The sequence below is a fragment of the Castor canadensis genome, chromosome 12 (genome assembly GCF_047511655.1).
Source record: "Castor canadensis chromosome 12, mCasCan1.hap1v2, whole genome shotgun sequence".
Taxonomy (NCBI): Eukaryota; Metazoa; Chordata; class Mammalia; order Rodentia; family Castoridae; genus Castor; species Castor canadensis.
Window position 1 is genome coordinate 61416220 of NC_133397.1, and position 57723 is coordinate 61473942.

The window sequence follows — 57723 nt, forward strand, 5'->3', positions numbered from 1 at the left end:
TAATTATTTTAAAGTAAAAAGTTTAATAAGTAAATACAGAATGTTTGATGAGTAATGAGATATTTATGTAATTTCAAAGCATCACCTCACAAATATGTATTAATTACAAAAGAAAATTTTTTTGGTAGTAATGGGGTTTGAATTCAGGTCTTCATGCTTACTACTTAAGTGCTGTACCACTTAAGCATGTCTCCAGCCTGAAAAAGATTAACTTTAAAGTGGAGAAGCTTAATAGTCATCACTTTCAACAACTGATCAAAGTGAATATCAGAAATAGAAGAAAAATGTCCTCCATCTAATAGGATGCAAAGAATAGAAAAAAAAAATATCACATCACTCCTGAGATTCCTGCCAAAGATGCATGCCTGAATGTAATTGGAAGGAAGCAGATAAGGCAGCTCAAGAAACATTCTACAAAACAACTGACTTATGATCTTCAAAATTATCAAGGTCATAAAAGCCACAGAAAGACCAATACTGAAGGAAACTAAGGACATGTGACACCTAGATCTAATTCGTGATTCTAGCTGGGTCTTTTGCATAGGAAGGATTATTGAACTATTATTGAAACATGAATGGGGCCTGCAGACTGAGTGGCAGCAATGCAAAGACATTGATTTCCTGACTTTGTGGTTGTATGGTGGTTGTGTTAGGAGGATGTCCCTGAGTGTAGGAAATACAGGCTGACATAGGGATGATAGGACAACTTTTACTCTCAAACAGGTAAGAACAAAGCTCTCTGTACTTTACTTGCAACCTTCTATAAGTTGATTAACCTTTCAGAATTTTTTTATTCTAAAAATGAATTATCTGAATATCAAAGGATGAGAAATCCTTGACTGATGAAATCCTACAGTGCTTCTGCAAAAATGGCACTCTTTACAAATCGGCCTTAGAAATTACCCTTGACACATTCAGTATGTAAAAATATCTCAAGTAGGCGATTCATTGTTCAGCCTAAGAATTAGCAACCAACTTGGTTAGCTAAAAAGTCTAAAAAATGGTTGGCCTGTAATCCCAGCATTTGGGAGGCTGACACAGGAGGATCAAGTGTTCCAAACCAGCCTGGACTAAGCAAGATCCTGTCTCAAAAAAATGACATATATATATATATATATATATATATATATATATATACACACACACACACACACACATATATATATGAGAGAGAGAGAGAGACTAACAATTGTCTTTCTACCTTTTTTGAAGAAAATTCCAGTGAGAACTTTTCTATTCTTTATAGAAAATGTGGGTCCCCACTTTAAAATGATGTATAATGGTCTATCCCAAGATCTATTATGCTTGGAAAACAAGCACTTCCCATTCATCCTCATTATGGTGTTCCTGTCTGGGCTCAAAGGAATAGTAAGAGTGTGACAACAGCACGATGACACCTATGTAACGAGGATCAATGAGGACTGAATACTAGTCTGATTCCTGCCTTAATATCTAGCACTTATTAACACTAACATTTGCGGAGGCACTGATATTATTTACTTAGCCATAGTCAAAGTCTAGCTCAGGTCATTTCTTCGCTTTCTTTTGTTGTAGCAAAAAGAATTTCTCTTAAGGATTGACTGGCAAGAGAAGGTTTATATCTCAAGTGGCTAGAATATGAAAATCTAGACTGAACATGTACTCACAGAATCCTTGGAAAACAGTAATTAAAAAATGGAAGCCAAGGCTGGCTGGGCTAACAGGAAGCCTATGAAGCCCTCAAAGCAGAGTGGAACAATTGGTGAGAGCCAAATGATAAAAACCAACAAACAGAGCTGGGATGCCGGTGGCTTACTACTGCACACGGTGAGTCAAGCAAGTGTGATAATACCTGCCCAAGTGAACACGGACATGCCAGCTACCATGCTGGGCATTTCATTCCTGATGTCATTTGAACCTCATTGTTATTTCATATGCAAGGTAGATACAATCACTATTCCTATTCTACAGATGGGAAAAACAGGATCAGAGAGGTTCAGTAGCTCATGTAAGGTCACACAACTAGCAAATGCTAAAATTAGGATTTGAATTTCAGCGCTCTGCCTCCAGACCTTCCGCTCAACTGCTATTTCAAACTGCTTCTCACTAGCCATTATTTATGACTCTGCAGTCCCCACTATGCTTGTGACAGAGACTTGGTTCAGGGGCCTGCCAGCCTTTCTTATTTCAATGGCATTTGTTACAGGGTGGGGGTATAGCTAGATGACTCATTCCTGTAATGCTGAGCCACAGCAAGGGCAAAAAGCCCACCTTCTGGAAGCGTGCTAACTTCCAGTTACCTCTGTAGTGTGAGAAAATAATAAGATCTATTACAATAAAATGCACTGTTATTACTTAGAAAAATGTTCCCATACAATCCGCCCCCTGCCCCAAGTAGCAAAAGCATCGCCATGAATCTTCATGCATGCAAACTACTGACTTCTTTTTTAGGAGACTACAGAGTCCAGAAAGACTTTTGATGTGTCAAATAAAGGTCATTAAAAAAAAAATAGGCTTACATCTGTATGGGTGCGCTTGCAGAGGAATTTCCTTCCCCTTGAGCTGCCTACCAATTAAATTTAGGAACATAATCTTCTTTGAGACCAGCAAGCCCCATCTTCCCAGGCAGGTCCTCTCCCAGATTATCTTGTTTTAATCATATTTGAGCATGGAAACTGCCACACAGATGGCGTATGAGGTATACCAAGATGTACATGTTGAGCCTTTTGGCATCTACACTGCTGTTTACAAAGAAATCCTTTACCAGACTCCTGGTCGGTGAAGTAACTTCCAGTCACAGGCGGCATGCTCTGGCAACAGGCACATACTGGCTCACCACTGCCACCATCTGACCAGGGCCCTTCCTCTTCATTCTTGAGGCCAATGGCACAGCTGGTATGCTGGATGATGTTTCTTGATAGCTCTCTAGCCAAGGACATGTGGGGTTCAGAAATATCGTTGCTATAGGTTTGCTCCTCTAGGTCTTGTTTCTAGAAACCATATTAATTGTCAAACAGTATAACATGACAGGCAGACTTTGAAGACTTAAATCAATATATTTCAAATTTAACTGATGAGGTTTCATTTAAATAACAAAGGCAATGCTCAAGTTATTATGGAGAGAAAAGTATTGGTCAGTGGACTGTATTTTATTCATCTACAACCTTAAAATATTGTGCAATGGGCAACTGAATTTAAAATATTGTGGCATGAAACAAATCCCATCTCTTATATTGAACACAGCACAATTAAGACCAAGTTAAAACTAAGGTAGCCACCTGCACATGTCCAAACACTATGAAACCATCCAAACTGGCCAACAGGACAATCCATTCTTGCCATTGCAAAACATGTCTTCCTGTCAGTCACGTGGGTATGACTAGTGGAAATAAGGAGAAAAAAAAGAGAGGGGGAGAAGGAGAAAGGAAGGGAGGGAGGAAGAGGGGAAGGAAGGGAGGGAGGAAGAGGGGAAGGAAGGGAGGGAGGAAGAGGGGAAGGAAGGGAGGGAGGAAGAGGGGAAGGGAGGGAGGGAGGAAGAGGGGAAGGAAGGGAGGAAGGCAGGACAGCAGGAAGGCAGGAAGATCCTATACATAAATTTCTAGAATGGCCCTTTCTCTTCTCTCTAGTATCTCCTCCTTCTGCTCCTAAATATGATTACATTGCTATACTTTAAAAAGAACTTTTATTTATTTTATTATTCATATGTGCATACAAGGCTTGGGTCATTTCTCCCCCCTGCCCCCACCCCCTCCCTTACCACCCACTCTGCCCCCTCCCTCTCCCCCCTACCCCCTCAATACCCAGCAGAAACTATTTTGCCCTTATCTGTAATTTTGTTGTAGAGAGAATATAAGCCATAATAGGAAGGAACAAGGGTTTTTTCTGGTTGAGATAAGGATAGCTATACAGGGAGTTGACTCACATTAATTTCCTGTGCTTGTGTGTTACCTTCTAGGTTAATTCTTTTTGATCTAGCCTTTTCTCTAGTTCCTGGTCCCCTTTTCCTATTGGCCTCAGTTGCTTTTAAGGTATCTGCTTTAGTTTCTCTGCATTAAGGGCAACAAATGCTAGCTAATTTTTTAGGTGTCTTACTTATCCTCACACCTCCCTTGTGTGCTCTCGCTTTTATCATGTGCTCAAAGTCCAATCCCATTGTTGTGTTTGCCCTTGATCTAATGTCCACATATGAGGGAGAACATATGATTTTTGGTCTTTTGGGACAGGCTAACCTCACTCAGAATGATGTTCTCCAAATCCATCCATTTACCAGCGAATGATAACATTTCGTTCTTCTTCATGGCTGCATAAAATTCCATTGTGTATAGATACCACATTTTCTTAATCCATTCGTAGGTGGTGGGGCATCTTGGCTGTTTCCATAACTTGGCTATTGTGAATAGTGCCACAATAAACATGGGTGTGCAGGTGCCTCTGGAGTAACCTGTGTCACAGTCTTTTGGGTATATCCCCAAGAGTGGTATTGCTGGATCAAATGGTAGATCAATATCTAGCTTTTTAAGTAGCCTCCAAATTTTTTTCCAGAGTGGTTGTACTCATTTACATTCCCACCAACAGTGTAAGAGGGTTCCTTTTCCCCTGCATCCTCGCCAACACCTGTTGTTAGTGGTGTTGCTAATGATGGCTATTCTAACAGGGGTGAGGTGGAATCTTAGCGTGGTTTTAATTTGCATTTCCTTTATTGCTAGAGATGCTGAGCATTTTTTCATGTGTTTTTTGGCCATTGGAATTTCTTCTTTTGAGAAAGTTCTGTTTAGTTCACTTGCCCATTTCTTTATTGGTTCATTAGTTTTGGGAGAATTTAGTTTTTTAAGTTCCCTATATATTCTGGTTATCAGTCCTTTGTGTGATGTGTAGCTGGCAAATATTTTCTCCCACTCTGTGGGTGTTCTCTTCAGCTTAGAGACCATTTCTTTTGATGAACAGAAGCTTTTTAGCTTTATGAGGTCCCATTTATCTATGCTATCTCTTAGTTGCTGTGCTGCTGGGGTTTTGTTGAGAAAGTTCTTACCTATACCTACTAATTCCAGAGTATTTCCTACTCTTTCCTGTATCAACTTTAGAGTTTATGGTCTGATATTAAGATCCTTGATCCATTCTGAGTTAATATTGGTATAGGATGATATACATGGATCTAGTTTCAATTTTTTGCAGACTGCTAACCAGTTTTCCCAGCAGTTTTTGTTGAAGAGGCTATTTCTCCATCGTATATTTTTAGCTCCTTTGTCAAAGACAAGTTGGTTAACAGTTGTTTGGCTTCATATCTGGGTCCTCTATTCTGTTCCACTGGTCTTCATGTCTGTTTTTGTGCCAGTACCATGCTGTTTTTATTGTTATTGCTTTGTAATATAGTTTGAAGTCAGGTATTGTGATACCTCCTGCATTGTTCTTTTGACTGAGTATTGCCTTGGCTATTCGTGGCCTCTTGTGTTTCCATATAAATTTCACGGTAGATTTTTCAATCTCTTTAATGAATGTCATTGGAATTTTGATGGGAATTGCATTAAACATGTAGATTACTTTTGGGAATATCGACATTTTTACTATATTGATTCTACCAATCCATGAGCATGGGAGATCTCTCCATTTTCTATAGTCTTCCTCAATCTCTTTCTGCAGAAGTGTATAGTTTTCCTTGGAGAGGTCTTTCACATCTTTTGTTAGGTTCACACCTAGGTATTTGATTTTTTTTTGAGGCTATTGTAAATGGAATTGTTTTCACACATTCTTAAAAAGAACTTTTAAAAAGAACTTTAAAAAGAACTTTGACCTACCAGTTTTCTTCCTCCCATTCTCTGGATCCCTTCTTTTCATTCTCAAACTTCCAGGTTGAATGGACTTGAAAATTTACCACTTTCCTCCAATTGAACCCCACACATTTACCCTACACCTCCCATTAGTTGACTTCCAGCCCATTTCTCTTTACTTTTCAAATGCTGGACCTGGTTGTTTCCTGTCTTGGCCTTCATCTCTGTAGCATCTCCTACCACCCACCCCTAGTTTTCCAAGATGCTCTTCTCCTCAACTTTATGGCCCCATCTTGTCTCTCCACTTCCCTGCTGCCTTCTCCTCTCTAATAACTTCCTCTTGCTAATGGCATCGCTTAGGGCTGGTTTTGAAGCCCTTTTTGCTCTTCATATCTTATCACCCCTGATGACAGAGCCATTTTCAAGCCTTCCATGTTTTTCTCTCCGTGAAATAATCCCATAAAACCAGTTACACCTCCCACTGCCTTGGACACTTCTAAGCTAACCCCTCTGATGTTGGTAGTGACTCTGGTGCTTCACAGGTTACAAACTAGGTTTGTTTATATCATCCCATTGGATAATCCCAGAACTCCTTTCTCTGTTCTGACTGATGGGTGATCTGCTCACAGGGAAGAAATACTCACTCCAAACTGCTTTGGTGGGAACTTCTTATATCCCAACCTTAGGTCCTATTAAAGATTCAGAACTTAACAACTAGGTGTTCTGGACAGTGACAAGAGGGAAGTAGACAGATGGAGTCAAGATAGGATCTTGACTCCAAAGCTCATCAGGATCTAGATTCAAATACCAGTCCTGACACTTCTTAGCTGTGTAGCCTTTACCTATTTTTTGGTTTTCTCTTCTATCAAATGGAAATCATAAGTAGTTCAAAAGATTGCTATAAATATTAACTGGAAAGTATACGTAACTTATTTTACATAGTGTGTGGCACATAGAAAGGCTCAATAAATGGTGGCTACCATTGCTCTAAATGCTTAAACCTTTACCTCCAGGTCTTTGGCTCCTTCCAAAACATCACTGAGAACTTGTATGTACTCAGTTGCACCTTTAAGAATGTCAACTTTGCTAGGCTTCCTGCTTTGAGGAAGAAATGGCACGAGTGCCTTCAGTTTGGCAAAACCATGGTTGAGGTTTTTTATCTAGAAAACAAAAAAAAGGGCACAGTGACACAGAGAAGCTTATGTGTACAGGACCCCACCCCCCACCCCAAGGCCACAGAGAGGGTTGGAAGAGCGTGTCTCTACCAGCTTCTTCTCTGGGTTCAGGCAGTTCAGGGCAATGGGAGAGAAGTGGAATACACTCAGCTCTGTAGACAAACAGGCTAGAAGTCATGTCTGTGTTTACACTGACCTCACTCCTCCTCCTTTGAGAGCTTACCCATTGCATTATAAGTTAGAAGCAATAGCTGTCATAGCTAAAAGTTCACTATCAACACCAGGATTTAAAATTCACTCCACCATTTACCAGCTTTACAAAAGCATTGGGATATTGCATATTGCTAGCCTCAGTCTATTCATCTGCAAAGCAGAAAATACCTACCCTGTATCTTTTTGGTGGTGGTGATTATGGAACATAATGTATACATAAAACGTCACACCCAGATCAGATACAAAGTCCCCGATAAGCAGGACTGTTGATGAATAATATGTACAAACACCTGCCACTGAAGCACAGTGCCCTCCACTCATCAGCCTCTTTCCCAGTGAGTTAATGCTACAGAACAAGACTGAGACTTCAAAGACTCCTTGTGTTTCTTTTCCCCAACCTTGCTGCTGAAGGCTTGAATTCTAATGCTAATCCCTCTAGAGGACTCAGGCCCTGGGAGAGCTAGCTCCCATTACACCATAAAAATCAATATACTCAGTTATATGGAGATCTTTCTCCTACCCTGAACCAAAGACAAGGGACATAGCTAATGCACAGTAAAATTCAATGACCAGCAAATATGAAAAGACTTGACTTCAATAGTCAAACTGCAAACTAAAATTAGATACCATTTTTCATGTAATAGGCTGGGACCATTTTTATCACTGATTATCATACCCAGCATCAGGAACAGCATGAAAAAGAGAACAATCCTGTACTCCGTAATGGGGATAAAACTTAGAAACCTTTCTGGAAAATAGACAACTTGCATTAAGTCATGAGCCTGAATGGGCATGATGGCTCATGCCTGTAATCCAAGGTACTTGGGAAGTGGAGATAGGAGGATGGCAGTCTAAAAATGTGAGACCCTATCTGAAAAAACAATTAAAAATTTAAAAATTAAAGAGCATAAAGGACTGGGGTTTGGCTCAAGTGATCTAGAGCTTGTCTAGTAAACTCAAGGCCCTAAGTTCAATTCCCATTACCTCAAAAAAAAAGTCATATTGTAAATGTCCTGTGTCACAGTAATTCTACTTCTAGCATTTTAATTTTATTCTAAGGTAATTATCAGACATGCACATAAATTCATATACAGTAAAAAGCTACAAAATCACATATGCCCAGGATAGGAGGTATACCAGGTTAGATCCATTTACATGACGGACTTGCAGTCAAAAGTCATTCTGTGAAAGAATGCTTAAGAAAATAAGGAAACATCTTTGGTAGTGTTAGGTGAAAAAATTACAAAGATATATTCTGGATAATCACAATTTTGTAGAATTATATACGTGGCATCCACACTAGGAAAAAAGACGGAGGGGACATATACAAAGGTGTATAACCACAGTGATCTGTGTTCTGAGTGACCGAGTTTCCTCCCTCTTCTGTTTTTCTGTATTCTGGGTGTATTAATTTTATTATAAAGAACAAAAAAGTTCATCAGGACCGATTCTCTACAGAAGGCAATTCATTCCTGGTGGGAAAGACCATTTAACATATTGGATTAAATCTCATTTCAGGACCACTGAATCAGATCACACGACTGTTATTATAAAGGATCTAGTCTCTACTCTTGCAATTTCCCCAACTTCTCTTTAGTCTTCTGCCATTTTTGGTCCTTTCCCTCACAAAACTCCCAGTCCATTCACCGAAGCCGGGCCGGGTGTTTAGGAACACCTGCGGCAGAACTTACTTCTCTGAGTGTTGGGTACACAGGTGCGCTCTGCTCCTTCTCCCAGTCTCACCCCTCCCTGTTTAGGAACCTACAGCATACAAAAGACGGAAAGGAGACCAGACCTGACAAATTTGGGGCCAAATTTTGTTAAAGATACTAAAAGCTGCCAGTAGATGCCGCACACGACCACTGGCGTTGGTGAATTACTGCAACCCAGTGTGACTGGGAAAGTCACTTTCTCCTGACGGGTTGAGTGGGAGTCTGGGCACACACTAGGACATTGTGTTTCCTTTTTTTTTTTTTTTTTTTTTTTAAGCAGCTACCATTGGGCTCCATCAGCCTGGATTTGCTTTAAGGAGAAGATGCAGAGGGCAGGGAAAAGGAGCAGGGACCCCTTTGCACCCAAGCATTCAACCTGCGCCTGCGAGACTGCCGCGCAACTTTGAGCGCTAAGCTTTTAAAACACCTGCGGAGGGGGGGACATTCTTGAAGTTGTCAGAGGCTCGCTCCGCCGGCTCCTAAGCTTGGTTCCTGCGCAAGTCTGGAGCGCCAGACATGACACGGCTATCCCAGAGACCGTGAACGAGCAGCTGGACGCATGTGGAGAGTAAGTAACAAGGCCACTGTCTTTCTCCCACAAGCTGGGGACCCCAGCAGGCTTCAGGAGTTCGAAGTCGCCTAGGGGCCCGCGGGTGCGCAGGGGAGCGACCAGGTGTTTGGTGGTGCCCACGAGTGGGGGAGTTGCCGGCCGTGCCGGGTGGCCCTGGGGACCCCTCACCCGCTCGCGCTCCTTGGCGTTGGCCACGCGCCGCCGCTCCAGCACCAAGTGCAGGTCCTCCGTGGACGAGTAGCCGCCCGAGGTCAGCCGCTTGAGCCGGCAGATGGCAGCCACCTGGGGCAGCGGCCCGAACTGCTCCCGCAGCACCTCCTCCAGCACCTCGGCCTGCGGAGCCACCAGGAGGACCGGCAGCGCGGGCCCGGGCTCCGGAGACTCGGGCGCAGCGTCCATGGTGACGCGGGAAGGTGGGCGACGCGCGGCCTTTTACCTGCCGCACCTGGGTCCGCACGAGGCCCGGGAGGGGGCGGGGCCCGACCACCTGTCCGCAGCCACCTGCCCGCAGCCACCTGCCCGCAGGATGCAATCACTGGGTTTGTCGTTACTGTTTTAAACCCACGTGCTGGGGTACTGATTTAATCTGTCCGAGTCGGGGCCTGAGCCTCTGGATATAGGCATGCACTTGTATATACATATATCCCGGATATACGTTTAACACAGAAAAAATGATGAATACACGCCTTTCTAAATTTTATTTTTAAATAAATAAAAAGTTGCAACTCCAGAGCTCCGGAATTCCCTTTAAGTGACATTCTCTCCTTGTTAGTTTTTTCTCATATTTGTTCCAGCTCCTTGTTTCGCCCATATATTACTCTTTTCCCAGACTATTTGAACCTTTTTCCTGGGAGAGGGGGACAGGGTATTCTAGGTTGCCCAGGCTGGACCTGAACTTCTGAACTCAAGTGATCCTCCTGCCTCAGCCGCCCCGGTAGTTGTGACTACAGGGGTGTACGCTGTGTCCAGCTGAACTTTTCTTTTTCTAAGAATACTGCAGACTACGTCCCATCACCCCATCTACTCTAGTGGTTATTTCCCCTAAACAAGGCCTTCTCTACACGATCACAAACCATTCAAACCAGGAACGCAGCATTGGTCCTGTGCCACCCCCAACACACAGTTGTATCCCATCCCACCAGCCATCTCCACATTCTCTTTTTCCTTTCTGGTTGGGATCCTATCCGGAGCAGAAGTTTCATTTTGTTGTCGTGTCTTTTTACTCTTCTTCCTTCTGGAACATCTCCTCAGTCTTGCCAGTCTTTGTGGCCTTGACAGTTTTTGTAGGAAGAGGGCTTTCAATCTATAGGATATCCCTAAACCTGGGTTTGTCTACTGCTTACTTATGTCCACACCCAGTTCTGTGTGTTCTGTGGGTGCTGTAGGTAGTTGCTGGCTATTGTGTTACTTTCTTGGTTTCTTTTTTCTTTTCTTCTTTATGTCTACTTATCCCTATCTCTTTCTTTTTCTTTCTTCCTTCCTTTTCTTTCTTTCTTCCTTCCTTCCTTCCTTCCTTCTTTTCTTTCCATTCTTTCTTTCCTTTCTTCCTTCCTTTTTTTCTTTCCTTCTCTCTCTTTCTCTCTTTTCTTTCTTTCTACAGGGACTCACTATATAGCCCCAGCTAGCCTCAAATTCAACATAACTCCTACCTCAGCCTCCTGAGTGCAGGGATTATAAGTATGCACCACCATACCCAGCCTGTCTTGGTTCCTGGTGCTGCTTTCAAGTTTTATCTTTTTTGTGTCTTAGGCATTTTCCAGGGAAATGAGAAGACCATTAGCTTCATTTTTAAGAGAAAGTGCCTTTAATACAGACCTCAACTGACACATTCTTTCATTTAAAATTTAAAATGTCTTCACTTAGGGAGAGTTAGAAGGCATGTAGGAAAAAGTAACTCTTCATTTTTTTCCCCTGGGGGCTTCCTCTTCCTGTACCCCACTGGATACAAGCTAGGGTTAATGTCTTGGCCACACCACCAGCAGGGTTAACAGGGAGTCAAACGTGTGCCTTCACAGAGGATGTAAAAGAGGAAAAGACACAGAGGTGCTTCCCCTGGGCTTTGTCCCTAGGATACTGCCAGAAGTCATTTCCTAATGGAACCTGAGCTCAATGCCTTCTTATTCATGCTGTGGGACTTCAGAGCCACATGGCACAGGGTAATGCCTGGCAGCCTTGAGAAGGGGTAGGCAGAAGCATGGGGGCCTGTGGGCTGTGGTGGTCACAGAATAACTGAGACTTGAGTGGGGCTAGGGGCTGCAGCAGAGGGTGTGGGCCAAAGGAGAGCAACTTCTGCAGCACTGTGGTCGCACAACCTTTGGGCAAGTCATTCAACTCTCTGTTAAGGGGTAGGGGTAGAACATAGCCCTTTTCAGAGTCAAGCAAGGAGTCAAGTAGCCTACCTGCAAAACAGTAACAGCTGACACCTGGACAGTGGGATCCTGGCTATTGTACACCCTATGCAGTAACCCTTAATTCCCACAACAGCCCCAAGAGGGAGCTCCTCTAACTGTTGCTAGTTCATAAAAGAAGAAACTGAGATATTAAAGTCAAAGCACTGTCTTTCCCAGCCAGCAAGGGCAAAGCTGAGGTTAAGCAGAGTTGGGTCTGAGCCACAAATTTCCCCTGCTTCCCATAACTCCCCCATCATGTAAGGGATGGTTAATGGCAATGATTATTTCTGAACCAGGTAGAAAGGGCAGAAACTCCACTATCATACAAACTCTGAGGCACCCAGGCAGAGGGTGGTCTGCGTGCCAATGCAGAAGCTGCAATCAGAGCAGTAAGGGGTCACTGAGGGGCATGGCTCAGTTCAGGTAGCCCCGTTTCAGAGATGTGATGAAAGGTGACTAGGGGCCACCTTGAAGAGGACCTGGATTCCCAGTCCTGAGATCTGTACAGTTTGTCAGATCTAAGAAGAAAGATTGCAACAAAGGCAGGTCTTTGAAGAGATTCAAAAGGCAGTGGGGCGGGGAAGGGAGGAATGGAGGTGTGGCTCAAGCCATAGAGCACCTGCCCAGCAAGTGCAAAGCCCTGAGTTCAAACCCCAGTACCACCAAAAAAGGTGATGGGGGTACAGTGGCTTTGTGGGGATAAGAGGATCAAGAAATACAGTTGTGCTGTGGACACTGCTGCTTGGGGCCTTGGCCTGCAGGAGAAAGCCAGAGGCCTCTGTCTCGAGACCCAGCTGGCAGGCCCCTCTTCTATCCTAAAGTACATAGACCCTCACACTCCCAGGTCTCCTCCCTCCTCTGTGACTCTCACTGAGGCTTGGAGCTTTCACTGGGGCCTGGGATCCAGGCCCCTAGAATTAGTTGCCTTTGAGCTGTAGGAATTGCTAGAAGCAGAGGTAGAGTGAGGCCCTGAATTCAAACCCGAGTATCACCAAAAATAATAAAGTTACTGATTAATCATGAACATTTGTCTTTAGCTAGTGACTTTCCTTATCTTCAAAATGCTATAACATTATTCCTCCACTATGTGTTCACGCTCTTGACTGAGAACTCCTTGTCCCCCAAAAAACAGGCTAGGCAGTAACTTCATGACAATGTGAAGTGCATGGCTTCTTCCAATGCTAGTCAGGTTCTCTCCTGGGTCACAATGTATGGAACCCAACTTCTATCAGGTTGGGTCCTCATGCCCAAAAAGGCAGAAAATCTCTGAGAGAGGAGGCAGGGAGCCCTGGAGGGTCAATAGCATAACCCATGTGCCGACAATTGTCAGAGCTTGCTAGTGCCACCAAAGCACCATGTCACAGCAAGTGGCAGCTGTATGGAGTTCCCACAGTGGAGACTTCCCCCAAGTTAACTGAGGACTTCTGTCTCCCCAAATGGCTCCAGCCAGTCTGTCCTCTGTCTGTCTTACAGAAACTGCAGCTTTCAGAACCTCCTCCGGAGGAGGGAGGGGGACAGTCCCGGGCGTGAGAATTGACCCTGGGCTGTCAGCAGGAAGGAGTCCTTCATGTTTACCTCCCCCTACCCCACCTCCTCTCCACTGATAGACCACTGGCCACAGTTGGCTGAATGAACAGCTCCGTCTACTCCAGAATGTCAACAACTCCTCTTTACCTCCCCTCCCTACTATATGCTGGCATCATAAGGGCTGGGATTTTTGTCTGCTAAGTTCACTGTTGAATCCCTAAAATGTGGATGAGTGCTTGGTGCACAGTAGAGGTACAATAAATATTCCTCAAGTGAATCATGTTGATATAAAGTAAAATTCCCCAAGTAGACTTAATGGTTGAGATTCTTTAGACCTTAATCAAAGTAACTGTGAAATATACAAATAAAACGTAAGGAATGTGTGATGAAATAATAGTAGGAAAATTAAAAAAGAAACAAAAAGGAATGACTCAGTTGGGCATCCGTGACTCATGCCTATAATCCTAGCTACTCAGGAGGCAGAGATTATGAGGATTGTGGTTCAAGGCCAGCCAAGCAAATAGTTCAAGAGACCCTATCTTGAAAATACTCAACACAAAAAAGGACTGGTGGAGTGGCTCAAGTGGTAGAGTACATGAGGCCCTGAGTTCAAACCCCAGTACCACCAAAAAAAAAAAAAAAAAGGGGAATGACTTGAATGTGTAATACAGGGAAACTGTTTGGGGTTGGGAACCAGTGAGGGGGGAGGGTGAAAAGAAAGGGTGAAGGGGGGAATATAATTGAAGAACTTCATATGCATGTATGAAAATAAAATACTCATTAACATTTGTTTTTAAAAAGGAGGGAAGGGCATAAGAAAGAGTCATAGAGAGGTGAACTTGATCAAAGTACATTGTATGCATACATGAAAAATATCACAATGAAAACCTCTTCATATAATTAGTCTATACTAATTTTAAAAAAGAAATCCTTTCAGAGAAATGGATATTGAGTAGAGAAAACAAATGAGAACATAGGATACTTGCATAGTGATAATGAAATCTTTATTTAATAAATATTCTTATGGAACATTTATAAAAGGTAATCATACACTAGGCCATAAAGAAAATCTCAATGAATCCCAAAAAAGTAGGATAAATTATTAAAGCCAGCTTCCTATGATACAACCCTCAAACAAATAATAGAAATACATATGAGGAAGATATACATTAAAACTCCTTTTATGTACATTTGAAACGTATAACATATAAATGTATGTTTACACTTATATGTATGTAAATAGAAAATAAACCCATTACACTGTGGCTATAGATACAAATAAATTAAGTAAATAAGAGAATAAACTATCAGAAAATCAAATTCATCAAAATATTAAAGGAATGTCCTGACTAATTAGGTTTCAATTCAAGAAATGCAAAGATATTAGGGAATTATTAATATTACTATGTTAGCAGATAAAAGGATAAAGATTTTATTAAAATTTTAATAGATATTGAAAACCTACTTGATAAAAACTTAACATGAATTCCTAATCTTAAGAATAAGCCCAGGTGATTTTGAATTAAAGAATATTTCTTTCATTTTTTTAAAGAGTAATTATCAGAAATTAACAAGTGACAGTACAAAAGTGTAAACAGTCACATTTAATATCAGAAGCAGTACAAGTATGTCAGCCCTGATACTACTACGAAGCTACTAGTCAACATTGTTCTAGAGATCTTACCAGTGCAACAGCAAAAGAAAAAGAAATGATACAGATCCCAGAAAAGAATAATCTCAGTCATCATTACTTACAAATGACTTTGTTTATCTGGAAAACCCAGTGGAAGTTTTTTGTTTGTTTTTTTCCCATTTGAGACAGGATCTCACCATGTAGCACAGGCTGGCTTGAACTTGAGATTCTCCTGCCTCAGCCTCCAGAGTGCTAGAATTACAGGTATATGCCACTTCTCCTAGCTTTCCCAATGTACTAACTACAAAAAAACTCATAAGAGTTTATTATATATATTCAATAAAGTGGCTAAAGTAATAGCCTTCCTTAATATCATGATCTTATAGAGTAAAAGAATTTTCTGGTTAAAAGATTGAGACTCAAGTTGGCCACCAGTGACTCAGGCCTGCAATCCTAGCTACTTGAGAGGCTAAGATTGGGAGGATCAAGGTTTGAGGTCAGCCAGCACAAACAGTTCACAAGACGCTATCTCAACAAATAGCTGAGCATGCTGACATATCCCTGTCAACCCAGCTATGGCAGGAAGCATAAAATAAGAGAATTAATGTAAAAGCCAACATGAGAAAAAGCGAAACCTTATCTCCAGAATAACCAGAGCAAAAGGGCTGGAGGCATGGCTCAAGCAGTAGAGCACCTGCCTGGCAAGTGCTAAAAGCCCAAGGTTCAAATCCCAGTACTGCAAAAAAAAAAAAAAAAAAGATGTAGATTCAATTCACACCTCAGTTCAATTTCTCCCAATGCCTGTTGTAATAACAATGAAGGAATAAAAATAATAAAACTCCATAATGACAAAGAAGATGAAAGTGAATCAACAACAGACAAAATATGTCAACAAAATTTGGAAGCTGGCTCTGGATAACTGACTTAGAATTGAGAAAATAGAGCTCAAACTGGTAGTAGCTGGGATATAAGTACAAATCAAAACAACCCATAGTAGAGAGCCATTGCAAGTTCACAACTCAGAAGTACCTATGATCTGCAAAGATGAAGGGCAAATTGAGAACAGAATTGATTGAAAGTGTCATGAAGACCATGTAGAGCTTATTCATCCTCTCCTCTCTCTCCTATAACCAGGCAACACCCCTACAGCTGCCTAAAACTTCAGAAGAATAGTTTCATCTGTGTATCTAGGGAGATTTGCAAAACCAGACTGAAAGCAGGGGAAGGTGGGAGCCATCTCTGTACTAACCTCCCCTTCTCCTTTGCCTCTTTCCCACCAACCTGTAGAATGCCGCAGATTAACTTCTATTTCCTAGGCAAGAGAAAGGAAAATTCCCTCTTTAGGGGCCCTCCCTGATGATTGGATTAACTGAGATTAAAAATTTAGGAATGCTCCAAACAAAATTCTGGCTAGTCACTACTTTATGCCTTTCAGTAAAATTTGCCATTCATCAAGTGATGAACGGTATCCCACAAACCTAAAAATTTTTCAAAAGTCAAAGGGTCTCTTCCCCTACTGGATGACCAAACAGATTATAAAACTGTAATAATTAACGTGGTTCCAATAAAGAAAAAGAGGGCTCTTTGGAATGAAATAGAAAGTCCAGAAATAGGCTGTGAATTTAGTATTTGAAAAAGTTGACTTTTCAACTTTTGAAAAGAATGGGTTATGGTTTAATGACACTTTAGAAAAAGGTACCTATCTCACAATATTCTCAAAAATAGACTCCAGATGTATTATCTAAGAAGCCATAAATGAAAAGACTGGTAAATATGAATTCATATGAGTAGAAGTCTGGCTCAGTCAACAATATCACAAAAGATATGACCAATGTCCACTTCTGCTCATGATGGAATAATTAGAGGAGCACTTTTGCTGTAACACAAAACTGGACAATATACATGAAATCATCACTTTTAGGCATTGGACAATAGGCAGAGCAAAACTGTGATGTAAGTTCCTGGGACAATGAGCCTATGATCACCCTGGGTTTCTTCCTGGAAGTTCTTTCCACAGGGAAGGGAGGAGGGTCCTAAACATCGTGTGGCATTCTCGCTGAGCTAAGGAGAGAAGACAAGGAATCTGGGGAGATGAGAAGCACTGGAATTTGGGGGTGGAGTATGAAAATGAAAGAGTTACTCAGAGAAAGAGATCCAGAAATCTGCATAGAATTCTGTGTGTGTGCACTGGATGGAGATCCATCAGCCCCACAGAGAACCACTCTAGAAATTCTCTAAGTAGAGTGGGCAGAAAGCTGAATCCCTGGAAAGATGAATAGAATGGAAGCCACAGGAAGAGGCTACTGCCAGACATGGCTCTGCAAGTTGAGTCTGGAGATGAGGCCAGCCCACAGGACAGAAAGAAAAGGAGGTCTTTGGAGTGGTTTAAAGGTCCCTCATTGGCACCCAAAGCAAACACAGTGAACAAATGGGGTGGTAAGAACTTTTTGGACACCTTATGAAGTCCCTGTAATCTGTGTTAAATTCCTGCTCTTTTCCACAAAGTAGCTAAAAATCACTAGCCATAAACTCAGAAACTCAGAGAAAGGATTGACAAATGGGACTACATGAAATTGAAAAACTTCTGCACAACAAAACAAATGGTCTTGTAAACTGAAGAGGCTGCCCACAGAATGGAAGAAAATCTTTGACAGATATACATCTGACAAGGGTTTGATAACCAGAATATATAGGGAGCTCGAACAACTAAACTCCCCAAAATTCAATGACCCAATGAAGAAATGGGCAAAAGAACTGAACAGAGCTTTCTCAAAGGAAGAAGTCCAAATGCCTAAAAGACACATGAAGAAATCCTCACCATCCCTGGACATAAAGGAAATGCAAATCAAAATCACACTAAGATCCTACTTCACCCCTGTTAGAATGGCTATCATCAAAAACACCACCAACAACAAATGTTGGTGAGGATGTGGGGAAAAAGGAACCCTCCTACACTTCTGGTGGGAATGTAAGTTAGTGCAACCACTATGGAAAGCTGTATGGAAGCTCCTCAAGATACTGAAGATAGAACTGCCATATGATCCAGCAATCCCACTCAAAGGAATGTAAGTCAGGTTACAATAAAGGCACCTGTACACCCATGTTTATTGCAGCAGTATCCACAATAACCAAGCTATGGAAACAGCCAAGATGCCCCACTACTGATGAATGGATTAAGAAAATGTGGTATTTATACACAATGGAATTTTATTCAGCCACAAAGAATAATGAAATTTTGTCATTTCCAGATAGATGGATGGAAATGGAAACCATCATCTTAAGCGAAGTTAAGCTGCATGTTTCCTATCATATGCAGAATATAGACCTAATACAAATGTAGCAGTATTATGAAAAACAGGTCACACTAAGAGAAGGTCACACACGAGAGGGAAAAGGTAAAAGAAGGAAACAAAAAGATGAATATGGTTAATGTACTCTGTATACAAGAAAGAATACAGAATATTTAACTGGTTGAAACAACCATAAGAAAGGGACTAAAGTAGAAAGAAGAAAAATAGAGGAAATGAACCAAATCAGGCTATAATACATATATACATGGAAGTGCCACAAGGAAACTCCTGTGTAGCTATTTTAAATAAGCAAAAATGTCATTTCTTTTTCCTTTCTTTTGCAAAATTGTGTAACAGGAAGGCGGAATAGGTCCTGCCTGGGAGGGAAGGGTTGATACCAGTGGGAGGGGAGGTGGTGGGGAAAGGGTGTAAGAGGGTGAACATTGTGCAATTACTGTGTTCACATGAATGTAAACAGAAAAAAAGATACCGTTGAAACTATTTCTCCAATGGGGATAGAGGGATAAAGGGGAATGGTGGAGGGGTGAATTCAACTAAGATATATTTAATATACTGTAAGAACCTTTGTAAATGCCACAATGTACCCCTACCCAGCACAACAATAAAATAAAATAAAAATAAATAAAACAAAATAAAAATCATTAGCCATAAAGCCCTTAAAGAAAGGTATACCTTGTTTTCTTTCATATGTGGGAGACAGATCCAATATAAATACAAGCATTATCATATATACATATAAATAGATACAGAACATGTATCCAAAAGTGGGACTGATAGAGGAGACTAAGGGAGGAGGAAAAGAAGAAAAGAATGATAGCGAATAATAGTGAAATACATCACATCTGTGTAGGAACAAGACACAACAAAACACACTGAAAACTTGAATATGGATGGGGGGAGAATTGTGAGGAAGAACAGTGGAGGGGGTTAGACTGATTTAAGCACAACATATTTACAGGCAAAATCCCCACTGAACAATGAACAGACACTTAAACAATGAAGGACAAGAAAGTAACACAGGTCATGTGGAGGGGAGGGCACTGATGTGAGGGGAGGGTAAGGAAGGGTGACTATGGCTGATGTACTTTCTATACAAGTATGAATATGGAACATTGAAACCTGTTGACGTCACTTTAAGAAGGGGAATGCGATAGGAGGGAGAATAATAGAGTGGATGAACCAAACCAGGATACAATATGTGTATATATGGAAATGTCACAATGAAACCCTCTATCTAACTATCATATACTAATAAAAATGTTTTTTTTTAAAAAAAAGATATGCTTGTTTCATGACAGAAAGTACAATGAAGAAAGAAGAACCGAGCCAGGGAGAAACCAGTGTGGTAGCTGTCTCAGAGACAAGAAAACACAAAGATTTCTTCATTCAGTGAGTATTTATTGAGACCCTGCTGTATGACAGGCCTATGCTGGCTGTGAAGGGACACAGAGGCATGGCAAGTCTCCTGCCTTGAGGAACTGTTGACCCCCGTGGGTCACATGAGGCAAACATGTTAGAATGGGTTAAATAAAATGACAAGGCAGTAAACGCAAAAGGCCAATGGAAAGCCCTAGAGAAGAGGTTGAGTGCAGAGCCCTTTAAGTGTCATGGAGCCCTTAAAGCACTGCAGCTGGGAGTGACCCCTTAGCTCTGGCCTGCCTTGGGCTCAGCCTGGCCCATGGGCTGCTTGCAGACCCAGTGATAGGAGGCACCGCAGTCCATGTCGTTCCACATCTGCTGAACATGCACACAGTCTTCAGTCTGCCCATTTTCATGTCGCCAATTGTCTGGCTGATTTCTGTCCCAAAACCTGGAAACAGCAGGACTTTATTCTGTTAGACAAAGCAAGTGTCCCTTCCCCTGCAGTGGCATAAGGAGCTGAAGTGACAGTGACATGGGTCTCTTACCCCTTTGAGGCCCTGGGATGGGGACAGAGCTGACAACAAAGGGACCCCAAGGGTGGCTCTGCTGAGGTTTGCCCTTAGGTACTGAGGATCCAGAGCCAGGGAGGGTCATCCTAGGATGCTGCAAGTTCCACCCAAGAATTCATACTCAGATGCCTTCCAATGAGAGCACCAGGAGAGAACATCAGCCGTGTACGGTGGTACATACTTGTAATCCCAGCACAGGGGAGGCTGAGGCAGGAGGATTGAAAGTTCAAGGCCAGTCTGGGCTACATAGACAGTTTGAGTCTGGCCCAGTCTATATAGTGAGACCCTGTCTCAAACAAACAAAAAAAGAGGAAAACCCACCACAGACTGCCTGCTGGCCACAGCACCTGTCCTTTAATGATGCCTCTCTGTGGGCATCACACTCCCACATACATGTCACACACACATCAAATACACACATACTACATACACATCACACACACAACATAACACTCCCTGAGCAGGGATACACACACAGGACAGGGATATCCAAGAGTGACCTGCCAAGCCTGCCAAAGAAAGGGCCTGGGACAGCACTAGACAGCAGCTGGACTCACCCTCTACTCTGTGCATCATTGAATGGTGTCCCATCCGCCCAGTACCAGGAGCCCTCACTGCCCCTGTCAGTGAGGCCAATCCAGTGATAAGCAGTACTTGTGGACTGTACCAGGAACACCTATGGAGAAGAGGCAGGACTGTATTTGTCCTTTTGTGTGAGGAGCTGGTTCTCCGGTCCATCTTCTCCTTGGTCCAGGGGGATGAAGACCATTTCTTTGCCAGAGCTGAGCCCCTTCCCGTACCTTCCATGGCTTGTCCAGAACCTAGGGTAGCAGCCATGTCCCTTCCATGGAAGTCCAGCTTCTTCCATATTGACTGTCTCTAAAAAGTCCCTGCCCTTGAGGACAGGGACTGGGATTGGGACAAAGTAGTACTGGCCATAGCTTATATTAAGAAGATGTGACTTGGGCTTGAGGGTATGACTCAGTGGGAGAGCACTTATTTAGCATGCATGAGGCCCTGGGTTCATTCCCCAGCACTGAAAAAAAAGGAGGGAGAGGAAGAAGCAGAGAGGAAAGGGAGAGGAGGAGGAAGTCTTTTACAAAGCAGCATGTCCTTCAGCAGCACCATTGCAATAGTCTTAGGAAAGCCACAAGGAGTGGGCAGTTCTGTAAGTCAAACTGGACCAAACCTATGGCAGTCCTTTGTTAATAACTTGCCAGGTTCTGATAAAGAACCTTGGCAGGTGGCCTTCCTGGGATGATACTGCTTCTGGTGGTCCTCAATGTGGAAGCGTGCATCTAGCCTCCCAGGGTGCCAGGTCACCTGCTCATGAGCCCCCATGTCTACTGGGTTAGCTGACATTTAAGTCAGGACTGATGACTGGAAAGGAAGCCTGTCTGGAACTTAAGGGGAGGGGGAGAGAAGCGCATCTCCAACATTAAAGAGCAGTCACCTGGTGCCACCTCACTCTGCCCTCTCTCCCTGCTGACCTCTTCTGGGCCCTGGGCATCTTCCTCCCTCACTGAGCACACAAGGGTTTGCCGTCCAAGCTTCCACTTCCAGGACTCAATAAAGATTTGCTCCCTGCCTACCAGGGGAGGTCTCCTCAGCTGCATCCACTGAGAGGGTGGAGGCCAGAGCACCAACACCACACACCAATGCCCCCCGGCCCACTCCATGCCCGCAGCTCTCACCTGCTCCTCCTGAGAGGTCACTGATGCCAGATGGGCTCCCTGGGACACACAGAACCTCTCAGCCTCGTGCCAAGACTTCTTGACGTAAGAAAAGTAATACAAGTTTCCCCCGTAGCCCTTCCAGCCTTGCAGGATCAGCTGAACTTGATCTGGAACAAAGGTTGGGGGTGGGGGAGAGAACCAGGAACAGGAACAAAGAACAGATGTCCTAAAACTGATCTTTCTGACCTGTCCTAGGGCTGACCACTGAAGTTTACAAGCCCAGGCAATTCCTGATGTCCACACAGTGCTCCAGAAACAAGGGGAGCTGCACCCCGGTCCCACTACCCAATCCTCCCAGAAGCCACCAGTGAACATTCTTTACAGGTGCCCACTTTGTGGCTGTGCTGCCTCTCTCCCAATTCACTGCTGTTGCCTGACAGTCATCTCCACCTCCATTCCTGTCTCTTCCTGGGAGATTTTACAGCCATCTCAGAGCCTCCTTCATTTGTGACTGTATCTCCATCTGCTTCAGCTGCCCACACTCACAGCCATCCTGGACATTGTCATCACCTTGACCTCACAATTCCTAAACTCTTAATTGCTGCTCCTGGGATCTCTTTTATCCTCTTTGCCACAACACCTGTGCTCTAGCATCACCTACACCATAGCTGTGTGAAATGGAGCACTTAGTCATTTGTTCTTGTATTCAACATTTTTAATTTCTATGAGCCAGGGACTATTATGCAAAGATCCATTAGACATGACTGATGCCCTCGAGGAATTGAGAGTCTAGTAAGTGTAGTGGATGGAGTAAGGTGTTGACAATGCCTTGGTTTAAATCATTACGTTCAAATGGTGGCACAAAAGAGCAACTAGTTTGTTTCTCCTGGGAGGGAAATGTGCTCAGGAAAGACAACTCGGTGACACATTACTCAAAACGAATCTTGAAAGGCTGAGGAAGAGTTTTCCAGGAGGACAGAACCCAGGAGAGCCTTCTAAGCAGGGGAAAGAGTAGGCACCAAAGTATGCAGGTATGTAATGGCATGACACAGCCTGAACTGCATGAGCTGACATGACTCATGATCAGTGCATAGGATGACAGGTTAACCATGGACAGGTTCACCAGCACTAAATTGTGTGTTCCATGTGAAAGTTTGGATTTTTTTTTCACCACAAGCACTGCAAATCATGGAAAGGTATTAAGAAGGTTTATAACATGCTCAGCTTTGCACTATAAAAAAAATCAAACTGGCAAAGACTGAACAGGATGAAGCCTCTTTTAATCAATGATAGCACAAGGGCAAATGTCTCAGTAAGAGATGGTGAGTGTGTAGAGTGGTTCTCAATGTGTGGTCTGGGACTGGAAACATCAGCATCATGGGGTATGTAGCTGAATGCACACTCTTAGGCCCACTCCAGCCTTGCACAATCCCAAATTGTGTTTCAACAACCTGAGGTTCTACAAGCCCTCCAGGTGATTCAGATGTTTTCCAAGGTCTGAGAACCCCCGGGTTAAACCATGTATTGGCAAAGTGCAGTCTCCCACCCCCAGCAGCCTCTTTTCAGAAAGTCTTATTAGAACACAGCCATGCCTGCATATTTACATACTGTCTGGGGCTATTTTATGGCTACTGCAGCAGAGATGAGTAGATGCAACAGGGTCTGTACAACCCAGAAGCCTAAAATGACTACTATTTAGTCCTTTAAGAGAAAGTGAAATAAACGGTTCTCAGCCTAGCTGCTGTTAGAACCTCCTGGAGAGCTTTTAAAAAGCCCTGATGCCTAGGCTCATCCCAGGCCAAAAAAAAAAAAAAAAAGTCAGAGTTCCAGAGCTGAATTGTAAGCACTTTTGGGGGATATTTCACAATGTGCCCCAAAGTGGATAAGCAATGGAAAGTCCTAAGAGGGAGTGAGGAGGATAGCATGGCACTGCAAGAAGCATGAAGAAGGGAAGGTTTCTGGGTCCCCACACCAGAACACAGCAGAGAAGGTCCTGGGTGCTGCCTGCCAAGCCCTCATTTGTCAGCCCTCTTTTCTCCAGCAGTTGCTCAAACCATTCCTTCTCTTCCAACTCCAACATGTTCCTCATCCTTAGCAAGTAGCCTCCTACTCTACCCAGAAAGAAGCACCACTAAGGACCAACCCCTCTGTTTCTGTTCTCACATCTACAAACTGGGGTGAATAACTCCTTCTTTTCACCCTCTCACACCACCCCAGCCTCAGAGGGTTAAGTTTTGCCCCTACCTGCTCTTCATGCCTTCACGACCAATTACCATTCAGCCATGCCCTTCATCTTTCATATCTTTCTCTCTCTCTTTCTCTGTGTGATCTCCTCCTTTTTGACTCCTTCCTCTCACCTTCAGATCAAGCCTATCTGAATTTAGAAAAACCCTTTCAAGGAAATTCACCAGAACATTAACAGAGGGCTCATATGGAAAACATAGAAATGTCCATGGAAACACAGTGGTTGCCTTCTCTTCCTTTTAGTTCCCAGTATTTCCCACATTGTCTACGTTTCACATGTTGGTCTTCAAAACACCTCTTCCCCTTCTTGACACCTGAAGGTTGGCGTTCTGTTTTCAGCCTCAGCTCTCTTCTCAAGGTGCATTCTGTCTCATGAAAACTCTCTCACCCAATGCTGCAACCATAACCAACATCCTAGGTCCCCAAATCCACGTCCACAGTCCAGGCCTCTCTCCTACTGCAGACAGCCTGTTGATGTCCACCTTGAATCAACCCCAAGCCTCTCAGACTCAGCAGGTCGTATCTCCTGCTCCCCTTCCTCTTCTCCTGATCTCAGTCTAGTGAGCCTCCTCCTTGCAGTCCTTCAGCAGTTCCTCACTTCCTGGAGGAGGAAATCCAAGCTCAGAGATCTTCCCCATCCAGCCTGTCTCCCAGGCTACCCAACCTCTCGCACTGTGTTTTTCAAACTACACTCGCCAGTCCATGAGCAGAATGTGAGATTTTTTTTTAAACATAAAGAATCAATTATAAAATATCAGAGTGCATTGATACTGCAACTTTTGCTTTTTGCAATATGTATGCATGCATGTGTCTGCATAATTATACTGGATTACAGTGTGAAATGAATTCCATTCTATGATTACATCCAAAGCATTGTGAAAGCCATTGCTCTGGACCCTACCTACTGTTCTTTCAGCTTTCACCTCATGAAGCTGCCTCTTTCCCACAGGCTAGACAGATTGCCTGAAGTTTCCAGAATCTCAGTTTCATGACTCCATGCCTGTGAACTGATTGCTGTCTTACCCTATATGCTTAGCCAACACGAATTAGTCCTTCAGGAATCATATCAAGAGCCTGAGAATCTTTTGATCCTTTCCCACAAAAGATCTCTCTCCACACTCCCCTCAGAAGATTCCTTCTCCCTTCTTTTTGCCCCTCCTTCACTCCAGTTCCCACCTGCTTCTCACTTTTCACCTCTTACACCTGTCTGCGTGTCTTGCATGCATACCTGCCTTCCTAACCCAAGACCTTGGCAAGGGTAGATAGCACATCTTATTCTTCTTTATACTCCTGACACTTAATGGGGCCTTGACAAAATATCAGATGAATGCATTCATGTTGGGTACTTCACTAAAATGCTTTACATGTGCTAACCCATTTGATTTGCACTGAGAAGCAAATCTTGTTGTCTCTAATGATGAGAAAAGTAAGCTCAAGGTCTCACCATTTCTGACAGCAGGAAGTCAGAAATCAGGCTAGCTGGCCCCATAAGCCCACGCAGTTCTTATTTACATCTTCAACAAACAGTTGGTTTCCCAAGTGCTTATTTTGTCACTGGCCAGATTATAAACAACTTTAGACCAGGTGTGACGTCACTTTATGCCATCCCCACCTTGCCTGTTTCACTGCATTTGGTCCCAGTTACAGCACCCATGCTCCTTCCCAGGGAGATGCACGTTAAAGTAAGCAAAGAGGCTGAAGGGACAGGAGATGCTACCTCCTGAGAGATGCCCCTCCACAGCTGGACCCCTCCCTCTCACTTACTTTGGATCCTTTGTAGCTGCTCCTTTGAAGCAATAGTTGAGTACAGGGTCCCCAGACGACTCTGCTCCCCCTGGATCTTGGCAGTTAGAGCTGTTGTGGTCTCTAAATCCCCCTTTAGCCTCTGCATCTCAGCACTGGCCTTCTGCAGATTGCTGTCTAATATCTGGATCTGGGAATTTAAGGCTGCAATAGCCTCCATTCCTCCTTTTAGGGTCTGGATCTCTCTGCTGGCATTTTCCATCTGACCATTTAATGTCCCAATCTGGGAGTTTAAGATATTGGTGTTTTCCAGCTTTGCTTTTATCACTTGTATCTGAGCATCTGTCTTCTCCAGACGGCTGTTTGCTATTTGGGTCTGGGCTGTAACAGTTTCCAAATCTGATTTTAATAAGTGTGTATTATTACCAGCCCTTTCCAAATGACCTTTCAGTGTCTGAATCTCAGCCCTGGTGTTGTCTAAACTGCCTTTGAGAAGGGTCTGGGTCTGGGAGTTTAGAGCATTTGCATCTTGTAGACTTCCCTTTAGTCTCTGGATCTCAGCCTGGGCTTCTTGCAAACTACTTTTTAAAACCTGGTCCTGGGTCCTTAAATCATTGACACTATCCAGATGGCTTCTCAAAGCATGGATCTCAGCATTAGCATTTGCTAAACTACTGCTTGCCAACTGAGCCTGGCCATTTGCCATTTCCAAACCTGTCTTCAATCTCTGAATCTCAGTCTTGGCATTCTCCAAGCCTCTGCTTAACATGTGAAGCTCAGCACTGGTGTTCTCTGAGCTGCTTTTTAAGAAACTCTGGGTCTGGGAAGTTAAAGCATTTGCCTTTTCCAGATCTCCCTTCAGCCTCTGGATCTCGGCATCAGCCATGTCCAAGGAACTCCTTAGTGCCTGAGTCTGTAAACTCAAGGAACTGGCATCTTTCAGAGTGCCTTTTACCATTTGGATGTCAGCACTGGCATCTCCAAGATGATTCCCAAGCAGTTGGACCTGAGAACTGACATTATCCATTCTGCACTTCAACATCTGGATCTCCACAAGCCAGGTGCTAGAATTTTCTACATGGTCTTTGAATATCTGGATAACCTCTTGCAGCTCTGCTGACCTGCCAAAGTAGTAGTCATCTGGAAGGAAGAAGAGAAGAACCCTTTGGAGAAGAGCCCTTTGGAGAACTAGGCCCATTTTGTAGGGGAGATTGTGTAAGCCAATCAGAATGCTCTTCAAAGTTCCCAGGAAAGCATTTACAGTGCAGCCCTAAGTGCTTCTCAGGCAGCCTACTGGTCACTGCAGCCACCCAGACCCTGGGGCTGGGCCAACTGAGAATGTAGACCAAAAAACCAAAACAAATGAAGACCTACCTCACTGTCACACATGAACGAAGGGGTGGGAAGGAATGAAGTACTTGCCTACTATAAACTAACCACCAAGAGTGGCCATTGTAATTGCTCAACTTGAAAGTAACTGATTATATCATTTTGAGCTGTTAAAGTTTGATTCTACTGAAATTTCACCATTGATAAGTCATTATGAGAAATAAAATAGGTATGAAAAAAGCCCAGAGTTAATCCTACAGTATGTGTGTACACCAAGCAGGAACTCTCTTAATTCATTCCTGTTACTTCCTAAACACATGTAGGCCACAAACATAAATTTTCTGAACACAAAGTCCACGGGGAGGGAACAGAAAAAAATAAGTGTCTGAGAAGAAAGTTCACTGTTTAGTCTACAGGTGGAGGCATGCCAGGCCTTCCAGGTGACCCTGGACCTCCATTAAAATGATCTTTTAATTAAAGAGCTGGTACTTCAATGTTACATAAAGCAAGGGCCCCTACAAAACAGCTTGAGGATATGTGAGGCCTGAGGGAAGGGCCTTGGCCATTGGAGGTCTTTTTAATCAGCAGTCTTTCCCATCAACACCTCTGGCATCCTTGGTTCACCTCTGGAACTAGGACTCAATCTTAGCCATCTGTGGTCACCTCCTGATTCAAACCTTCCCACAGGAGTAGGGAGAAGAGCCCAAGTACACAGGGACTGTTTCTGGAGTACCCATGCACTCACTATTCCTCACACTCTGCCCAGCTATACATGTGAGGCTGCTGTACTGAGGCAAGACCAGGTGGCCTTTGAAGGTGTGGAAAGGCCAACAACTGGACCTTACAAAGATAGACAAATAGACCAATGCAACAAAATGGAGAATCCAGAAGTGCAACCTGTATAAATATGGACACATGATTTTAACCAGATGCAAAGACAATTCATAGTGAAAGGACAACCTTTTCAATAAATAGTGCCGAAATAATTGGATGACAATACACAAAAGCACTTATCCCTTCCTCATATGATTATACAAAAATTCCTAACAGTGAAACCAAAATCTATGAAATTTCCAGAGGAGAACATCTTTGTAACTTTGGGTTAAGCAAAGTTAGCTAAGATACAAGACCAAAAGCGTGATCCCTTCTTGAAAAAAAGGAAATAATAGGGACTGAGGGTGCTGCTTGGTGGCAGAGCATATGCTTAGCATACACAAGGCCCTAGGTTCAATCCCCAGTACCAAAAAAAAAAGGAAAGACAAATTACTTTATCAAGACTAAAATCTTGAGTCACAGACTGAGAGAAAAATATTTGCAAATCACATGACTGGTAAAGGATTTTTTTTAAAGTACATATTGTATGGTCCCTTTTATATGAAGCACTAGATAAAGCCAACTAATCTTTAGTTATAGCAAGCATAGCAGTGTTCCTAGAGACTGAAAGAGAGGGGAGAGGACGGGATCACCAAGGGCCACAAGCAAACTCTGTGGGGAGAATGATGGATGAATCTGTTCCTTACCTGATTGTGTGGTGGTTCCCTGAGCGTACGCACATATCAAAACTTGCACTTTAAATGCTCAGTACATTCTGTAACTATTATACCTCAATAAAACTGTTCTCTTAAAAAGTACATTATTTCTTTTTATGAGGAGATCCCATTCAGGGATCTGGGGGTACTGAAGGAGAAGCTGGTCCCAGGGTCTGGGCTCCCGAATACCCCAGTTTCCTCCCAGCCTCCTCCCACTGTGGTACTACTCACTGTTGGGTTCCACAGGTCCAGTAGTGTTGTCTCCCAGAAACATGACTTGAGGCTCTTGGAAGAAAGGATCTTCCCTTGGGCTTCGTGACTGTAGAGCTGAGACATTCCATTCCTGGGTCAGTGCCATCCCCAGCCCTGAGCTGAGAGAACAGCCTGCCCCACACCACTTAAGTTTCCAGAAAGAGGGAGATGGCATCAAGGACACTCCCAGAGTTTCCTTCATAAGCCTCAGTTCTTGGGAGGCTTCCCCTTGCACAGTGGTCTCTGTTTGCTCTCAGAAAAGCTGTGATGTGGGCCTGGGGTGGTGGTGGAATGACCCTTCAGGGAATAGAAGGACCCAGAGAATGTGCATCTGGGTGCCTTGGGGCCTTTGTACAGGAAAGAGAGAAAATCAGTGGGGTCCAAGTTACCTGAGAACTTACCCACCACAGAGAGAGCCACAAGACAGGAGACCACCATCAGAACTATGAACACCAGGATGGCCTGAAGATGCCTTTGTATCCTAGGGCAAGGATACAAAGGGGCTGCAGGAGTCACTGGCTCAGGGTTCAGCCCTGAAGAGGAGAAGCCAGGATCCAGGATGAGAGATCATTGGGCAAACTAGGACAGTCCGCCTATTGACCCAGGCTCCTGGTCTGTCCAGTGGGGATGAAAATGGCTGCCATGCTTCTCACACTGGAGCATTCACCAGAGCTCACTGTGGGGTATGACCATGACCAAAGGCTAAGAAGGCTGCCAGGACCCCAGCACTCCCAAGGAGGCAGTGATGGTGCTCAGGGCATAGAACCTGGCTCAGAGTAGAGAGCAACAGAAGTATAGTTTGAATAAAAGAAGGAAGGAAGAGAGGGAGGGAGAGGGAGACAAAGGGAGTTCCAGAGCCACTCTTACTCATGAGCCAAAGCAAGAGTCACAGTGCTGCCTCCCCACACACTGACATGGGCAGTCCTGGAGCTCCCCTACTTGGGTCAGAATATGCCATTGGTGTTCTGAAAAGGGCTGTACCTGAGCATTTTAGAGACTGTGGTTAGGAACAAAGGGTGAAAGGGAAATCCATTAACAGTGTAGAGAGGCCAGCCTGTAGGCCCAGACGCCTCACACGGCCAATCAGTAGGCAAAAACAGGTTAATCTAAATTCAAGATGAACCCTCTTTCTCCTGTCAGATTATTATCTCCCATAGCAGGGGTGTGGGAAGAGTTCATGCAGACACTGGGGGTTCCCAGGAGTTCCAATCCTCTGCCTAACCCACATTCTGCCCTTACCAAGGCCAAGACAGCCATGAGCTGAGCTCTGGCCTGCTATGAGGGGGCTCAGAAGGCTAGGGGGCAAATAAGCTAAGCCCTGTGTTTTCTCACCTCGGGGATGCAGGGAGACACACTGGTTGTCTGTGCAGAAGTGGGCTCTGTTATCATCCATATCTGTGTCCTTCATCCTCCAAACCTGCTCCTGGCCACTGACCCTGGAAGGGCTGTCCTGTGAGACAGAAGCAGTGGTAGCAAAGCCGAGATTCCCTGGATTTATATACCCGTGACAAGGTCATGGCTACCTCAAAGCTCTGCCTCCCTTCCTACTGACTCTGCAGAAACCCAGCCCAAAGTGGCCCCTCCCATCCCAGGGCACTACTCTCTTCCTCTTCCTATTAGCACTATCTTCCTCAGGGTCCCACACAATCTCACCTGGTCTCTGGGTGCTGAGACTGGCTACCTGAAAAGGGGGCACCTCAGCTTTACAGAGAAAACAGAGTAAACATAAGGACCACTGTGTTAGGACCACACCCTCCTCCCCTGACCCCAAAGGATGATAGAAATCCACCTTACTTCATTGTAATGGGGGCCCTGGGGAGGAGCGGGGCAAGAGTTGGTTGAGCAACCAACTGACCAAATCACCACTTATCTCCTTTATTACCCCTAGAAACAAGCCAATCACAAAAATTTTCTTGGCCAACAGGTTTCCCAGCACTTTCCCACTAACCTAAATCTATCCCCAGTCTGTAAGTGACAGTGGGCTCCAGCTGTCTTGCTGGATATCCCCTCCTCAGGTTTCTTCTTCCCAGTAAAGCCTGAGCCATCTCCTGCCTATCCTTCCATGCCTCTTTTCAGTCTAACAAAAACATTCTTTGTCTGCAGCTGACCCTTACTCTTAGCCCCAGTCCCTCTGAAGTAACAGACCAGGTAGCAGATCAGTGCAGCAGGGGTTGCAGGTGAAGGCAGCGTGGAGGTGGTGAGTGGGTTGAGGGTGTGACACTGCCCATTCAGAACCTCACAGCTGACTATAGGAAAGGGCCTGAATTTAAAAAATAAATTCGGTCTTTGTCCTGGGTCCTGGCCCAGAGCAAACCTGTTTTCTGAGTGACAGGAGTGTCTTTTTTTTATTCATAATGAGCCCCTTTTGACTATACCTGCTAATGAGGTAACTCAGGCACCCTAAATAGTTCAGAATGGCAACTGGTCCCAAAAAGACCAAAGGGATTAGAGGGTGGAACTTTCAGCCACTCACCTCCACTCCATACTCTCAGACATGAGAGTAAGGGAGAGGAAATATAGATGGATTTATAAAAACTGGAACAATGAGGAGCCAGGCATGGTGGCATAGGCCTGTGGTCCCAACTATAAAGAAGGCCACAGTTAGGAGAATCAAGGTCTGAAGCCAGCCCTGGGCAAAAATCTGAGACCCTCCCTGAAAAACAAAATAACTAAAGCAAAAAAGAGCTGGGGGTGTGGCTCAAGTGGTAGAGTACTTGCCTAGGAAGTGTGAGGCCCTGAGTTCAAACTCTAATTCTGCAAAAAAAAAACAAAAACAAAAACAAAAAGAAAACAAAACACAAACTCTTGAACATGAAGATTCACAGAGCTTCCAGGCTGGTGAACACATTCATGTGCCAAGAGGGGTCACAACCTGACTCCACACAGAGTCTCCTTTGCCAGGACCCTTCTGACCTTACCCTGTGTCTCTCTGGTTGATGGTGTCCTTTACAATAAACTCTAATAAGCAATCTGGTGATTTCCTAAGTTCTGTGAGTTTTTCTAACGAATCATCAAAACAGAGTGGGTGTCATAGGATTCCCCAAATTTGTAGTCAGCCAGGCAGATGTAAGAGTCATCTGGTAACCTTTCTTGTCATGGTGAATGAAGGGCAGTCTTGTGGGATGGAGCCCTTAGCCTGTGGGGACTGTGCTAACTCGAGGAGTTAGTGTCAGAATCTAATGGAATGGCTGGTATCAGGAGAAACCACACATTTGCTATCTGAAGTACTGACAGAAAATACTAGGGCTAAGGCTGTGGTTTTAGTGGGATAGCACCTGCCTAGCAAACACAAGGCTCTGAGTTCAAACCACAAGACCACCAAAAAAATTGTTGGGTTATTTGGCCAGATTCTATGGCTCACACCTGTAATTCTAGTTACCAGGGAGGCAGAGATTGGGAGGACCAAGGTTCAAGACCAGCCTGGCCAGCCCCCACAAAAAGTTAGCAAGATTTCCATCTCAAGCAATAAAAGCTGGATGGTGTGGTTTGTGCCTATCTTCCCAACTATGAAGGAAGTCTAACTAGGAAGATTGTAGTCCAGGCCAACCTGGGCATAAATGTGAGCCCCTATTTGAAAAATACCTAAAGTAAAAGGGGCTGAGAGTATGTCTGAAATAGTAGAGTGCCTGTCTAGCAAGCACAAGACCCTGAATTCAAACCCTAGTACCACCAAAAGAAAAGAAAAAGAAATACCAAACAGGGCCTACCTTGATCCAAGTTCTTAGCTTTAACGGATTGGATCTAGGCCCCTGAGATGACCCGTTCTCAAAAACCAGTGGATAAGACTGGGCTCAACACATTGAGATCTCTAACCATGCAGGAGAAACAAATACTGCTTCTTGGGTTCCTGCTCTAGGATTAGAAGAAAAAGGAGTGAGGGATTCCAGTGGACAATGCCTTCTGACTCTAATCCCACTAAAGAGATATCCAGCTGAACATAACCAATATTCCCAATGTCTGGTCAAGACTCCCCTCCCAAGGCCAGATCTGGGGAGACTGGCAGGCTCTTGTTCCTTGGTTTCCTACCCGCCCCCATTACTTCAGTTGTTTATAATTTTATCAACATGGTTCTCATTTTCTTTAACTCATAAAAGCATAGTTATATATTAGCCCCCCATCACAGTACCTCTTACAAGCTATCAATTACAAACTTTTAAATGGCTTATTCCATCTGTACTGTTGTTTTCTTATTTTCATCCCCAGTTCCTACATTCCATTCCTTTATCTTTTTCACAAATTCGCCCATAAACCCCCAAGCAATACTAGAAAGACTGCAGACTCCACTGGTGGAAAAGCCACAGCAAAAAAGGCCAGGACCACAGCGTTGGTCTATGAAGAGCTTTGTCATGGTGGCTGCTGTTACCTCAGTGGTTAACAAGCCCAGGAGCAGCTGATCTGTGGAATGCCTCCTCCATTCATGATGGTGGTTGTGTCTGTCTGTTTGTGTTCAGCTGTGCAAGGGAAGGGCATGGCACATAAAGTACAGAGCCACCATCTGTTAGTCTTTTCCCTTTTCCCTTCTGTCTGTTGAAAGCTGACCCAAGGGGGAAGACAGACCCATTTCTGAGCCGGTCAGCAACCCTGCCTGAAACCTCAGTGGTGTCTGCTAAGCCCCTTCTCTCTCCTCCATGCAGGATGATTGCTGCTAGAGGTGCCTTCTTGGATAGTGGTGAAAGGAAAGGGCTTGATCTTGGTGTTAATTTCCCCACACACTGAAAGGGTCAGGCTGGGCTTCTCAGAAGCTGCTCCTCCTAGGGCTTAAGAAGCTGAGAAGTCCTCAAAAGCAGAACTTTCAGGTTCCCTTGCTCAGCAGAAGAGCAGAGTCTGGACCAGGAGAGGGGCATAGTCCTCCAGACTATGATCAATGGAATCCTCCTTTTGTCCACCCTCCTCCCTTTCTTGTCCCTTCCAAGGTCCCAGCTCCATTTCCTGCAAGAAAACCACTTGTTACAGGATGGACCTCAGGTTCTAGATAGAAATAAATCCTCAGTGACTCAGGTTCTTTCAGTTTCAAGAAAAAACAATCAGCTAGTACAGGGGGTGAGCCTGCTCACAGGAGCCATATGTACAAGAAGCCAGACAGATGAGGAGAACTAGGGAGTCTAAGGCAGTACCAGGAACCTCAGCAGTTGGAGTTTAGGCCTGCTCCCTGGAACCCGCCACCACAGCGCCTTAGCCCTTTCTGCTCTGCACATTCTCTTCTCTCTGCCACATGTAGTCATGAACTTTACCTCTTTTCTCTCTCACAACTTCTGCTGATTGCCGGTTTCCACAGTTGTCCCCACGATATGGCCCTCAGCCTCTCACTCAGGGCCTTCCAGCCTGATTTCCCTCTGTTAAAGGCCCCTTGGCATTTCCTGGTTCAAATTATTTGTCAGAGAAATGGTCTAATTTTCCCAGTTCATCTCTTCATACCAGTACCAACCATAAATCCCTGAACAGCTCTGTTCTTCTCACCTCCTATTTAGCCCATTGATGTGGGAGGGATCCCCTGTCCCATCCTAAATAATCCAAGATGGCCAAACTCATGGCATCTGACACTGGACAGATGAGATTGACAGCAGTTTACCAGCCATGCAAACTCATAGTCCAGTAGAGGACAGTGCATGCCTTGCTGAGCCCCATGGGGTTACCCTCAGGAGGAGAGTGAAGCAGCAAGGACTGGGGGAGGTAGCATCACAGTAATGAGAGAGTGAGGTCCCCTGCAAAAGGATGTGATTGGCCTGTTGAATAGGTTCCCAGCCTGTCAGGGAAATGATACCATTAAGTTGAAAGTTGGGTGGGATGCAGTTGGTCCAGTTGATGGGGTAATCAGCCAGGTGGGGAATATTTCAACTCAGAGGGAGCATGTCTGGTGAGAACAGGGGAACTCAGGGTTAGACCTTTGGACATTAAACACAAGCCTCAGAACTGGCACCTTGGCACCCAAAACAACACACTGCCGGTGGTACTCATTTAAGGAAACAGTCCTTTCCCCAGTACCCAAATGGAAGCCCTAATAGGACCATTCTGCAGAGCTCACCCTTGCTCCTTCCTGCTTTCTTTTTGCTGCTTTATCTGGACGGACTCTCCCTGCATTCCTGCCCCTGCTCCTGGACTTTGGATTTGAACCCAATGCTTGGAAATGGGGTCTCTGTGAAGAGTGGGGAACTTGACAAGACTCCTCCTTGGGAACAAAGCTAGAGAACAGAAGACTGTCCAGGGACCCTGACGAAGGACTACCAAGATCATAACATTTTGCTCTACTTAATTTCCATAAAAAGAGATAAGTACTACTCATGGTTTTTGTTTTGTTTTGTTGTTTTACTATTTTTATTAGTATACATGTATAGTGCAAGGGGTTCTCATTGTGCTAATTCCATAGATAGCACTGCTCATGTTTTGTGGCATTTCCAATGCCAGAACTTCCCTACTCTCTGTACTTTTTGACCCTCTAACTGTGTACTGAGAGTACCCCAGACTTTCACATCCAGCAAAGCAGACTGTCTTTCTCACATATTCACCAGTACCACCAGGAATGAAAATGTGCACGAAGAAGGAGGCCTTGACCCTGGCAGCATTTACTCAGGTATGGAAAGTTCTCTGCACAAGGCACAAGAAGAGAGGAAACACTCAGGTGAGGAGGGGTGGAAGAGGCCTCAAATAGTGAGGAGCTGGGCAGATGATGACAGTGCACAGTGGGGCTGGGCAACCATGTGACTGAGTGAGCAAGTGGGAGGGAAGGAGGGAAGTGCCGGCCAAGCCCAAAAGGAGGTACAGGCCATGTCTGCCCCGACCTGAACCAGGTTAGCTTGTCCTGGGGAAGAAGAAGTTCAGGCTCCAGAGGACATGGATGAAGAGGATGGTAGAATATGGCATTCATGGGCCACACAGAGCAGAGCTGTTTGCACTGAAAACTGCCACTACCAGCCACCAGCATTCCTGTGCAGGCAAGTAGGAATTCTGAGGGATCAACCAGGAAAAGTCTAGAGTAACAGCATCACAAGTGCTTAGTTGGTCTAAAACAACTTTTTTTTCATATTTTGTTCTTCCTTTTAAAAATTTAAAATTTTACATACATAAAAACATAACCATTGTACTTATTTATGAGTTTCTTGTGGTGGTGCCATACTTGTATACATTGTGTAATGTTGAAATTGGGTTAAACATGTCTCTGTCCTCAAACATTGATCACATCTGCATGTATGTGGTACAACTGAGGCCTCCTGAAGGAACAGGAAGGCCCAAGGTGTTGCCATAGATTTTTGGGGTCCTGATCTCTGATCTGCCTTACCAAAGACATGTGGACTCCTAAATCCTCTTCAGCTTCCTCTCCCACTTAATACACTCCTTTGCATTCCAGCTGCCCCTTTAGGGTCAAGAGAGTTCTGAGCCAAGACAGGATCTAAGGTACCTGCCCCTTTGGGGAAGATAGGCTCTAGGGTAACTTTGGGACAATTTCGAAGCAAGAAAAATTAAGTTGCAAAGTCATCCGGGGCATGGAGAAGAAAAGTATTCTTCAAGTTGAACAAGCATTGGAGCTCAAAGGGTGAGTTTGAGGACAGTCCTGTCATGGTTCTGACCAGATGTAGGGCCGCTTACAGATGAAAAGCAACTTACTGTCACAGGGGTCATCATTCCAAGACTGAGTGAGGACAACTTTATATTGGCACAGTGTTCATTGGTGCCCAAATTGTTGGGCTCACCTGGAATCCAGAACCTACCAAGTGATACAACAAAGAAAGATATACTTACAAATTGGGAAACAATGACATTACTTCCAATAAAAAAATGAATTACTAAAATCCCAGCTTTGGTACTGGTTATAGCATCATAAGTCTTTGTGCCCAAACCTAAGAGGAAGGGAATTGGTAGTCTTCAATCTCTAAACTTCTAGCCATGCCCCAGGTTAGGGCCAAACAGCTCACCATTCTCAAGCCCCCCCATGAACCCACACCACAAAGACCTGCTCGAGCTGAGTAGAAGATCTCACTGTCAAACCCCACTGGCCTAGAGGGCCACGGACTTGTTCCACGTCTCACAGCCAATGAATGGCAGTAGTGAGCTGGACCTCAAATGTTCCTGCCATGCTGGGACAAGGACAAAGCTCATGGAAAAAAAGTCACACACACCCTGGCCCAGAAAAGTCAGACTAGGAAGGAGGTACTGGGGACTCACCTCAGACTTTGGACCTTATTGAATGGAGTCTCATCTACCCAGTACCATTCCCTTCACTCCCTGCTTTGGTTAGGCCGATCCAGTGTGGAAGTCCATCTACTGTCTTGTATAGAAACTCCTGTGGGGAACACAGAATGAGCAGATGCACCAGTCACACCCTGAAGTCTGAGAACCTGCCTCTAGGTACTCTTCACTTGTGCTCAGCAACTGACCCTGAACTCACAGACACACTGTGCACACTGTCCTCTCTCAAGTCTCTTCTCACCCTTGCCCAGAGTCCATCTTCCAGATTCTGATTTGTCTTTGCTCTGCAACTAACAAACTCAGAACTCGAGTCTCTCTGTCCTCAGGAAGCAGGTGCTGTAGAACAAAGAAAGCTCAGCAAAATTCCAAAGCAAGGAACCCATAGCCTAGGTGATAATACTTAAATACAAGGAGTACTTAAATACAAGGAGTACTTAAATGTGCAAGGCACTGGGAGAAGTCCTTCATGTGTATCTCCTCCTTTATTCTTTGAGACAGGTACCATTATCACACATGTTTCATCAATGAGTAGGCTGAAGCCTAGTGAAGATAAATAGGTATCCAAGGCTCCAGGACTAGTAAGATGACAGGTTGGTACTCTAGACTACTCCAGACTGCATGCTCTTACCTGCTCTCTCACCCAGATGGAAGGGGCCCAGTCCATATTCTGCTTCACCAGGAAGGAGAATTCCTGAGTCATGCAGTATCATTAATGCCATTCACAAATATTTCTGTGTTCTGGGGACATGAAAAGACTAACCTCCCCCGCCCTCTTTGAAGCTAGGAGTATTGTACAATTTGCTTTCACCAGTGACACATGACATGTGTTATTTCTGAGCTAAAGCCATGTTCCCTCTCCCTGCCTTGGCAATTATAGCTACATGGTAAGATGAAATCTCCTTTGACGTAGGTGCTTAAGTGCCCATAATTAGCAAAACCCATTTGCTAGCTCTCATGAGATATGCAGCCTAAGTGAGAAATAAGTTTTCATTGTGAGGTGGCTAATATTTGGGGGTTTTGTTACCACAGTTATCATCTTGCCAGCCTCTTGGAGACAGGAGAGCTAATGAGAACAACACTAACCTGCTCATCCTCTAAGGTCACTGAGCTCAGGTGTGAATTCCTGGACACACAGAACTGCTGAGCACTGTACCAGGTCTTTGGGGTATGAGAAAAGTAGTAAAAGTTCTTGAAGTACTTCCAGCCCCAGGAAACCATCTGCAGAATGTCATCTGGAAAATAGGGGCTGAAGGTGAATGTGGTATTCCTTGTTCCTCAGGGTACTGGCTGGGGTTGGGGTACTCTACTGGGATCCCAGTGACAGCAGTGAGTGGGGTTTGGCTCTGGGGTCCTTAGGTCCTGGTGTAGGGGCTTGGGACACTTTGTTGGATCCCTCAAGTCTGACTTGAGGGATAGGGCCCCTGGGGTTAGAGAAGAAACAGTAAGAAGGAATGGACCAGAAATCTGTCTTTCCCATATGGAAGAAGCAATTCTCCACTAGCCATGACAAGTGGCTGAACCCCTTGGCTAACGGTGAGGAACTTAATGGGAAATGGCAAAGTTTGGACTAAAGAATTCCTATTTCACACTCTGCACCTGGGTGTGAAGGCCCAAGCTGGTCCCTGGTGTCTTCTGCCTTATAGCCCATAATTTTCCCTCAATGTCAATGCTAAGCCCTCTCTCTTTATAGCCCATGCCTGTCCCTCTTCCTTCCTCCTTCCCTGTTCACCCACAGCCCAATGGCCTCATGTCTAAGACAGGCAAAGTCATGTAGGTCACTGTCAGCTTGCAATGTTATTTCCTGAGTGACTTACTTTGTCCTTTGAGCAAGTTGCTGATATTCTCCAAGCTGCTCTGTAGTCCCCGGACCTTTGCATTTAAAGCACTGGCTTTGTCAAAATCTCTTTTTAATTCTGGGATTTGGGCATTTAAATGATCAACTCCCTCCCAACTTCTTGTTAAATTCTGGATTTGTACATTGGCTTTCTCCACACTGGTCTTCAATATCTGGATCTGAATGCCAGCTGTCTCTATGCCTTGGTTGTTCTTTTGAATTTCAGAACCAAAGGTGCTGATGTTATCCACACGACCTTCCAGCACCTGGGTATTGGTCTTTACATCTGATATTGTGCCCATCAACCAGGGATCTGGATTTGAGAAGTCAAGAGGTCAGCTGAGGGGATCATAGGGGTCCTAACAGGGGTGTTGCCAGGGTAATAAAAGGAAGGAATGGAAGGGGCAGGCTCAAACATCCCAAGAACTAAGACTGTTCAAGGAGCTGCCACCTCCCTTCAATCATTTATTAATGTACAGCAAGCATTCAATGAGCACCTACCACATGACAAGAATGCTGGTGGATGCAGACAGTCAGAAGATAAATAAAACACAGAGCTGCCTGTAGGAAGTGGAGTATGAGAAGCCTATGAGAACTTGTCACAAGCACAGTTGTGCTCAATGATTTACAGGCTGAGTTTGGCACAGCCCCAGCTACAGAAGAGAGTGAGAAGATAAAATGCAGCACAGCTGTTTTTCCTAATTTGTTTACATTCAGAGAAAGAAATAGGAATGCAGGTTTCTCTTGTTATAATGTCACGCCCCTCCTGAAGAACTGTTGCTCCACCTACTTGTTTACCACTGGATTTAAAAGATATGCTGAAGGAGGATACGAGGTTTTTTGATGGGGGATTGATGGAAAGTTTTTTGATGGGGGATTGAGTTGATAGGTGGGCTGCTTGTGAAGCTGCTGCTTGCCAAATGACGCAGCTGACTGCTGCTGAGTTATGCTAGCGATTAGAGGAAACATGGGACAGTGCAGAAGACCAAGACTTTGAAAGGGAACATGGGACAGTGCAAGTCTGAGGGCCAAGACTCTAAGAGAGATTAAAGAAAACATGGGACAGTGCAAGTCTAAGAAAAGAGATTTTAAAGAATTGTAAAGGAATAAGGCCTTAAAGAATAGAGAAGGAAAGAAGCAGAGGAGAGAAGTAAAAAAGCAACAAGGCTGTTGTGCATCTCCATCTGAGTGCCCAGCACACCTGGCCCCAACTTTATGCATGTTTGTCTCATATTCTTTGTCCTTTCTGCATCTCCAGTCATCCCCAGTTAGGTCAGAAGGAACAGGAGCATGAAAAAGCTCACTACAGCCACCTGTGAGAGAGGTCATGAGCAAGCAGAAGCAGGGAGTAGACTCCAAGCCTGAATTTCCTTTGAGTGTTCAGGGTGAGTTTGGTAAAGGGATGCCCTCCGTCACCACCTTTGTTACTCTCCCCATCATTTTCTCCCCTCTGAGCCTGTCAGTTGATCTCCAGCCTGTCAGAGACCCCTATGGTGGCCATCAGCACACCCCTCCTTTGTCTGCCCATAGTCCCCTCCATGGCCATGGGAAAGCCCAGGCACACGGACTCCTAATCCTGAAGTGGTTTGTTCTCCAGATGATGTGGAAAGGAGGAATAAGCCATTTTTCCCCTTCCCTTGCCCTATCTACTTTCATATTCTTCTCAGGTCTCAGACTTGGGTGCCATGGAGGGGGCCAAAAACAAATCAAGAATGGTCAAAAGAGAGTCCTGGGGAAAAGACAGTATTAGAAACCAGGGGTTTGATAGGGGTCACAGTGCTGCTAAGAGGATACAACCTGAGACCAAGTATGTTATAAGGCTATGAAGAAGACAGACATTCACTTGCTTTACTTTCTGGCAACACAGCAGAAGGAAGAGGCTCTACCAACAACAGATGAGCAGGAAGACTCCATTGACACACTCTTTACTCAGACAGGAGAATGAAGAAAGCATGTAGGGGTCCCAGGGAGGGGAACTGAGCCATGGAGAGTTGCTGGCTTATTGGCCAGGTTCTCCATCTGGTCAGGGCTGAGGACACACTTGGAATCAGTCCCTCCTGGGGTCAGGACACATTGTATTCACTCTCATGTACTGTTCACAAAGCTCTAAATCTATGTGTGGCAGGGGGCTCAGCAAGAAAATGGCACAGATGACTGTTTCCTGGGGCAAGAAGAGTGTACTCTTAAATACAAATGTGCAAACACTGATACCAGTTAGAAAAAAACTCCCAGAAATTGGGAAGGAAGGTGAAGCAGCTCATCTCACTGGGGACAGAGCACCCTGTCACTGCATGTGCAAAGAGAAGAAAACCAAATGAAACCCACAGGGAGGAGAGACCAGTAAGAAAAAGAAAGAGGAGGTGAGGGCCTCCCAGGAGCAGAATAGCCATGGAGGAGAATCAAGAAGACAATGAAACATGAGGACTTACAGAAAATGGCCTGCAGCACAATGGAGGTGACCAAGACCAGCAACAGGCAGATTACGGCCACTCGAACAGTAAGAGGTTTCTTCAGGACCAGACTTGATCCTGTCTTTGGAGGAGGCTCTAGAAGAAGATGCAAAATTTTGTTAAAGACCAGCAAAGGGTAGGTTTGAACACAGCACTGAGCAGTTTCTGAGCAGTGCCTCATGCTTGCCTCTGGGCCAGAGGGAGATGTTTTGCTTGTCCACCGTGAAGTGTGCATCAGGGGTCTCCCTCTCTGTAGCCTTCATCTTGCCCTTGTGGCACAGGTGCTTCTGGCTGCCTGTCTCCCCAAGTACCTTTTATTTCAAGAAAACAGGAAGTGAGTCCCACAGCAGGTCACTATGTCATTCCAAAGTTCCCCTTCCAAATACCTTGCCTGGTCAAGGCCATAGCTTGGTCCCCTCTTCGAGAGCTTTCAGGGAGAAGTCATTTGTCTTTTTTCTCTGGGAGTCTGTTACATATGCATTTTAACTATCTTGTCCCAAAGCTATCCTGTTTCTCTTGAAAGGATCCCCTCATCTATCATCCATCCACCCATCCATTCACCACAAACTTATATTTTAGGTACCAGACTGTGAACTAGACACAGGCCATGAAGATGAATAATTCACAATCTTTTCACTCAAGCAGCTCACAGTCTGATAGGAAAGAAAGATCTGAGCAAATAAATAAAATAAATAAACACAAGGTGCTGAGTATAACAATAGGTGAATATGCGCAGTTCAAAGTAAGTAAAGAGAACAGACTAATGGGGGGAAGTTACAGGTTGAAGAATGAGGCAGAAGGCAGCAGGGAATGCTTGGGAGACTGAATAGTTCTGGCTCTGTGTGAGAGTAAAGTATATGACAGGAGAGGGAGGGCATGGAGCTAAAGAAATATCTGGAATCAGATCATGAAGATCATTTTGGATTATGTTAAGCAGCCTTGGGCTTATGGGTAACATGGAGCCAGTGGAAGGCATCAGGCAGGAGAAAGACAAGACAGGGACATTGTTAGAAAGATCATTTTGGTTATGGTGAGGAGGATAGATTGGGGTGCAGAAAACCTGAAAGCAAGGAGACCACCATAATAAAATATCCTACTTTGTTTTGTTAAGGGATCTTAGTTGATACTGAATCCCCTTTTGACATGCAGGTTAAAGATTCAAAGTGAAAATGTGAGGCCTGGGTTCTCCTCCCTGCTTCCTACTGTGCACATCTCAAAGTAGAGAGGCTCAGCATCATCAGACTGGCAACCAGCCTTTTTCTCTCTCCTCACCTCCTTATTTTTCCTATCTCCTCTCCCTCCCTGCATCCCTAAATAGAAAGTTCCATATATGGGAAATGCTGAGGGCACAGCGGAGTTATTCTGGGGCTCAAAAAAGGAGGAAATTTTCTCCTAGGAATCTTTTCATGCTTTGAAGAAGTCTCCCGAATCTGAGAACCCTGGTACATAGCAGACTCTAGACAAATATTTCTCAGGAGGTAGGAAAGGGGGAAGGGAGAAGAGGGAGGAAGAGGAAAGGGGAGAAGAAAATAAAGTTTGTACAGATAATTGTACGTATGGATGGATGGATGGGTTGGTGGATTGGGTAGAGGATTAATGGATGAACAGATGAATGAAGAATCAATGGATAAATGTGGATGGATAGATGGATGGACAGGTGGATGGATAGATGGATGGACGGGTGGATGAATGGATGGATGATAAATAATGAAGATTTGCTGGTTGATTATGACTCTATACTGTCTATGGAGTGGGATCTTCCATCTAAAAGCTACTACTTCTTTCCACTGCCTCCAGTTATTCACATTTCCATGAGAAAGAAATAAGGAGGTGTGATTTATCTCCTACCCAAAAATTAATAAAAGCTCCAGCCACATGAATAGAAAGCTGGCCTGGACTTGCTGAATCTGAGCACTGACCCTGGAAGACAGATGATGTCAGGGACCAGGACTGCAAGGTAATTGGCAGGATGAAGGAAAATAGCTATTTGCACTTGCAGAGAATTTGTCTTTGATGTTTGAGAGTATCCTGTCTTCCTGCTCAGACTCCATATGGCCAGTGTACTTATAGCCATTTGCTACTCTCTCTCACCAGCTGAGTTCATACTGCAGCCAAGTCTCTGACTGGATGAGAGTACCCAGAGAGGACCCCACACTTCCCCACCCTAAGAAAGAAGCCAGAAAATAACAATAGTATTCTGTTTGTCCTGTCTTATGTCCTCCCTGTCCACATTCTGTCTGTAGCTGCCAGGCCTGCTGTCTGTTGTAAGCTTTGACATTAGCCAGACTCTAACTCAGTGCTACCTCTGAACTGTTGTGAATATACCCACCCTCTTCAAGCTGCTCATCTTGTTGCACAGCCTTGGTTCTACCAGGATTTAGTCTCTCGTGCATCCCACATGAGCTCGTCCTAGAAACCTAACTGGGGGTGACAGGAGATGCAGGAAGGACAAAAGACAGAAGACCAAACATGCACAAAGCTGGGACCAGGTGGGCTGGGCACTTGGATGGAGACACACAACAGCCCCCTCCACCTCCAGGGAATTTATTATATACAGTGGCAAAACAAGGTGGAGCAACAGTTCTTGGGGGAGGGGGCATGACACTGTAATTCTCAGGAACAGGAGGAACCTGTGACTGCTTTTCTCTGAATTTAAACATCTTAGGAAAAACAACTGTGCTGCATCTTGCCCACTTCTGTGGCTGGGGCTGTGCCAAACTCAGCCTGCAGTTTATTGGGCGTAACTGTGCTTGCTCTATTCTGCAGCTGGGGCTGTGCCAAACTCAGTCTGCAGTTTATTTGATGCACCTGAGGTAGAAAAGGATCTAAGTTACTCAAGATCCTGACAAAAGGGGCCCTTAAGGGGTTCTAATCTCCTCCTAGGGCATTTAAAGAAAGAAGCTACTCACAACATGTCTTGGGAGTGTCTGGTCCCTTCCCCCTCAGCCCAGAAGTTAACTTTTCCCAAATTGCTGCTAGTTTATATGGTGAATTATTAATAGAGCCCCAAGATGGCCCCTCAGTGGGCCCAGAAAGGATGAGGAAGCCTCATCAAGCTGGTGCCCATTGCATAGGAGAGCTGGAGTTGTATTTATTCCAAATGATAGAAATGAAGGCCTCAGGTAAATATTCTGCTGATCTCTAGGCCACAGGCTGACCCAGCATGAGGAAGCTAATTAGAGAATCCAGGGCTGTGGGCCTTCTGGGGCTTCAGAGGAGGTGGATGAAAAAGTCCCAAACCAGAAGAAGTTTCATTTCCCACTTCACAGGGAAAGAGTGAGTCACAAGCTATTTTCCTATGGCCATGCTCATCTGCAGGTATTCACTGGGCATCTCTCCTGTGCTAACCTCTTAGCACTCTATCTGGCCCCTGGCCTGTGAGAAGAAAAGGCAGAGAGTGGGAGGCAAGCATCTCAGCCATATCTTCCAATCAGAAAAGTAGACAGTTCTCCAGCACACTTGGGACAGGGTTGCTCTTCCTAAAAGAAGAGGAACTTTGGTCTAACCTAGAATGACCAAATATCACAGCTGTGACCAGAGACAGGGAAGTCCGTGCTCATTTTCATGTTTCCCCTCCTGCCATGTTCCTGAGCTTCTAAGACTTTCTCTAGATGAGGAAGGAAGTACTAAACCACTTTTTCTCCTTTTCAGGGTGAAGGTAGACTGAGAACATCATCAACAGAAGTGGAAAAGAGACTCAAGTTGTTGGCAATGCCCCAACCATACTGAGAATCACCTCCAAGGAGTGGGAATCTGAGTCCCCTCCAGTCAAGGCATAGACAACACCACTATGGATGGTGAACAACAAGCTGGGGAGTGGGGACAAAGGAGAAGAGAGGGAGGAAGGAGAGAAGGACAGAGTGGAGAGGAGAGGATAGAATAACCATGCAATAAGAGCAGGTGACTATAACAGCTGTTCAGACCTGGCCCACAGGCCTCAGAGGGGCTCCTACATGTAATTTGATAGGGGTGTCAACCAGCAGACCCCAGATAACCAAGGGATACCATGGCCTCTCTGGATGTGTGTCCTGGCAGCAGGTGATAGAGAAAAGAAACCCAGGAGTGGTAGGTGGGACCATTTCTTCCTCTTCAGTACCTGCTATGCACCAGGTATGGGGGGTGAGACCCTGCCCTCAGAAATAGTGTTCCTCCTGTTGAAAAAACAAGACATCCTTAATTTGGGAAAGAAGGAAAGACTCTCCAAGACTTGAAAAAAAAAAAAGACTGAAGACATCGTAAGGGGTCTCCCCAGATCTGCCTCAATCCTGGAAACGGGTTCCTCTTTTTTATGATATTATAGGGGTCCATGTTTCTCTGACACAGTAAAGATGGGCCATTTCCCCAAGTGCCAAAGAGTAGGGAAGAAAAGAAAGATTAGGAGTTTGCTGAGGAAGAAGGTGTACATCGATGGACCAGACTTGGCCTCTTCCAACAAGAAGCTATTCTCAATCCACAGAGGGGGCTGTGCCACAAAGGACCACTGGGAGGAGTGAGTGGTTGTGCCACAAGAAAGTAGGGGCTGGAATGAGATGGAAACAGATGGCCAGAAAAGGCATCACCTGTGCTCAAGAGAACTGCCCATGAGCGATCTCCAAAAAGGCAGGTTATATATATATGTGTGTGTGTGTATGTATGTATATGCCAAAAACATGCCTAAAAAATGAATTGGCATGTTTAAATTGTACATATTTATGGAGAACCATGTGATGTTTCATACATAGTGTAATGTTTACATCAGGTTAAACATATCTGAATACTCAAATATTTATTTATTTATAATGAAAGCATTCAAAATCCTTTCTTCCAGCTCTCTGAAGTAGACAGAACATTAAGGTTAACTACAGTCTCCCTACTGTTTAATAACACACCAAAACTTCTTGTTTCTAACATTGAAACAATTGAAACCATTGATCAATTGCTGCACCTAGAGGTTAGAAATACCAGATTACAATTGCTCCAAACAAGGAAGCCCTTTCTGCCGCCTGGAGCAAGGTACAGTTCAGTCATGGGGGGAAGAAGTCTTGAGAAAGAGAACAGGGTAGAGAAGGAGGCAAAAAATGGTCACTATCTCAGACTTCCAAGACTGATCCTGGCCTGGGGAAGAGGAGAGATGCTAATTTGAGGTGAGTTTTCACTTTTTTTGACTGGATTTTTTTTTTTTGGTATATTAATATGGTTGGAAAAGCTATAATACCTCCCTGAGATTCCATCCAGGAATGAGGAAGAACAAATCGGGAAAGTAGGTTTGAAGAAATGATAGGAAACAGTGAAGTTGCCTTCTAGCCAATCTAATACCCTGGGAATGGGCTTTAGAGACCACACACCCAATATGGAATAAGAGTCACAGCCTCTCTCCTCACCCCTTACCCTCAGTCATTCTGAGTTGGGCAGCCATGTGAACGCCCAACTGTTGCCTTAAGCAAAGAAAAGGACGGGGTGAAAATGAGTGTAGCTTCAACCCTCATGGAGAGGAGATATCATGGGATGCCCAAAGAGAATCCCCAGGATGGAAACTGTCCCCTTGACCTCACTGATCAGGAGTTAGCACCAGTTCCTTAGCAAGAAGGAACTGAAGCTGATGATGACATAAACTGTGGCAAGGGTGTTATCATTCATTCATTCATATTTCATACTGCTCTTGGTCAGAGTCCTCCCACCAGGGGGTAATGGAATGAGAGCTGATCTCTGACATATAATATGTAGCATCAGGTATATGTTTAAAATATAGTATGCTCTCTCATGCCTAGCGCATACCTTGGTTAGCAATCACTGGACCCTTGACCACATGGATCCTGGTAGCTATTGGAGTTAAGTTCCCAGTGCCCAGAGTAGGTAAAATTGTCTTATTTGGCTGGACCTAGTGGCAGAGATTGGGAGGATTACAGTTCAAGGCCAGCTAGAGCAAAAAGTTAGACCCCATCTCAACAAAAAATGCTGGTGCATGCCTGTCATCCCAGCTACACAGGAGGCATAAGTAGGAGAATTGTGATCTGGGATAGGCCCAGGCAAAAGCATGAGGCCTTATTCAAATAATAACTTAAGCAGAAAGGGTTGGGGCATGGCTTAAGCAGTACAATGCCTAACAAGCACAAGGCCCTGAGTTCAAACTGCAGTACCACAAAAAAAAGTGTCTTGTTTGGCCTTAGCAGGGCTTTATTATGCTGCATGTGCCATTCATTAAACCTGAACCCAAACCTACATAAAGAACAGGGCCTCCAAAGTCACAAAATCCCACAATAATATGTCCAATATTACAACAGGACATTCTGTCTTCTACACACTGAAATTATTGGGTGAATAAATTATATAACCCCAACAAAAGCCAGCATTCTAGTGAATCATGACACTATTCACTTTATACACTACCAACGCTGCGTACCCCGACTCTTCTTTCCAGATTGAACAACAGGTTCTTTCTCCAAACATTTCCATTTTGCCCCTTTTCAAAAAGAAAATGAGATAACTTCTCCTGGTTGCAATTTTATGCTTTTGGTTTCATTTACCATCTTCCTTAGTTGCAGACTTCCCAGCTCTCAACTGTGTCTATAGCTGGGTCCAATTCCCTAGCTAGGACCTTAAAACCTCACCTGCCTCTCACTGCTCCCCACAGATGCTCCTGCAGCTGCTGTTTTCAGCCAGGTCCCTTACAATGAGTTGTTTCCCCACAGAATGGGTAGTGGCATTGCCTCTCATTTAATTCACTAGGAATTCGTGTATTCATCCAGAGAAATATCTCAAGTGCCTGCTGTATGCCAAGCTCTATGCTAGATGCTGAGATTTGGGACTTGAACAAAATAGTCATGGTCCCTGCCCTGCAAGAGAGTGTAATTCTCTCTGGATAATTCTCCACCTTCTTGTAGGTAAGAAAAATAAAGCATATCCCTGATTAAGCCTAAAATAACAAAAAAATGTAATTTAATGTAGTACAAAGCATGATATTTTCCTAAACTTCTTCTATTTAAAACATAAGACAGAGATCACATAGTAACATGCTTTTGTTTCTTACAAATAAATCCATTTCTCACAGCATGGCTTACTCTGAAGTTGTCAGCCTAATGTGAGCTACATGCTCACACTGCCTCTCCCCTTCCCCAGGTGGATGAGGGGACAGACTGGGAGGTATGAGAGCTCCTGCAGTGGTTCTCAACCTTAGGAGCACATATGTAAAAATGCCAGCTCCCATGGGATACATCGAGAGACCGCTTTGAACATTGATTTTGGAATTAAAAATGAAAGACAGGACTGTAAAATAGGTAAAATGTGTGGGGGGTGTCCTTCAAAGGGAGAGGGTGAGTGGAGGAGATGAAGGTGAGAGAATATAGTTGATGGGCTTCATAAACATATATGAAATAGAATGATGAAATCTCTTATAATTGCTTTAAGTGGGGTAAGGAGGAGTTTGCAGGGGGATGGGGAGATGGTGGGGCCAGTGTAATCAATGTACAATGTAAGGATATTCTGAATTGGCACAATGAATTTCCCCCCACCTTGTAAAATGAATATACACTAATAAAAATGGAAAAAATGCTAGCACTCACCCCCAGAGAGGCTGACTTAATCGAGGCGGCTGGAGCTCAAGCATCAGTATTTTTAATAACTCCCCAAGTGAGTCCTATGCACAGGTTGAAAACTACTGATCCAGTGGAAAAACAAGTTATCCTGGAGCAGAATCCTGGATCTACAATATGTCAACCAGGTGGATGACTTGGGGGAGCCTCTGTCACTTTGACAGTTCAAGTGAAATAAGATAACTTCATGTGGAAACATCCAGCTCAGAGTTGCTCCATCAAGATGATTGTGAATGAAAATGTCTGGCAGTGCTTGCCCAGAGTTAAGAATCTTGAGCCAGAAAGGGAAAAGAAAAGTGAGCCATCTTGTGGCCAAAAAATTAGAACTCCAAGTTCTTTCTATAGCCTAACTGCTCAAGGACTGCAAGTGTGTGCAGGGGGAACCTTAAAACGAGCAATAAAACATATTTTCAGGGAGTGAACAGCACACCCGGAGCCTACCACATCCCATGCCTTCTGTGTCCCAGGCCCTGCATAGGTGGTGAGCAAATGGTGGGGCACTTCCAATAAATACAACACAAATAAGTATATTCCCTTCTGTGTTACGTGACATGGAGGGAAAGCACTTGGAATCATTAGAGCATTTAAAAGGAAATCTGGCTTTATCTGCAGGGATTAGAGAAGGTTTCCCTGTGAAGTGGCATTTGAACAGAGACCTAAGAGGAAAGTAGAAATAAACTTTTATGGACTAAGAGAAGGTATTCCTGCAAAAGTGGGGTGTTGAGGGAATATGGCATACTGGAAGAAAGGTCAGAGAGACTAAGACAGAAAGATGGCACAGAATGGTATTTAAGGACTGGAGCCAGCCCACCTGGGTTGAAATCTTAGTTGGCCACTTTCACAAGATAAATCTGTAGCTCAGTGGTATAGCACTTGCCTAGTATGCATGAGGCCTTTGGTTCAATCTCCAGTACTTCCCCCTACCAAAAAAAAAAAAAAAACCCTAAGAACTCTGTTACTCAATGTTATTTAAGGTGTTTGTTATGCAACTGTCTTATCTGTGAGCGTGATGATATCTATTTCATGGGTTTGATAGGCATTCAATGTGTTAATACAAGAACAAGTATATAGGCAGTATTCAATGAATATTATATAATTATAATTGAGTTAGGATTCCTCTACTTCTATACACTTAGGGGTAGACACATTTAGCTACCTAGTAAAATGTTAATTACATCAGATGCTTTTCATCAGGAGTAGAATAGTGTATTGGCCCAGAACAGGAGAGTATTTTTGTCTCATCTCAATACTCACCAAAGAGCCTCCTAGAAGACATTGTCAATAATCAGTGAACTAGATGTCCCTTCTATGGATGAGAGTCCACCTTTTTGCCTAGACTCCTCCATGATTATCCAATGGGTTCCTGGTCAAAGTATACCCCAAAGTCTGGACTCAGTGGCATAAGTTTCTCCTCTCCTAGGCTGCTACTGCTGAGTGCCCAACCTGCCAACCCAGCAGCTAACTCTGAGCCCTAAAAGAGGGATCGTTTGCTCAGCGGATCAAAGTGGCACCTAATGGAAGGCTGATTACATTGAATCCCTGCCATCATGGAGGGAGCAGTGTCATGTTCTCATTGACAAAGAAACTTACATTTGGATTTGTTCTCACTGCTTGCCATATATGTGCCTGTGACACCATCCACAGTCACTTATTAAATGTCATCGTATCCTATACAACACATAGCTATTTTCCAAGCAACTCACTTTAGAGTAAAAGAAAAAGAGCAATGGGCTTATGTCCACAGGATTCAATGGATTTGTCTCCATGACCCCAACACCCAGAAATAGCTGGCCTTACAAACTAGCAGACTGATCTTATAGAACAGTCAACTTGGAGACAACATATTGGAATTTTGGGGGGATGTTCTATATCATGCAGTGTATGTTTTAAAACAGGGCTGTTTGGTTTGGGGTGTAGCCTCAGTGGTAGAGTGTTTGCCTGGTCTGCAGGAGGCCCTAGTTGCAATCTCTAGCACTGCCAAAAAACAAAACACCAAAACCAAGCAACAACAATGACCAAAAAATGGTGCTATAGATTTCCCCAACATCCACTGATCTGAGTTCCAAGGAATATGACATGTGGCATCTCCCTCATTGACATACAATAACCCATCCTCAAGGGTTTTGCTTCCTATTTCTAAAACTCTGGATCTGCAGACTTAAGGTAACCCAAGGAGAAATATCCACAATAAAATTAGAAGCTGAGACTGCTACCAGGCTATTTCAAGCATCTCATGACACTGGGGAAACAGAGTTTGGATATTTTGTTTTGTTTTTGTTTCAAATGATAATGAGTTTTGGAGCTGTCTCTAGCTGGGTTTTCCAAAAGCAGACACTGGGATGAAGTTCGGTGTGCAAAATGTTTATGAAGGATTGACATCTGTGCAAGAGAGTGAGAGAAAACAACTGGACAGAGAAAGAAGCTGAACTATAGTACATACCCAACAAGTCTCAGCCAACCCCACAGAGTGCTCTAGAGCATAGATGACACACCACACTTAAACTTCATTGGACCAAAATGGCCATACCTAATTATCCCTGACTCAATCATTCATTGGATATTGGCCATCCAGGGAAAGGCATGTCAAGGAATGGTGGCAGGGGGAACCCCTGTAAGTGAGGATCCCTGAAGGAGTAGACAGCTGGAGACTATCTTCTGGCAGCTTTCCAACAGCTGTGGCAACAGGTTCTTCTTTGAAGGAGGATCTGTAAGTATACCACCATGTCTACCATGTGACACTCAAAGAAAGAAGTTTCACTGAAATATAAGTATCCTATAAGATAGTCTTCATTATCCCTGTCTCTCCTGGTATTCATGCCTTGAGGGCTTGGAAACATGACCCTGCATCACCAGTCAAGTCTTTGAATGAGACCACAGCCCTAGCCAGCAGTTTAAAATTTCCAGCGAGGCCTTGATTGATAGGTATCCAGCTATAAGCCACACCTAGACACCTGAATAACAAAAATAATGAGATAATAAGTATTCATCACTTAAAGCCACTGAGTTTGGAGGTAATTTATTATGTAGAAATAGATGACTAATAGAAGGGCAAGGCGAGTTATGAGTAGAACCTAAGTAATAGATACTTTGTATCTAGTTCAACCTGTAAAGTCTAAAATATTTCTGGAATGTTTAATAAGATGTCCAGCAGACTAAGATTGCTCAGAAATGAAGGTTTAGTCCATCTTACCAAATAAAGAACACAGACAGTTGAGGTGCTTGCTAAAGGGAAAAAGAAAGAAAAACAAATGATTGTGGAGGGAAGTCATATGGCCTCATGAACATAGCAGAAATGAGAGCTAAAGCCCTACCTATATCCTCTTCTTACTTTGCCATATGTTTTTTTTTTATTTTTAATTGTATTTTTTTCTTTTGTCTTCCTCTCATTTACCACTGGATATAACTGTTCAGAATATCAAGATAGAATCATGGCAGAAGTAGAGGAGGAAAATCAATCGTTCAGTGATCCTGGAACTGGATGCAATAACATAAAATATGTGGAAATTTCTGCTCTTGGGAAAAAAAAGGATGTATTTGCAGTTGGATAAGACTCAACTGCACAAGACCAGGTAACAGCAATCTGAGGAGTGTCAATATGAAGAAAAGGGCATAAATGGGAGTTGGGCTGCCCTTTTGGGCCATCCAGAATATTTTTTTTATTTGCAGTACTGGAAATGGAACTTAAGACCTCACACCTGCTAGGCAAGTGCTCTACCACTTAGAAAAACCTTTCTTAATAAGGGCAAATGTCAAAGTTAGTGGTAGACAGGACCCCAAACCCTAGTCAGAAGAAAAGCGGAGTCAGACAGTCCTTTTTCCCAACTGCCTGGAAGCTGGATCTCAGGTCTGTTACCCAGGCTCAGGCAATCAGATGCCACCACCTGTGTAACTGGCATAATAATGCATGGTTTCAGAGACATCTGAGAGTCTTCAAGGGACATCTTGAGAGTTTACTCTGATCCCACCCTTCCTGGATTCTGCTGCATTTCTAAGCCTTTCTGTTAAGTCTGAGAGCAAATTGTCACTCACCCAATTAATTCCATTTATGCTTAAATTATGCATAATAATTAGGCATGAATGTGTTGTATCTGATCAAGCACCCTGAGTAATATATCCACCAGGATATTATCTTTTCTTTTCAAGCTGACCCAGCCTTCCTGCACTGTGTTGCAAAGAACACTAATGCAGAAATAGGCTCTTCCCTGAAAGGATTCCAAGATTAAATAAGTTTGTGGAATATTCCATACCGTATGTCTTTCTTGGATATCCAAGGTACTTGTAAGCATACTAAAGGTTCTGAGAAGGCCTGTGTTAAAGAAATCTTTAACATTTTTATAGTAGGATTTCCATTATAATTTTTCTTTTACACTCACTGGATGGATGATACCTCTCACTCAGAGAAACACTGGCCTGAATTCAAGAAAGGAAAGTTCAGAGGGAAACTATAGTTCCTCTGATTTCCAAGTCCCAGTTTGTTCTGTGAGATCTTGCCACTTCCCCAGTTGACTCACACAATGAATCATCACCTTCAAAAGAGTCCAAACTATCCACAGAATACCAGCCTCACTCTGTTGGTAATCTCTCCCTTCCCCCACTGATTTTAGATGCTTCCTTAGACAGCTAGAAAGTGTTTCATCCTAGACTCTGGTTAAGTCCTCTCTATTTTATTTCATTGATCTTCTAATTCTCTTAATATTACCAAACTAACAGTTGCTTTCAAAACCTTTCAAAGCCAGGCACTGGTGGCTCACGCCTATAATCCTCACTACTCAGGAGGCAGAGATCAGGAAGATTGCAATTCAAAGCCAGCCCAGGCAAAATCTCAAAAATACCTAACACAAAAAAGGGCTGGAGGAGTGGCTCAAAGTGTTGGCCCTGAGCTCAAACTCAGGTACTGAAAAAAACCTTTTAAAATATAGCCATTGTCTTTTTTAACCTTTTTTGTAAGATTTTTCTTAGCTATTTTAAACTTGTTCTTTCAGATTACCTTTGGTGCGTCCAAACATTTTAAGTAGAATTTTTAAGCAGAGTTTTGTAAAGCTATAAAATTAACTTAGTAAGATTTGTCATCCTAAAATAGTCTTTATTTTTATAGGCATATGATGTCTACTTCTTTATCTATCAGTCAATATATTTTCAGTTTTCTTATTGTAAGTCCCAACACTTTTCTGAAGGAAGAAGTAAAGCTATTATTATTTGTAAGTAACTTGGATTTTTTGACCTATGAAAACTATAAGAAGCATCTAGAAGAATATTTAAACTGAAAGAGTTCAATAATCATATGATCCAGAAATAATCACATGAATAAATTTCCTATATATTAAAAATGACTACTTATAAAGTAAAGGTTTGCAGAGAAATTGGAGGATTCAGACATAGTTAGAAACAGAACCAATAAGGCTTGGTAATGCATTTGCTATAGAGAATGTTGGGTGGGAGGACCAAAGAAGTGCTTGGAGCGCTGCATGGCTCCACTGCCACTCTGTGGAAGAAGAACCATGTTAGATTATACAATCTCATCTCTATCCTAGAGTTCACTTTTTGGCTTCTAGATACTTCTCAAGGCTCTTACATTCCTAGTTTCGGCACTGTTGGTATGGTCTTTGCTACTTTGCTCTTTTCTTTTTGATCGAGTGGAAATGGTTAGGTTAGCTAGATAGCTCTTATTCTACCACCATTCCCAGAAATCTGCCTGTAGGATTCTCCTCTGCTTACTTTTATTTGTTCTGATAAAATAGGAGACAGATCCTCCATCAAAGTTGCATAGGGGAACCAAAAAAAAAAAATGAGGATTTAGAATAGCAGTGAAGAAGAATGGAGGAAACTCACCAAAAACAAGGAAGTGGACAAGGAAATTACATAGTCATGGTGGCCCTATAATTCAGTATGGCTCCATAAATGCCAAAGACTTTCAGACCCTTTGAAAAAAGAATCTAGCTTACACAAAGGTAAATAAGAAAAATGTCAAAGCTACTTTTCTAGGCTAATGTGAAATCTTGCAAATTAAACCCTCGGAAAAAATATTTCAATGTAAATATTATTATCAGAGCACTAAATTATTGAGCAACAATCAGAATTAAGGATTCTAAAAAGTTAAAGATAATATTTTATAGTGCATGATAACAGTTTCTGAAATCCAGACATCTTTTTTATCATATTATTGCTGTACTGGGGGTACATTGTGACATTTACAAAAGTTCTTACAATATATCATAGTTGAATTCACCCTTTCCATTATTCTCCTTTATCCGCCCCCCTCCATTCCTAGAATAGTTTCAACATGTCTCATTTTTCCATTTTTATATGTGAGTACATAATATTTCCATATATTCAACCTCCTATACCCTTTACTTATAACCTTCCCCTCCCAGCCCAGACATCTTAAAAGATTCCTTCGTTATTTGGAAATAGTATGGGATTGGACACTTTCAACAGGTATCCCCTCTGGAAATAGAGTAAAACTGATGCACTTTGTGAACTTTCACAACACTCCTCTTTATCAGAACTCAGTTTAAACACATCTGTGTTCCTATAGTGTAGGAGATAACATTTCTTCTTATGTTCTAAAATCTTTTTTGATGAGCACCATTCTCAATAGCCAGCCTATTCTTGAAGTTAGGTCCATTAGTTCAGGAAAAAAGTTCTGAAAAAACAAAGGACAGGAGAGAATTTTAAGCAAATGGAATATTAAATGGTATGCTCACAAAGGTTTAACAACTCTAGTTCTGTAAGGGAAACCCCGATGCGTAGTATTTGCCAACTACCATTGTGTAAATAGTCCCACCATGGAAAATTTCAAGTTAACACAATGTCACTAAATGCACAATTGAGAAAAGAGGCATGATATATTCTTAAGAGGCTTAAAGGGCCAAATCCAGCACACCACTGAGGGACAAGTATTTTCCTTTTATGGCCTAAAACTATCCTATCGTGTGACTTCTCTCTATCCTTGGTCTTCTAGAAGGTTAGGAAGGGGAGCTGGCTATAGGTTTGGGGTAGAAGGACAGGAGCACTAGGAGTATGACACTGTTAAATGCTATGAGAGACCCAGACTAGGGAAAAGATGCAAAGACCCCAGTATAAAATGGAAAGCTGTACCCCCATGCCTCTTGGGGATTCTCTAGTCTCTGAACTTCTTTGTCCATTTTCACCAATTCCATCAACAGAATGTTGCTGCTTCCAAGTTCTGTCTGTCTGCAAATTCCAGGATGAGCTGTTCCTCTTCCTTGGCCAAAGAGGCCTGGCTGCCTCCACCACCACAATGCCCTGATGCAAGCATAGCTCCTTTTCCTGAATGTGGCTTATGGTCACCTTCTCAGGAGCAGGTGACTCGACAGGGAAACTCCCTGCTTCCTGGTGTTTTCCTTGGGGCAAGAACCACTAGGACCACAAAGACCTATGTTTGGCCACCAGAGAGATGGTGGGGGAGCAGTTACCTCTCTATAGGGAACAAAAACCCCTTCCATGAGTGTGACAACTCCAGAGACCTGAGGACACTTCTTGGGTATATAAGGAGAAGTTAGATGAATAATGGGTTTTAAAACATAAATATCAGGATGAAAAGTCATGTTATATTTGATTGTGACGGCCCTTTAGTTTCCTTTAAGCCAAAACTTCCTCACCATTACCACATCTCTTTCTCTCATACATACATACACCTTTCTTGTTTTTTCTTTTCATAACATTGATGTACTGGTGAGTCCATGCCAGTTGCTTGTAAAATGTACCCAAGTGTATATTTGTCTGATTCCTTTCTCATAATTAGACTCAGATTATAATTTTTATCTTAAAATAAACTGTGAATACATCTTAACAGCCCCTCATGGGCACAGTGCTAATCAATGACCAAGCTGGGAGCCCAACAGGCACGCATAAACCACTGTCCATCCTGGCCTCCAGGTGCCCATGGGCTCAATGGTTCTGATGTGCTCAGGTCCTGAGCCCTCCCCAGTTGGAATGATAATGAAGAATTTTCTAGACTGGAGAGTGATCCAGAGCTCCTGGAACCAAATGTTTGTTTTCTTCTGTTGGTAATGCCCAAACCACTGGAAGAGACTGTGTTAAGGGAGGTCACAGAAACCAGGAAGCAACTCTCTGCAGAAGTCCCTGTCCCTAAGACCTCCAAATGAGACCCACTAAGCAGAAAGAATATACTCTGCCAGTGTCACCCACTGGGTGTATATCTTTGAGGACCCCAGTGTGGGACTACAGAACCAGATGTGTCTGCTTCACCTGGCATACTAACCACACCCAGCTGGTGTGAAAAAGAGCACTGTGGGAACCCTGACATCATGAGCTGGAAGCAGATCTACTGAGATGCCCTAGGACTCCTCTAGTGGCATTTTCTAAGCCATTTAGAAATTTAGCATGGTCTACTTCAAAACTAAAGTGGTCAAATGAAGATTTCTGTTCTGGCCAAGATGGACTAACAAAGAACATGTTATTCTCCCACTGGGGGACTTAATAAACAGATAACATACAGGAAGCAATGGTTTTTAAGACACTGGACATCAGACAATGAAGGATGGTGATACTTGAAATAAAGACAACAATGAGGCAAACCCTACAATTTTCCCAGCTTACTGCCCTGGGAGTTTCCAAACCACAGCACAGGGAGGAAGAACAGGCAGAGCCAGGCAGAGTCCCTGAGCTAAGGAAGCAGACCTGAAATTCCAAGAAGAGCAAAGCAGCAAGGTAAATAGGACAGAAC

General features: G+C 43.8%; 3 protein-coding genes across 7 annotated transcripts in view; all 3 read right to left on the minus strand.

Moving 5' to 3' along the window:
- The window catches only part of Figla (folliculogenesis specific bHLH transcription factor), a 14838-nt gene extending 5024 nt beyond the window's left edge, over positions 1–9814 (minus strand). Inside the window, exons 1-3 of the mRNA XM_020180887.1 lie at positions 9584–9814; positions 6752–6904; positions 2744–2969 (exon numbers count right to left, since the gene is read on the minus strand). Coding sequence (XP_020036476.1) covers positions 2744–2969; positions 6752–6904; positions 9584–9814 — 610 coding nt within the window. The remainder of the gene's footprint in view (positions 1–2743; positions 2970–6751; positions 6905–9583) is intronic.
- A 9821-nt stretch (positions 9815–19635) lies between these two features.
- Positions 19636–38382, minus strand: Clec4f (C-type lectin domain family 4 member F). 5 transcript variants are annotated; one of them, XM_074049923.1, is made up of 10 exons: positions 38245–38382; positions 37138–37255; positions 36580–36679; positions 30313–30430; positions 29370–29513; positions 28960–29055; positions 25892–27010; positions 21902–22050; positions 20765–20883; positions 19636–20086 (listed from the first exon to the last, which is right to left on the minus strand). In XM_074049923.1, the coding sequence occupies exons 3-10, from the start codon at positions 36595–36597 to the stop codon at positions 19921–19923; spliced, it is 1929 nt and encodes a 642-aa protein (XP_073906024.1). In that variant the 5' UTR covers positions 36598–36679; positions 37138–37255; positions 38245–38382; the 3' UTR covers positions 19636–19920. The 5 variants fall into 5 exon arrangements, with proteins under 5 accessions (XP_073906024.1, XP_073906025.1, XP_073906026.1 ...); XM_074049924.1 differs by lacking the exon at positions 38245–38382 and having other exon boundaries at positions 29382–29513; positions 37138–38151; XM_074049925.1 differs by lacking the exons at positions 36580–36679; positions 37138–37255; positions 38245–38382 and adding an exon at positions 32688–36492.
- Positions 38383–38399: 17 nt separating this feature from the next.
- Cd207 (CD207 molecule) lies at positions 38400–41714 on the minus strand. The gene is made up of 3 exons (XM_020180886.2): positions 41633–41714; positions 41425–41541; positions 38400–39308 (listed from the first exon to the last, which is right to left on the minus strand). Exons 1-3 carry the CDS (start codon positions 41706–41708, stop codon positions 38956–38958), a joined length of 546 nt encoding a protein of 181 aa, XP_020036475.2. The 5' UTR covers positions 41709–41714; the 3' UTR covers positions 38400–38955.
- Between the last annotated feature and the right edge of the window lie 16009 nt (positions 41715–57723).

Coding starts and splice junctions, on each gene's coding strand:
- Clec4f (XM_074049923.1), bottom strand. Junction 29,514..30,312: donor TGTCTCCCTGCATCCCCGAG/GTGAGAAAACAC, acceptor TCTCCTCTTCAG/GGCTGAACCCTGAGCCAGTG. Junction 29,056..29,369: donor TGTGGTGGGTAAGTTCTCAG/GTAACTTGGACC, acceptor GGAATGTCTCAG/CTCTACAGTCACGAAGCCCA.
- Cd207 (XM_020180886.2), bottom strand. CDS start 41,708: ATGAAGGCTACAGAGAGGGAGACCCCTGATGCACACTTCACGGTGGAC. Junction 41,542..41,632: donor CATCTCCCTCTGGCCCAGAG/GCAAGCATGAGG, acceptor ATCTTCTTCTAG/AGCCTCCTCCAAAGACAGGA. Junction 39,309..41,424: donor TGTGCTGCAGGCCATTTTCT/GTAAGTCCTCAT, acceptor TCTCAAATCCAG/ATCCCTGGTTGATGGGCACA.